At 38.7% G+C, this 70902-nt stretch overlaps 3 protein-coding genes across 6 annotated transcripts; all 3 read left to right on the top strand.

The window, feature by feature from the left end:
- The first annotated feature begins 11478 nt into the window (after window positions 1–11478).
- On the top strand, window positions 11479–28682 carry FAM149A (family with sequence similarity 149 member A). 3 transcript variants are annotated; one of them, XM_077782868.1, is made up of 14 exons: window positions 11479–11553; window positions 13614–13724; window positions 14655–14787; window positions 16314–16456; window positions 17217–17342; window positions 17517–17693; window positions 19543–19733; window positions 21191–21345; window positions 22486–22589; window positions 22795–23013; window positions 23323–23437; window positions 24118–24246; window positions 24622–24703; window positions 25540–28682. In XM_077782868.1, exons 1-14 carry the CDS (start codon window positions 11492–11494, stop codon window positions 25611–25613), a joined length of 1821 nt encoding a protein of 606 aa, XP_077638994.1. In that variant the 5' UTR covers window positions 11479–11491; the 3' UTR covers window positions 25614–28682. The 3 variants fall into 3 exon arrangements, 2 of the variants coding, with proteins under 2 accessions (XP_077638994.1, XP_077638995.1); XM_077782869.1 differs by lacking the exon at window positions 11479–11553 and adding an exon at window positions 11642–11662; XR_013339888.1 differs by lacking the exons at window positions 23323–23437; window positions 25540–28682.
- Window positions 28683–33408: 4726 nt separating this feature from the next.
- Window positions 33409–49476, top strand: CYP4V2 (cytochrome P450 family 4 subfamily V member 2). 2 transcript variants are annotated; one of them, XM_077782870.1, is made up of 11 exons: window positions 33409–33748; window positions 35896–36008; window positions 36587–36672; window positions 38201–38391; window positions 38786–38855; window positions 39835–39961; window positions 41561–41752; window positions 43549–43651; window positions 43981–44115; window positions 44311–44490; window positions 46138–49476. In XM_077782870.1, exons 1-11 carry the CDS (start codon window positions 33538–33540, stop codon window positions 46311–46313), a joined length of 1584 nt encoding a protein of 527 aa, XP_077638996.1. In that variant the 5' UTR covers window positions 33409–33537; the 3' UTR covers window positions 46314–49476. The 2 variants fall into 2 exon arrangements, with proteins under 2 accessions (XP_077638996.1, XP_077638997.1); XM_077782871.1 differs by having other exon boundaries at window positions 44369–44490; window positions 46138–46289.
- A 3782-nt stretch (window positions 49477–53258) lies between these two features.
- Window positions 53259–68719, top strand: LOC110474988 (plasma kallikrein-like). Its single transcript, XM_021538846.3, has 15 exons — window positions 53259–53298; window positions 53769–53827; window positions 56399–56561; window positions 57223–57326; window positions 58859–59018; window positions 59580–59689; window positions 62646–62805; window positions 63593–63702; window positions 63789–63948; window positions 64081–64196; window positions 64551–64725; window positions 65074–65249; window positions 65479–65574; window positions 66878–67017; window positions 68371–68719. Exons 2-15 carry the CDS (start codon window positions 53770–53772, stop codon window positions 68524–68526), a joined length of 1884 nt encoding a protein of 627 aa, XP_021394521.2. The 5' UTR covers window positions 53259–53298; window position 53769; the 3' UTR covers window positions 68527–68719.
- The last annotated feature ends 2183 nt before the right edge of the window (window positions 68720–70902 follow it).

Here is a 70902-nt window from a genome sequence, read left to right as displayed (position 1 = left end):
CAATAACATGAACAATATTAATAACGGAGTGTACAGGAGAGGTGATTGATTCACCTGTGAGTTCTTACTACATGGAATACAAAGCACCCCTGCCCCTAGTGCTTGATGTGACATAGAGTTATCTCAGGGCCCTAGCCATGCCCCTCCTTGCTACTGCAAACATTAACTTGATCCTGGCCAGAACCAGGACACAGGGAGTAATGAACAAGTTACAGTGATGTTCATATATATATAGCTGAGATAAATATACTACCTGCCAATGAGCTCGATTATGCTACTTTCACTGTGGCTCAGTCGGGGCTTTTCACCATGGTAGGCATAAATTCAGATTGTGCTGCTCTTTGATTTAAGTACACCAGTCCATGAGGTTTTGTCAGAATATATTTATTCTGGTTTGTAAGAAAAAGGCCAGGAATGCCCCAGTTTCAAATCTCAGTTCTGTACTTGGTGTTCTGTGTGCTCTCTCTGCTGGCTCATTGCACTCCTTGATGTGCTAGGAAGACAGAGCAGGGATAAAATTCCTCACTTTGTATCCTTGGTTGCTGTGGACCAGCAGCTGCCAACTTAAAATTGATAGTACGTACATCCAACTAGTTGCTTGATGTATGATCCTGGGGCTCATATGTTTAAAGCAACAGGTCTAGCTTTCAGCCTGTGCTGTTCTTTTGGGCACTCCAAGGGCCACGTGACCGGTCATGTTCTGAGCTGGCACAGTTTGCATTGTCCATAATACTAAACATTACAGTGTTCCAAAACTGCTGCTGGTGTGCTTATATTTCTGTTCAGCCAGGCAGACAACCCGTGTGCCCTCACCTGTCTGTCTTATACCACTGTCACCCACTACTGCTCTCCAGATTGCCTAGGATGGCTGGGAGTGTCTTTAAAAGCACGCTAGCTGTTGATTCCAGACAGCTCCTTTCTGCCTCTGGCATGGTGATAAAGATGTGCTTGCTGGGTTGGGTCGCTCTCACTCCCCGCTTCTGGTTAAGCCCTTCATACGCACAGATGTGTGAAGAGGGCCCTGCTGCCCTGGCAGGCGGGCTTCGTTTTTGTCCCTTAATATTAGACGGGATTCTGACGGCAGGGAAATCCCACGCTTTCGTGCGCCCGGCTCTCCGGTGGCAGCGGTCTGTGCCCGGCGCCCCGCAGGTGCGCAGCGGCTGGGGGCCGCTGCCGGGCCTTCCGCCGGCGCGGTGCTGCCGCCCAGGGCGGAGCGTGCCCGGCGGGGTTTGTTTCGCTTAGCAACGCCTGCCGGGCCGCAGGCAGGGCAGTCCCGCCGGAGGCTGCCGGCCCCTCGGCAGGGCTTGCGGCGCCGGGAAGGGGCTCCGGTGCCAGCCGGACATGAAGGCGGCGGCCCTGGGGGCGGGCTCCCTTCTCTCCAGGCTGCGCCGCTCCCCGCCGGCCCCCAGCCCGCGACCCCCGTCCGGCGGGGGCCGCGCCCCGCGCCCGGCGCCCAGCGAGACGGAGAAGGAGCCCGGGGGGCGGGCGGCGGCCAAGGGGCTGCTCATCACCCTGCCCGACATCGGGGAGGAGGAGGCGGCCGAGGGCGATGAGGCGGCCGGCAGCCCGCGGCTTCCTACGTGAGTGAGAGCCCCGCAAAGCTGGGGGCGCGGGGGAGGTGTGCGCCCCTCACTCCTGTGGCTTCCTTCCACCTGGCGTTTTCTGCCTCTGGGTGTCCTGAGAAGTACCGAACATCTCAGTGGGCAGGGTTTGCCTTCTCCCGGCAGTATGCCAGAGGCAGGGAAGCGCATCTTCAGGGGCAGGAGCGACGGCTCGCACGGGCTGTGTGCGGCGCCGTAAGGAACGAAGAGCTGGAAAACGCTCGCGGTTCCGCGTGGGAGGGGACGGGAGTCAGAGCCCGGCCCCGCACGGCCGGAGGAAAATTGTCCCGTCCCCACCTCGGGATGCGCAGGGAGAGAGGTCCAGAGGGCGCGCAGGGGATGGCGAGCTTGAGTAGGTATCTCAAAGGTCCCTCACGTAGGTGTGTGTGTTGTACCAAGTTCTTGTCCCGAAGTTGCTACTGCGCATCAAAGCAGACATTTCGGTCACTCCCTAGTGAGGTTCTAAAGTGTCAATAACAGGTGTGAAACTTGGTTTGGATGCTTCTGTGTTTAATTTTCAAGTCTCACCTTGAAACGTTTAGGGTTTGCTGCATATAAAAGAAGCCTGTTAAATATGTGTGCTTCCATTTGGTGATATTTTGCTACAGCAGAGGTACACTGCAGTGGTTCCTTAGTGTATTTAAAACAAGAGTTTATAAAAATGAGCAACAGTTGCATTACTGTATTGGTGGAATTTTTCATAGTATTACAGAAAAAAAAAAAAAAAGGGAAGCTACTGTATATATTTTAAAGACATCTATAATTGCTGCTGCTGTAGTACTAAACTGTGCTAATTTCTACAATTTACAATCAGAATAGTAATGTTTTCTTAGGTGTTGATAGGAATGAATGTGTATTTAAGTTTTTACCTCTAAAGGACTGGAATCTCTTTTAGTACACTTAAATCGTTAGATGGATTTTGGAAGCACAAAGTCGTTTTCCATGTATCATAATATTTAAAGTAAGAACACAAATCCTCACTGACATATTTATTTAATTTCCCCCTACTCCAATCTAGATATTTTAATTTTATTTCAGATTATACTGTAAGCTCTTTGAGGCTTAAACTTTTACTGTATTTGTGTAAAATAGTAGCCTTTTATGAATAGGGAGGTTAATCTGGTTTTATGTGTAGTAACAGAACTCTGTTTATAAGATGTTTGGTCCTTTATATAAACAATGCCAGAACAAATCAGTGTTATGTCCCTGTAATTTCCCCCTAGCTACTTTTTTTTTAGTACCAAAACTAAAGCAAAATAAAATCTCTTTGACTTTTATCATTAAAAATTTTGAAGAATGGAATCCACTCTTAAACTGATTTTATTGGGATGAAGAATAAAGCCTATTATTTTAAAACTGATTATGTCCAGTGAAATAATCATTTTGACTTGCTATTGAACCACGTCTAATTGATATCACCTAATTATCCCCTAACTTATGCCTTTGTATGCATGGTGGCATTTCAAATATTTTATTAATAGCAGTAAAGGTTATACTGATAAGGTATTGTCTGTCTTCAAAAAACCAAAACCAAACCAGAAAGAGGTAGAAGAAGGAAAAAGATACATCACTTTGACAAGGAAAGTCTATACCTCCACATTAGCATTTTTTTAATTAGATGGTTTCACTTAAGCTTTTAGAAGAAGCATCTTAATTAAATATTGAAAACCTTAGTATTCCCTGCTTAGAGTTGAGATTAGAATTTGGGAGTTACAGAATATGGTAATATATTATTGATAGTTATACACAGGAAGCTTTTGCTTACATAAATGAAGTGCCTTCATTACAAGTTTTATTGCTGTTTAAAATGATTTAGAAGACATCGATAGCCAGTGTATTTTCATTGATAGCAATCTACGATGAGCAATTGGTTAATAAAGGAACAGATCCATTTTATGTCTTAGTATTTTTTTCTTAAATATGGACGAGCTGATAGCAATGACAGGGCATAGTGCAAAATAGTGAAAATCTGGCACTGATTACTTACCATATTTCTCAGACATGCTAAATTTTCTGATTTCCACAACTAGCAACTACTTGCCCTAATAGTGTATAGGGCTAAACTATGGCAGTACTTTGTGAGATTTAAGATTTACTATTTACTTACATAGCAATTTCATGTTCTTTTAACCAAACTGAAGGAAGATTTATAATGAATAAATCTTTTTATTCATAATGGAGAAAAAAAAATCAGTTTTTAATTGTATTTGAAATAAAATATATTCTGCTATAAAAGACCATGACATTTCTTCAGAGACTATGAAGACACTTTATGCTACACTTGCAACAATATGTTAATGTACCAAGATACATAGATTCCTTTTTCAAGAAACATTATTGCTACCCTAACATGTTGCAATAAGTAAGCGAGACAACAACACCTACGTAATCTAAATTGGGCAAAGAAGTTATGTTGTTTAGGGGTGGGTAATTTTGCTGCTCCCTATTTTCAGAATGCTTCTGACACATGGAAAAAAATGTTTGTGAACTTGATATGAGAAGTGTAGCTTTATCTGTGATATACAAATATCATTATCTTTTGTCAACTGTTATTTCTCGAAGCTCAAGCTTTGGGTTTAGAAATTATTAACTTTGAAAATGTGGATATAAGTAACCTGATGAACTGCAGAAGAGGGTGGGAACTCTGATTTCCTGTCTTCTCTTTTACCCACTAAAAGCAATAGATCTCTTTCATGCTGTAATGCATAGTAACCTAGATAGGGCATTGTAGTGTTACTAAGCTGGTCATTTCCCTTATTGTACTGATCTAGAAGAGTAAAGACAGTAATGTGATGGTTTGCCATGGTCTATTTTTTTCATTACAATTAAGTGTACAAGAACTCAGAAGCAAATTTTAATTTCACATGGTGATACACATTCATCTACACTCTCTAGATGGATGCTACTAAAAATAATTCCTAAAATTTAGTAATATTGTATATAAACATCAGTTTTTGGAAAATGTTATGGACTTCCAATAATGGTTTGGGTTGCAAGTGACCTTAAAGATCATCTAGTTCCAATTACCCTGACATGGTCAGGGACACCTTCTGCTAGACCAGATTGCTCAAAGCCCTGTCCAGTCTGGTCTTGAACACTTCCAGGGATGGGTCATCCACAACTTGTCTGGGCAACCTGTCCCAATGCCTCATCACTTTAGCAGTAAAGAATTTCTTCCTGGTATCTAATCTAAACCTGCCCTCTTTCAATTCAAAGTCTTTCTCCCTTGTCCTACCACTAAATGTCTTTGTAAAAAGTCCCTCTCCAGCTGTCCTGCAGGTCCTCTTTAGGTAATAGAAGCTTTCTCTAAGGTCTCCCCTTTTCTTCTCCAGGCTGAACAATCCCTGCACTCTCAGGCTGTTGTCATAGGAGAGGTGTTCTGGATGTCTGATCATCTTCATGGCCTTCCTCTGGGATCCCTCCAAGGGGTTGACATCCTTCTTATGCTGGGGGTCCAAGGGCTAGATGCAGTACAAGCTAATCAACTAGAGAATAAATGTATTAAAAAAAAAAAAAAAAAAAAAGGAACCACAAAGCTCTTAAACATAAAAATCTCATGTTAGCTCTAAGTCTTTTAATTTTTCTTAGATGGAGAGGACTCATGTTTGTTGGAAACTAAGATGACATGTTTACAACCAGGCATTTTGTTTCTGATCCAGTGCTTAATAAACAGGGTTATCAAGTCAACCATGAAAAGAAGAGGAAGGACCCTCAGTCTTTGTTGTTACTCTTAACTGTCATGAACTCCTCTAAAATTTTGTGAATTAGTGGACTAATTCTTTTTAATTGTTCATTAATATAGAGTCCAGCATGCATTGTTCATGGGGGCCACACTTTTAGTTATTGTTTGAGCCCATAATGGGCATTTTTTATTCTTCATCAATATTTTTGGTAAGGAAGAATATTCTTGGATACTGCAGTAGTTTGGTGAAAATTCGTAGTCTTTTCAGTGGTGAGATTATTCCTGTCAGTTTTGTCAAATGCTAAAGGAATTGGAGATTTCTTGGGAATCCAAGAATACTTGGGACTGAATCAGTCAGTCTTTTCTCACTGTTGCTACTGTCTTGTTGGAAAAGTTTCCATGTGGGGTGAATGTGTACTTGTGCATGTATGTATATCATATGGATAACACTGTGGGGATTTCTGCGCTGTTTTGAGTCCTTCACTTGAAAACATATGTTCATAATGTTCAAAAGTTGGCATGTGATAGTTTTTATATTCTTGCTCTGATGACTTCAGTCTCCTGAGTAGATGCTGTGTTTTTAATTTGGTATGAGAATGATGTTGGTAACACACTGATGTTTGGTATTTGCCAGCAGCGCTTACCCCAAGTCAAGGACTTTTCCACATCCCAGGCTCTGCCACTGATGAAGTGCACAAAAAGCTGTGAGGGAGCATGGCCAGGACAGCTGACCTGAACTAGCCAAAGGGATATTCCACACAGGTCACCACCCGTGGTATTGTGCAATTGCTTGTTTCTAATTTGCATTTTGATTTGCTCTGTCTCTCTCTCTCTCTCTGTTTTTTAGAAAAGGAGTTGTGGTTGTGGGATGAATAAAGGATCGTTACTTTGTTTTTTAGGAGTGCCTTTCTTCTAGTACACCACCATATAAGTCACACTATAGCAAGAATAGAGGAAAACTTTCAGGTCCTCAAATCTCTTTGGCTACATAATGTTTTAGCAATATGACAACACAGCTTGATATCTCAAGCCAGGGGTGTTTGTGGTTGCAGAGAAAGGAGAAAAGTATTTAGGATGCCTGAGCATATGCAGACTAAGGTCTAGGTCTTCCAACAATTACATTGCTTCACTCTGTGCTATAGAACTGTCACATTTCAGATTTTTTTGGTGTTTTTTTTTTTTTTTTTTTTAATTCTGAGGATAAATTTGCACCTGTTCTCAGTGATTCATTATATGTGCAATTTTCTTCAAAGATCAAGGAACAGAAGGGAAAACATGTTCCAATCTGTTATGTTGCTGAAAGAAGTCTGATTAAAAGAAATATTTACTGGATTTCCAAATTTACAGAAAAAGAATACACAGGGAAAGTCTTGTGGATCTCTTCCAAGTGTTTTGTTAGGAGCTACTCTGTCCCTGTTTTTTCAGACACTTGATCCTGCAGCAGTAAATGCCTCCTATCAGGTCCAAAGAAATAAAACACCTTCTCTAAGACACTAATTAGCATTTTTTATTATTGCAGTTAATTAAGATGATAGTACTTTTATCAGTGTTGATTCATAATTTATATTAAAAAGTCAGATTTACTTCTATAATATCTTGCACTCAGAAATTGTTTGCATTTCCTATAACCAAGAATTATACTTGCAGTTACATTTTTAAATAGAATCAAAATTGCAAATAGATTTAAAATTATATGTATAATACCTTGCAAGCTCATGCCATCTTGAATGCATTTCAAAATCACAAAGCCTTTAAAATTTGCAGAAGAATAAAGTTACTATATACAAATAAGCCTGTCTTAAAAATTGGAGTAGTTTATTCTTACTTAGAGTAAAGACAGGAGCAGAACACTATACAGTTCATAGCTGGAAAAGCTTTAAATCTGTTTCAGAATTCAATATGAAAATGTCTAATAGAAGGCATTGCACTTAAGTGTATGTACTTCAAATAGCTTCCTGAGATGCACACAGATGAGATTGCATTAAAAATGATGGCCTGCTTTTAGTGTTATCAGTGATATAAGAAAATAATTACATTCACTTCTTTATTATTTTTCTTCACTTCAGATGAAATAACAAGTGAAAACCTTGACCCTAAGGGGAAACAGGTCTTGGGTAGAAGAAGTGATTTTGAATGCACCTAGTGAGCATTCTGTATAGGAGGTAGCCACAGAGGACTGGCAAACTGTGGATGGTGATACAGGCAAGCACAGAGAAACCTTCATGCATTCATTCCAACACTACCTACTTTTTGAACCTAGAGAGGCTTTTATATTTATTTACAAATAGAATTTTAGCAGCATATGAAGAAAAGTGGCATTGTGGCAAATTATGGTAATTTGCACTGATCAAAAAATAGTCACCTGAAAAATTCACCAGGAGTTCAAATGCTCCCAAAGTAGTTTAATCATCAAAGCATCAGTGACCCATGCATAACTTCAAAGACAGTAAGAGACATTTTTGTAAGAGGAAAGGGTTAATCAGGTGGTATGATTAAACACTATCAGTGGAAAAACTCTGATAATGATGCTTCAGATATAGTCAGTACTTCATTCATTGACCAAAACTAGATGACTGAAAATACTGAAACACTTCTGGGAGTGCTCATTAATAAAGATGAGAACAAAATGAAAATTATCTCCAAGTCTGGAGTGACACTCTCAAATGGAGACGTGCTATAATTTTTGGAGTGTATTTTTGCTAGCTGTCAAGCACTGGCATGTTCAGTAACAGTAATGATAAAGTAGTGTTGCTAGAAGCTAAGAAGGTCAACATTTACTATATTACCTTTCAAGGCAGGTTTTCTTTTTCCTTCTCCTTAATAAGCTAGGTAATTTCTAAACAAACAAGCCAAACATATTATATCCACCTTAAAATAATTTTCTGCAGAAGGCTAGATGAATGTTCTATTAAATTCTCATAATTCTGTTTCATTTACATTCACCTACTGTAGTCATGTCAGCCAAACTCTTCCTGGGATGCTTTTTCAAGATATGCCACAAGGAGCGTGATTTTGAGAAAGCTGAGGCACAGGGATTGTAAGCAGGGTCAGGCACTGTTGTCATATACCTGGATTTTATTTGTATTGCTGCAATAAGTGATTAAATGCTGAGCCAAACTGACTGCTTTCATGAGCTATAAAAGTCACTGGATATGTCTCATAAAAGGTCCAGACTACTGAAGGAAGAATTTGGTGCTGCTGCATGAACCAAGTGTAAGAATGCTCAGCCCTGGCACAGTTGTTACAGCAGTCTTCAGATAGTATGACCTCCTCTGGGGTCTGCCAATGACATTCAATATGGTCTGCTATACTTGGCAGTTTGTGGTCACTGAAGTTGTTACAAAAATGACCGTGCTTTTCCCAAAGATCCTCTTAATCTTGAAAAAGATGTGTTTTGTCAAGCAATAGGGGAAGAGCTTACCATGGCTGACTGCAGCCAAGTTGGACAGATGACTGCCTGACCTAGAAGAAAAAGAACGTGTGTATTTCTTATGCATTTTGTATTTTCTGTGATATAAATATTTAGCTACAATACTGTGATGCATGCCTGGAATGTTGTACATTATCAATGTGGAAAAGTAGTCATGTCATGTCTGGTTTTTGCTTGCTCCAAAGATGGAGCAGTATTAGCTGGTGAACATGTGGATGCACCATTTTGTGCAGTGATGGATTTTCAGTGTTGTTTGCAAAAGTTTGTATGTTCTGCTCAGTGAACAAGATACTGACCAGGAGTGTCTATTCACTTCCAAGAAAATGCTCCTGACAAGGGGGTACTGTGTTGAGAGAGACCCTTTACAGAGGAACATTTGAGCAAACTGGATTTGTGGAGTTACAGCTTCTGTTTGCTATATCACTTCAAAAAAGAATAAGAAATAGACTTCCATGGTAATTGTCCCAGACCAGTTTAAGAAAGATTGGTGTGATTTCAAAATCTCTTTTTTTCCAACAGATGCATTTCCACATTTATGCTATAGAGAGCTTATAGTTTAATTTCTTTTATGTTCTCACATCAAAGTTTTATAGAAATCTGACCTACAAATAATAATCTGTTTTACAAACCAAGTGTGGGATAGACAAACAAGCAGAAAGTGAGAATATGAGTGAAATGAATAATGAGAATCATTAGGGTTGGAAAAGACCTCTAAATCATTAAGTTCAGCCATTAACCCAGTACTGACGTGTTCACCGTTAAACCGTGTGTCGCCACGTGCCACAATTACACTCAGGATTGGTGAGTCCACCACTTTCCTGGGCAGCCTATTGCAATCTTGGCCACCCTGTCAGTGAAGAATATTTTTCTCATATCCAATCTAAACCTCCTCTAGCACAACTTGAGGCTACTTCTGCTCATCCAGCCACTTGCTACTTGGGAGGAGAGAACAACCCCTACCTGGCTGCAAACTCCTTTTAGGTAGTTGTAGAAAGTGATAAGGTTCCCTGGAACCTTTTTTCTCTCCAGGTTCAACTGCCCCAGCTGTAAATGGTAGGTTAAAAGATAAAGCATGTCTTGTTATGAGAGCAAGATTTGGTCAGTATGTTTACGTTTGTTACAAATCATGCTTCCAAAATAGTAAAGAACATGTAAATATGGGAAATCTAAGAAAATTAATTATTTCAGACAACAAGGCAGCAGCTTAATTAGAAATCAGTATATTATACATTGTTGGCAAGGGAGCAATGCATAATAAATATTTTCTATTAGGGCGGTGGCTACAAAACAGACTTTGAATCATCTGTTAAAAAGGTCTCATAGCATACGTGAGAGATATTGAAGTTAGCATTTTTCTCTGTTAATTGACTTTTCTAAGATCCTCTGGTTGAATGCCTTTTGGCATGTCCTGTGTTAGCTCTCTCCAGTTCCAAATTAGAGTGATGAAAGTAGTATTAGTGCTAATAATATCCTCCTTCACAATTATTTGTCCATATAATTATATTGTGTTGGTTGGAAAGGAAGAAGGGGTTTGGTTTAGAGAAATGCAAATAATATTGTGGGGTTTGGGGTGGTAAAGTGTGGGGGTGACCAATGGCTGAATCTTGTTGCTGCAATGACAAAAATGCTTTCCAAAACAGTTGCACAAAATTTAACTCTGGCTCTTAGTCTCTACACTGTGGAAATATAGGAGAAGGTGGAAGGTTAAAATTGCATTTTCTTAACCAGGACATAATTTGCTATTGTAGATTTCATCTGCTTGGATAAGTTTTCCTGACAAAGGACTCTATTTTCGTGTGTGTGTGTGTGTGTGTGTGTGTGTGTGTGTGTGTGTGTGTGTGTGTCTGTGTGTGTGTGTGTGTCTGTGTGTCTGTGTGTCTGTGTGTCTGTGTGTCTGTGTGTCTGTGTGTCTGAAGTGTTGGACAAACCTGCTCCTATAGCAGAATGATTGCTAAGGACAAGGAAAGTTGTTATTACGCACCCAGTTTCTTAATGATTTACTGACACAGAAGAATGGGCTTTGAAGAATGCAGAACTTTCCTTACTGAACAGGCTAAAAGAAAATATTTTATCATCAGAGAACAAATGCTAGGCATTTTCTATATTCCTTTCTTAGTGAGTAATATTTTGTTTAGTTATGCGATTTCAAATGCCATTTAAATGCTGCTGTTTTCTTTCCTGTAAGGTGAAGGTTCATATGCCTTGCTTTTTCAATCTTAATTTGCAGCATATTTAATACTGCCTTTATTTTATTTTCTCTTTCTTGTATTTTCTTCTTGCTTATGACCAGATCTGCTTCCTCCTTTAAGAGATGCTTTCTGCAATATATATAGATGGCAGAGTTTTTATGTCCTGGAGCTAGAGATGAATGGAGCTAGTATAAATCTGCAGCGGACAGTCTATGCTCTGCCCGTGCTGAAGAACATCGATGACGTGCAGAGGTGTAGTTCGGAGGAAAACTCAGTTAACAAGGGAAAATCTTTATGCAGTTGGCTAGCATCGTATAACCCTTGTTCATCTACGAAAGCGAGGGAAACCTCCTCTGGTCAGAAAGACCAAGCTCGGCGTTCTTTGGCTGCGTGTTGCGAGGGGAGAGATGGGGAGATTGCACCGCTCCCGCCCAGGCTGAGGCTTTAGCTTTTCGTGGGGAGGCGCGGAGAGGCGCGAGGCCTTGCTGCGGGGCGTGGCGCGGCGCCGGGAGCCCGCGGGCGGTGCGGGCGGTGCGGGACTGCGGGAGGCGCGGCACTGCCGCCGCCGGGGCGGTGCGGGGGGCGCCCCATGCGCAGGGCGCGGGGCGCCGGCCCGCCGGGCGGCTGCGGCCGGGGGCTGCTCGTCCTGGGGTGAGCGTGGCGGCGGGCCGGGGCCGCGGTCCCGGGGTGAGCGTGGCGGCGGGCCGGGGCTGCTGTCCCGGGGTGAGCGTGGCGGCGGGCCGGGGCTGCTCGTCCTGGGGTGAGCGTGGCGGCGGGCCGGGGCTGCTGTCCCGGGGTGAGTGTGGCGGCGGGCCGGGGCCGCGGTCCCGGGGTGAGTGTGGCGGCGGGCCGGGGCCGCGGTCCCGGGGTGAGCGTGGCGGCGGGCCGGGGCCGCGGCCCCTGGCGGGGCGGTGTCCGCAGCCCGCCTGCCGTCCTGCCGGGGCGGCGGGAGCGCTGCCGCGGTGTTGTTGTCTCCATGTAATGCTCGTCGCTGTGGAGCTTTCGGTGAGCAGCGGGGAGCTTCTGGTGTTCGCTTGCTAGCGCAGGGGAAGTGATGCTATAGATGCTCTATAGATGTGCTGGGAGGGGTTTTTCCTATCGTTTTATTTTACTGCAATAATTTCCTGGCACATCTAGTGGCATGTGATTCAAGGAGTCGGGAGACGTAGTACAAGAACATGAAGTGAAAAAATGTTGCAGAAAGGCTACTTTGCTCCATCTCACATCAAGACAAGAGGAGACAGCCTGAAGTTGGCTAGGGGAGGTTAGCTTGGGTGTTAGTAAGCAGAAGGTAACAGTGGTTTCCTCCTCCAGTGGTGTTTCCTGGGAATCCGACCTGGGCAGTTTGAGCAGGTAAAGAGCATTGAAGTGTTAAACCTTGGTGATGTATTAAGTTGTGGAAAAATACTAAGAACAAGGATCACCTATGGAAAAAAAAAAAAAAAAAAAAAAAAGAAAGAAAGACCTTATAAGGCTGCCTGAGCAATAAATAAATAATATGGCAAATGTTAGACAGAGAGGGATGTATGGGAATAGAAGAAAACAACATTCCATGTAGAAGAGGGACTGTGAGCTCACTGTTATTTCTTGGGAGATAGATCTTGGTGTTAGGACAATATGAGACTCAAGTTATGAGGTTGGACTCTATGAATACTCATAGAACCTCCTGGTGCTTCCTGACCAAAAGCAGAGGCATAGGGAAGAGATAGGATATGAAGTGCAAACACATGGAAATGCTTTCCTTTGCTGTTTTACCAGCCTTGAAGAATTTTAAATTTAAGGTCTTCCCTGATGAGAAGTTCAAACTTATGGTAGGTTTTGCTGTTTTCTTAACCAAGACATAGCAGTAGGATGTGTGATGTGGTCCATTTGAGTGGGCAGTTAGATTTTGACATATGTGTTTTTGTAATATGTGTAATGGAAAGATAATTATTGGAAAGGATAGAAAGAAGACAAAGCAATTCTAACAGCTGCAGGGCCAATCTACTGTTCTTGTCTAAAGAAATAAAGAAAATTCTTGGAACTGTGAGCTGTTTTCTTATAGTTACTCATTCACAAATCTACTTTGATGCAATCATGCTGCTGTGAGACTTTTATGGCATGAAAATAGGTGAAGCAATCAGTTGTTGTAAATGTTTCCAAGAAACTCACATATGTGTATGTTCTGAAGAGATGGGTTTAGCCTATTAATGACCCAACTTCATGCATCGAATGTAATATGAACATAATTATGAACAGTTGTGTAATTAGAAACAGTTTCCATCTAAGAAAACAAACAAACAAACCAAACAAAAAGCCCTACCCTCCCAAACAAAGGAAAAAACATTCCTTCATTAACCTGCTGTATGGGCAATTACTGGTTTGTGCGTTTGCTCTGTTGTTGCAATAGTGAGGTGCTGCTTCATTTGTGTGTGCTTCTTGCAAGTTTTGAAGTGCAAAATCCAAGGAGGATGCCATGGAGTAAAGCAAGTCTCAAAGTAAAAGTACATGTTTTTTAAATATACCTTTGTAAGTAAGGCAAATAAAAGTTATTTTAAAACAAAGTCGTTTGTTTCAAGCAAATGCTTGTATTGATGCATAGGCCTGAAAAATGGAAAAATTCAACAGAGTAGTTGTCTTCCTCCTCCTTTCTCCTGCCCTCCTCACCCCCGCTTCCAGTGGAGATGTGAATTTATTTTAAATTATGGAATGTTATGTTTCTGTGTTTATAGGAAGGGACTGTCCAGAGGTCCCTCAGAGCAGTGTCTCTCTGGAAAAAGTGGAGTATCTCTTCCATCAGTTTTTGCAAGAAATGTTCAAGAAGCCATTGACAATTATACCTGGTATACATGTACTTCTTAAATAATACTTAATTAACTCACTTTTGACTTAGATATTTCCAGATTGGAGTTATTTTCACTAATCATTCTTTCAATAATTCTCATGGATAATACTATTGCACAATATAATGCAGTATACAAAATGACCTGACTTACTGTTTAAAGGGTTTGAACTTTATTTCTGGTTTGTGATACGGATTTAAGTATTTTAAGACCTATAGTAAAGGGTACTAATTAGATATGGAAGGGAAATCAGGCTTCATGATTAAATTGAAATCATGCTCACCAATGTTGCAGGTTAGTTAACTTTCAAGAAATTTTATTCCAGATGACACTGGTTAGGATTTGCCTGCACATCCAATTACTACTGCTCTCCCTGCATCCTGGGGTGGGTGGTAGCTGGAAGGGTCCAGCTAGAACTTTGCGGGCTTGAGTTGCTGTGGCTCAAATTTTAAAGTATACCAGATTTAGCAACATAAAAAACACTGCATAGAGACATGTAACTCGGTGCTATTTGAAACATCTGTAGAGATCTTGTGCTTAGTTTTGCAAAAGTTTTCTTTTGGTACCTTCTAATGTGAAAGCATTAAAGAAGCTTATATTATCTTTCATCTGTTTTTCATGTGATCACTAGCTGATGTGAAGAAACCAAAATAATTTGTTTGAGCTGGAAATATAGATACATGCATATTATTATATTCAAATACATACACACATATATATGCATATTTTAGAGTGCCATACAGTTGCAATGGTGTATATACATGCAAATAGAAGGAATTGACTTTAATGTAGTAAATAGTACTAATAGGTACTAATAGGAGCATACTTCAAAATATCTGCTTGCACCATTTACTTAATTAGTTTCTCTATTTTAAAGTTGTTTATACAGAAAATAATTCTGTTCTTCATTTTAATTTGTCTTCTTTTCAGTGAGACACTTTCATCACTTTCACCTAGTGGTTGTACAACACCCACGGAGTTGAATAATTCTTGGTCTGGAATAAACAGCTATACTACTAGTTTGTCTACTGAAAGAAGTTCGATTTACTCCTGGAGGGATGATGTATGTCACAGAAACTTTTACAGTACCCCTTTCTCTAAATATTGTAGAAAATATTTTTTTAACTGATGTTGGACATGCAGCACCTCATCCATAACAGCCTCATGAATAAGTGTATTAATTGAATATTTAGAAAATAGTTTTAGTTGCATGTTGGTATTGGTGCAGCTAATATGTAACAAAGGAAAATGAAATAAAATGATAAATGATGAAGTTGGGGAAAACAAAGCTGTTTTACTGAAGAAGGTAGGCTTAGGTTTCTGAGTCCAAGCGAATAATAAAACATGTCTTTTCAAACACCGCATTGTGCAGGCAATGTCTAAATTGAACTCTTCTCAGTGTTTTCAGTTATGAAGTACATGCATAAACATGCATAAAAATTTCCCAGTTTTGGTAAATATTTAGCTCTTACATTAGCTCCGTTATTTTTTGCAAATGTAACAGTAGGACTTCTCTCTGCATCAAAGACTGACCTCTAAAGCATACCTGGTGCAGGCTGGAAGTGTTAAATAAGTGTTGCAATTGCTGCCATTTTAATTTCAGAAAGCTTTCTGTGGCTGGTAGTGGTAGTTCTGCCACTCTTTTTGCATAATGCCCTAATCTTTAGGGTACTGACCCCATCTGTCACTGCCAGCCCTTCATGAGAAAGCCTGACTCTGGATATTATAGTAACCTGTGTGAGAGTTATTTTCTCATTCCTTTCCAGTATGATCCCTCCTGTACCCTGAAGTACTCTGAGGCATTCAGCTGGAAGTAAACAAGCATGATTTGGGCCTTGTTTTTAGTGTATCAGTTTTTATAGTGTATCAAAGTATCTAATGTAAGTGGCAAATGTCATTACAAACAGTGCCCAGCTGAGGAGCCCTCAGCCAAGTGCTTGTCTCCATATCACTGGATAAAATCAGGCATTTCTATACTATTTTCATTTGTTTCTGTGTTAACTTAGTCTTCAGTTGCACTGATTTGTAGGTTCAGTGAAGAAGTGTGGTAGGGCATTTGTCACACTGACAGCTGTATCCTAAGCCCTAGACTAGATCACACAGGCATAAGGTGCTCCCTCTTTACCCTCTTAGCTGTTGTACTTAGAAAGGAAAACAAAGAGTACTTCTTGAAAGAGCATGGTGCCCTGGGTGCCAGAGATGCAGTGTGTGTGCTTTACATTGGTACAGGGAACAACCTGGGAGTCCAAACCAAACAACTTATAACTGTGGTTTTTTTTGTTTTTTTTTTTTATTATTATTATTATTTTTTTTAACATGGGCTAAATTCTAGGCAGCTGTATGTTATATTAATGTCAAAGAAATACAGTCTTTTTGCTAAATCAACTTGTTCCAGACAGCTATCTGGTGTTTTTTTTGTTTTTTTTTTTTTTGCATTGTGGTATATAAACTGTGTCCAAAACATATAGTCTGAACATGCATTCTGACATGCTCAGCCAAGTTGATTCATGTTTTTCTGTTCTTTAAATATCACAGAAATTTTAGTATACATGCATATTTGCTAACAACTATTAACTTAATAATATATAGGAATTTGATAAAGCCAACACACAGAGAGTGCATCAGTTATTTTTGGAGATTGATGAAATGTTATTTGAAGGAAAAGTGACCTCCCAAACAGAGAACCTGAAGGCAGAATGTGCAGATTGGGTTGAACAATTTCCTCATATAAGGTAAGGAAATTCTTGCTAGTAGTAGTTTTAATCAGTTACCATTCTAATTTGAATTTTTGAGGTATCCTCTTATGGTTTGGGCATCAGCAACACTTGTACATTCAAATCTGTATCTCTGGGACTGAGCTGTGCCATAGCTGATCAGTAAATCTGGGCAGTGGTGCTTTAGCAACTGATGCCCTTTATTTTGATTAATAAAATTATTGCAGGCAAAGTTGCTCAGGAATTATTTTATAATTTAGTGTGTATTTATTAGAGTTGCTTTCACCTTTACTCTTTTCCTCTCTACATTAAGCATGTTGGAGTTTGTGCATTTTCTGAACTTTACCAGTAGCCTTAACTTCCCATGTAAACAGTTTTGATTAGCACTTTTACTCACATCGCTGGATACTGGAGTTAGATAAGTGAAGGCACAGCAGATGTTATTTGTCTTCTGCATCCATTTTTAAATGTATCTTACAGACTTTCTTAATAAGAAAGGCAGTGCGTTTACTTTTGACTGGCTTTAGAGCAATCTAACAAGTTTTACTATTTGCTCTTAAAATTTATCAACTAGAATCTCATCTTGTGTAAATCAGCTTAACTTTAATGGCTTAAATAATATGCAATATTAAGGTAATACACATGGCTTTGGCCCCTCAAAGCAGATGTAAGTTGTGCTTTTACATTGTCTACTGTTTGCAGGTTCTTGTATTCCAGATATTTGCATGTGGCTAAGATTTACATCTATGACACTGCTTGTTCTCTCCTTTTTATTCAGGGTTCTGGGAAAGCAACTCCTCGTGCCAAAGGATGAAGGCTTTCAGCATTTTCAAAGCAAAAATGATGCCCATGTAGATACTAAGTGTGTGCCTGGCCTCCTTGAATGTACTGGTCATACAAAGGAGTATGTTAATTTTTTTAAGTTTTTGTTTTGGTCTTCCCTCTTCAGAAACATGTATAAATATTACTTCTGTAATACTGAAACATGTATAATTAAAGTATAAAAAAAGGATAATTAAATATGCACTTTCTCATTTCTTTGAATGTTTAATTCTGATTTTCTTGATATTTTTTTCAGGCTCTGCATCTCAGGCTCTAAACTGATACCAACAGTATCTCCAATGCATACATCACTGGATTCAGGTTCCACTAGGATTTCTGCTTCAGATTCAGCTGTGTATTCCTTCCTGGAAGAAGAAATTTACGATGAAGATGGAAAAATAGAGGAATATCTTGCCTATGACAACAAGGAGCTGTAAATAACAGATATATGTATTTTTGAAAAATGTAATGAAAAATTATCAATGAACTGAGTCAGGGTTCCTAAATGGTGTTTCTCTTCTTTAAGATACAGTTCTTTCTTTCCCTGTGTTCAGTAGCACAGTGATCAAAACACTCACTGGGCATGTGGAAGATTACCTATGTTGTCATTCTAGTGGTTTAAAGCTCACATCTCCCATTTCAGATGAATGTCTTAACCACTAGTTGTTTTGAGGTATTTGATGCATGGAGATTCAATAAAATAAATATTTAATTTTGAGATGGGGTAGAATGAAGGAAGGCATCCCTTCTCCCCAAGTGAATGCCTTGAGCATCAGGTTGTTTAGTGTCATTACACTGTGCTGTCATTGTCTGCCCTGATGAGTCTTAAATTCTTTCTATGCCAAGTGTAACAGCTTTGTGAGGAGAGCTGTAGGTTACAGCCTGCATTTAGAGCACTCTTGTGATCAACAAGTCATTCAGTCATCTTCTTGAAAGTGCAGCCTAGATTTCCTGCGAGTGAGTTGAATTTTCCAGCAGCTAGGCTACTTGGGTGGATGAAAGATCATCATGTGCTGTTTTCTAAAAGACCTCTAAAAGGGGAAAGCTTTGGTAGGACTCATTGGGCACAAAGCACAGCTTTTTGTGCTAAGGCCTTATGCACATGCAGAACAAAGACATGGTTGTTCTGAAAACCTGAGGAACCTTTTAGAGACACTTTCAGTGTTCTTTTTGAAAGAGAAGGGTGGGATTGCTGCCTTTTAAGGAAGTGTTTAGGTTTAAGAATACTTTCAGTAGTTTTCTCTCTTTAATAAATAAGCAAACTTAATTTGGGAGGGAGACTTGTCTGAAGGTATGTTTCTCTCTTTTGTCTCCTTCATATGGTTATTGTTTCCTTCAGTTCTAAAATACCTTGTTCTCCATAACTAAAACGTTAGCTGTTATAAAGCCTGACAGGAGAATAGCTTGGTCATTTTGTGAGTTGGACCAATCAGCCACATCTTACATACAGTTAAGAATTATGCAGTGTGGCTTGAGGAAGAAGCGAAGAAGTGTCAAAGAGAAGAGAAACGGAGGTAGTAGAAACCAGTAGGAGTTTGGAAGCATCTTTTTGATCTCAAAAAAGCCCCCAAAACCCCCGCTCCTTAGAAAAAAATACAATGGTATAAAAAAAGAGAAAATAGTTAAAACTTTCATCCTGAGAGGGTGTATTAGAAGACCAAGTTAGGAGATGTTGCTAGAACATGTTTCCATAGAAACAGAAGAAACAGCAAAAAAAAAAAAAAAAATTAAAAAGCATAAGTGTTCTTACTGTAGTGTATAGGAAGAAGGTATGTGTAAGGCTATGGGCTCTACTATTCTTGTCATACTGCAGAAATCCTTTAAAATTATTTCATCTTTGGTTAATGGTGGGAAATTGGAGATGTGTGCAGGTACACAGGGCATGCTGAGAAAGAAATTTTCATGTGAGAGTCCTCTTGACAAATATAACAGATGTTGTTGCCTATGTTACTGTAAAAAACATAGGATTTAGTCTCAAATGACTACGTGCCACATATAAAACCTTTTCCTAGACCTGTAGATCTTTCTGTTTTAATGCCCTGATGGGATTTAAAAAATTTTCAATGGCAAGCAAATGAAAGAGAAATCAGTATATATGTAATCAGTAGAAATGTATTTAATAGGTTCTCTTCCCTTAGGTGAATTTGAGTTTTAATTTTTTGCTTATCTCCAGCTGAATTCCTTTTTGTCTATATGTATGTTTCTCTATTGAGGGAGGGGGTGGGGTGGGGGGGGGAAGTCAATTCCCATGGGAATTCTTTTGAATTTGTTTCCTTTACTAGTGAGGATGAGATTTGGGAACAAAAGAAAATGCATCTTTCTGAGAAGAGGTGTAAGCGTGGCATTCCCCCTGTTTCTCCCAATGCCTGTATCAAAGATGCTGTGGCTTCTGAAGTGTTTGATTATATCTGGAGCAATGTGATTGGAATATTGGAGGAGCTGATTAAAAAAAATTGGGAAAGTAGTATCCCAGGTATTTGATATTTTCATTTGAAAATATGGTATTTGTTGAATCTAGTTTAAAAAAGTCATCCTTCCCTATCTGCTTAAATTAATCCAATATTCCAGTGCTGTAGAACGGTAATATATGTAACGCCTTGCCATGAGAATGTGCACACCCACATGCACCTAAAATAAAACTTTCTTCCTAATTTTCAGGGAGTTTTGCATGAGAGGTGCAAAAAGAAAAATAGTGACTGAAATATACTGACTGAAATAGCTTCATTGTGAGAGAGCATGTTTAAAAAAAATATTAATCACTGGCTTGAAGATGTAAATTGATGCTGTTAGTCATCATTAGTTAGGGGATCACTGACAATATGATCTGGAACCTAGGAATCAGAGTCTCCTAGTCTTCATTGCTTAGGCCTTATTAGTAGAAAAAACCCTTGGGTAGTCAGAATGTTAAAGTAGACAGTCTTGCTGATGTGCAGGAGTTCAAGACTTCACTATAGGATGAAGAAGAGGTGATGCATGTAGTTTTATTTTATGTTTCATATTCTAACAAACTAAAAGGAAAAGCTAGGGAAAACAAGTGGAAGTGAAAATCTATTTAGTGTGCATGTGTTTTCTTTGGAGGCTGAGCGAAATTTCAGGTTTTTCAATGTATTTTAAAAGGACAGAAGTAACAGAAGAATACCTGAGGGTGGGTCTTGGAAGTTACCTCTAATGTGAGGTACACTTGACCTCAAATATAAGAATACAAAAAAGTAAGAAATGGCAAAATTTCTCTGAATTCTTGCACCATCAGAAATTAATATTTCAGGATATACTGTAATTTAAAAGTTCTTTTGACAGTACAGGTGGATTGTTTAGCTCTCCATATTATAGTTTAGGGAAGATAATCTAGCAGTATTGTGATAGGTTTGTCCTTTTATATTTTTAAAGGTCATATAGCTAGTACTTAAACTAGGAAGGAAAAGAATTTGGGTTTATAATAGAAATAAGATGGTAGCATATACCCAAAATGAAACACTGTACAGCTGCTGTCAAATGAGGCTGGTATCAATAAGCTTTTAATTATATATAAATATAATTAAATAAATAAACACACACAGACACACACACACACACACACATATATATATATATATATATATATATGGTTGGTGGTTTTTTTACTACTTAAGAAGGAAAAGCTCTGGGTATTTTTAGACAGCATTTCAATACAATTAGTTGTATTTTCTTAAACAACCCGCTCCAAATCTACCTGTATAGATGAGTTTAGTATGTCAGTGTCAGAGAAAGCATAGACAAATGGAAATGCTTTCAAAAACCCATAATTTATATTAGATTTTTAATTAGCACAGAAGCATAAAGCTATGTGCAAGTCTTTATTTACTGTGTAGTATTGTTTGAACCCAAAGAAATGATGGCTGGTAAACATAGAAAATACTTCTTATTCCCTTTACTTTTCTTGCTGTTGTGCAGAATGTGACCAACAAATAGAAAAACTCAAAACTGTTACAGCAAAACTGCCACATTTGCCAGTCATTCATATTACAGCAGATGCTGGGACTACTCCTCTTTCCAGAGGCTCTGAAGCACAAAATATATCTTTTGGGGCTCTTTCTGTTTCATCACAGGTAAGAATAAAACAAACCTTTCTGTCAAATGTTCTTTTTTTTGTTCCTTGGACACCTTTTTTTCAATTTTGGACAATCTTGATCAAAACTTGAAAAGGCACTTTTTCTTTATTTTCTCTTTTATTTTCTTTATACCAATTAGGGGTACTTAAAGTCATCTGATTTAAAAATAGGTTTAATTCAATGTTTGTTTTTTGTTTATTTATACTTGTTTTTTTTTGGTGGTCCTTAAAGTTACAATTTATCACTAAGTTATTGCTGCCTTGATTGGCAAAGTCTTGGTTAAATTCTATTCTGTCCTTAAAAACTAATTCTGCTTTTATTGTGATCCAGAAATTTCTTCATGGTAGAACTAAGAAGACAAATTGGGATATGAAGTTGTAACTTGAAGTGCTTTTCTCACAACACTGCGACTTTCAGACTCTCCCATTGCTTCATGTTTTCATTGCCTCTTGTGAAAGGGGATTCTGCAGTACATCCACCAGCACACTGGCACTAGGCCTTACCTGTCTTTGTAGAAATTCATGTTTATATTGATAAAATGTCCTATTTTGTCCTGCTTGCTGTTTTCTCCCTCTGTTTTTTGATTTCTTGATTAATGTTTTGTACATTTTTTTTCCTTTTTCAGCCACTGTTTCTGTTTGGGTTTTTTTCCTCCTGTCTCTCACTACTGAGTTCAAGTGACTTAATTTTCTTCCATTGGCTCTTCTTCCATGCTCTTTAAACAGTGATATAAGGAACACATGAAAGATAGCATGGCAGTCTTGGTTCTCCCCATAGGTGTGCTTTGTTTTGAAGCAGTCCCAGCTGCCAGGAGAAATAAAATGCTTTGATAAATCATGCCCCATTGCTGAGGGAAAATGGAAAGTTTGAAGAATCAGACTCTGGCTTCAGCTGAAATTTATATTGTAAATCAAGTTGAAATTCAGTAACTACATTACACAAGTTGTGTTTATAAAATTCTGTTGAAGATAAGCAAAAGAAAAAAGCATTGTTGCCCTATCTACTCCTCAGAATTGTACTGAACCATCTTAAAAGAAACTTTTGTAAAAAACAAGTAAAATACCTCTTAACTATGTGCTTTTTGAGACCTTCCTTCTAAAAAAGTAAAGGTTAACACATAGTTGTTGCTTTTAATAGGTTTACCGTTTCTCCAGCAACTTCTGTAGTGATTTGAGTGGTGTGATGACAATTCAAGCAAAACCGCTCCAACAGAGGCATGCTGTCACAGCAGAAAAAACACAGTAGGTGACATTGACATTTTAAAAACATAATTCACATAATGTAAAAATGTCTTGCAATTAAAAAAAAACAAACTATAAAAAAGGCAGTGATCTTGTGTGATATTGTAATCACTGATAAGCTAGTAATTTGCAGAGGTAGAAATGATGCACTGTTAAAACCTTGTTTTTCTTGATCCTAATGCCTTCTTTCTTTCTCTTTCCCTAGGAATGAGCAAGAAGACAAACAGTATAGCAGTGCCTCCAGCACTCCAAATTCAGCACATGCTAGGTTGGGGAGAATTTCTGATAACAGTGTTCTCTCATCATCTCTGGCTCTGCTGACATCTTCTAGGAAAGTACCAAGGTTACCTGCTCTCACCTCTGACCAACCCTGCTCAGAAGTTCCTAATATGTACAATGATGAAATCCTTACAGGGACAAAATTGTGAGTTTTTCATTTTATTCTTTTCTTTTCTCAGAACTTTACTAAAATTTCACCACTGAAGGATTTTGCAAATTACCTGAGAAATAACCCACATTAATTGTAGAATTTAGAGGGAAAAAGAAAGCAAGCAGAGCCATGATTTTTTTAAGGAAAGCCATTTGTTTTACTTCTTTATTGCTGTATTAGATGCTGTTACTTTCTGTAGCAGAGCTTTATAAAGAAATGTACTACTTAATAATTTCATGCTACTTCAATAAAGAAGGCTGTAATGTGAATACTCCTAAAAGAGGAACCCTTAAAATTCTGTAGGGTTGGCAGCAGTTTATCTTTTGCTCGTGTGCCTGCAACCCGGAACAAGTTACCACCAATAAACTCTGAGCCTGTTGAACAACACATTTCAGTACCTCGAATGCAACAGAGCCCTGTAAGTTGTGTTCATTGTTTTACTGGTGAAGAACTTCAAGATATTTAGAATTAAATTATTCTGTGTCACTGGTTGAAATGAGTAATTTTACAGCTTGTGTTGGTTAGTATTTAATACATAGTTTTAACATGCTAATGTGTGTTATACTGGGATGCAATTACAATGCAAGAAAAGGCAGTTCAAAACCTTAGGCCATAGACAAATTATAGTGGAAAGACTTTTCTGACAACAGAAAAACTTGTTTAAAAAAAAAGCTAAAAAGAACCAACCAACAAAATAACAAGATAGTAACCTTGCTCTTCTATGCATCTGGATTTAAATAGCTCTTTTCAGTGTTTTATTCACTAATGTTAGTTTATAAGAATTTGAAAACTATGCTGACTGAAGTAGAAAATTATAACAACTGAAAAAAGCCAGAGGTTATATTGGTGAGTTTTGAGGGTTGGGGAAGTAATAAATCACCAGAATGAAAGTAAATTAGCATGTTGATATATTAATATGCCAACATAGAAAAAGTCTTGCATTTGTTTAAAAAACAGGCAAACACTTAAATTGATACTTTTGGTTATTGAAAACATATTTTTCTTATATTCCTGTGAACTTTTGTATGTCAACAGAAAAAAAATATTTTAACTTACTCAATTGCTGCATTCTCTTTATGCTCTTTTTAATTCTCTCAGCATCAAGAACAATATGCTCATAGCAGAGTGTCAAGTGCAGTAGCTGGCAGGACAGAGCAACAGCCACTCAGAGAAAGAACTCTTACTGTTGATCAATATACAAGACCCAGCACAACTCATACATTCAGGGTATGTTACAGTGTAAGTGGAGACACGGAAAAAGGGAACAGGTTTTCTTTCACGCCTGCTGTTGTTTTACAGAAGGTCTCCTTTCAGAGTCTCTCCTGACTTCTGATGTACAGGGATTCCTGCTACCTGAGGGATCCCTGAGAAGAGAGGAGGATGCTAAAAGTCTTGGGGAGGGTGTGGGACTGTTGTATGAGAAAGAATTTTTTTCAGGTTTTGAGGGAGTGTGTGTGCTAGAAGTATGCAGTTTTAGTGCTGTTTTGGGCTTTGCACTTTGGTAGGATCCAGTCTGCTGGACTAAATCATAAAACCATAATCAAACCCTTTCTGTAGATAAGTGTATCTCACTAGCTAAGAGTATATATTTCCTTTTTACAGAGAGACACACCTCAGAAAAAGTCACTGACTCCTGTGGATTTTGTTAACCACAGAAGGACTGGTCAAGGATTTTTGATAACAGGTAGGCAAAGGAGAATGACTTGAGAGGTAAAAGGCCAGCAAAACCTATTAACCCATTATACTGTCAGAAAGTATACTGCTTAGGGAGAGCCATCTCTGCATAAAAGAAAACCAGATTTTCTTAGTAGGATTTTTGAGTTCAGATTGAAGCTTCTTTTCACTTGTTCTGAGGGAATCCTAACTCTTATGGGTAGGAATCTTGTGAAGCTTCTTTTTCTTGTTATGACGTGGCAGGAAAAGAATTCCATCTAATCATCTCATCTTTTCTTTTTTCTTGGTATTTTGTCATATTTACAACTATAGCAAGAGAATGTAGTGCACAGGCTAGATATTTATGTAGCTGCTAGAGTAGTAACATGGGTGCATGTTTGGGAACTGTTCAGAACAAATTTTATTTTAGGTCTGAAGAAAAGGTAGATTTTATTTCTTCACACAAAAATTTTATTTTTGTGTGAAGAAAAAGTAGATTTGAAAATGTGCATTTTTAACAAAATTATAAAGCTCTCATAAAAAATTTCAGTATTGATTTGCAAGTCTGTCTTGAATTTACAAGCCCAAAAAGAGAGCAACCCTATGTAACTCATTTTGTTTCATTTTTACAATGAAGTTGACTAGCTGGTTCCTGGTGCATTTGAGTTCTTATAAGTAATCTTTACTTGTTTGGAAGTTCCTTAAGTTTAAATAATTATATCATTGACAAAATTATATAACAGGTGATGTAAGAATAAGGGCAGGTTAGCAAACATTGATCTGAGCACATTGGTGGAAGTAACTCATATATAATTTTGGAGTGTCTTTCAGAAACTACAACAATTAACAATGTTTTATATTTTCCAGGTACACAGAATTACTCCAGATCCTTTCAGAGAAATCCTCTAACCTCAAAGAAGAGATTTCAGATTGCTTCTTAACCTGTTTTAGGAAGAAACAGAAACCCTCTGCACTGATTGAAAGACTGAAGCACTAAATATGCCACTTAGTATCTTGTGTAACAAAGAATGTATGCATATGGTAGTGTCTGCTAAGCCTTGCAATCCTCAGGATGCCTGCATTACCTTCTTTTAAAATTATTTGACCAGAGCTTAGAGTAAAAATTATAGCAAAATTAAATAAACGGTTGAGGTATCTGCTCTGTTGGCAGTATCAAGAGACTGTGGCTGCACTTTCTTCTCAGGCATTCCTCCTTTTTATGGCTTTCCTTGGGAATATTTTTCTACCTATCAAATAAGATGCATTTAGAACATAAAAGTGCTGTTCCTACTTATTTTTGTTTCCTTAAAGATGTTCTAGTCTATCTAAATATTAGTCATATATAAAATTTAAACTTTTAAACAGAAGTTTGCAGTACTTCCTCTTTAACTGCTATGTTAACATTTCTTCATTTTTCAGTCTGTCTGCTTATTATTATATTATTATATTTTATCTCTTAAAAGTATCTGTACCAGCCTTTTATTCTTTCTTTAATTCTTTTGAAATCTCATTTTTTGCTGTTCTAATCATCAGTAACTGTGGGAACTGCTGGGATAAACTTGTTTATAGCAAGTAATGTTTTTCCTGCTGAGCCAAGAGTTTATAGATGCTGAGAATTGAACCACATGCTGACAAATCTCCAAGACCATTCCCACTTTTTGAGATTTCTTGCACAAATGAAGAGAAGAGCAGAACAACAAGCTTCTGTGGCTTAAAAAGAAGGATTTGTTAATTACCAGAGCAGCAATGGATTGCTCTCAGATGGCATGAGAGAGGAAGAGGGATGTTTGCTGTCTACCAGATGTATTTTAACACTTCTCCCTTTTGGTCAGTTTTTGGGCACCTGAAAATTACTGGATATCCTGATAATCATTGTAGACTCATTCCAGATTGGAAGGGACCTCAAGGATTATCTGGTCCAATCTTTGCTGGCAAAAGCACAGTCTAGAAGATGGCCCGTCACTCCGTCCAGCTGAATCTTAAGTCTCCAGTGCTGGAAAATCCACCACTTGCCAAATAATGGAGAGATTATTCTAATGGCTGTTTATTCTCATTGTGAAAAATTTTCCTCTTGTGTCCATTTGGAATCTTCCCAGGTGTAATTTGCATGTATCACTCCTCACTTTTCCATATGACTTCTTATGAAAAGGGAATCTTCATCTTCTTAGTAGACACCCTTTAAATACAGGAAGATGTTGATAAGATGTGCCTAAGCTAATTTTCTCCAAGCTGGACAAATCCACTTTTCTTAGCCTTTCCTCACATGACAGGCTACCCAGTAATTTGGTCATCTTTTTTGCCCTTTACTGCACCTTCTCTACCCTGTCCACATCTTTCTTGTATAGCAGGGATCAAAACTGATCACAATATTCAGGTGTGGCCTGACCAGAACTGAGTAGAATGGCATAGTTACTTTATCTCTCCTGGCATTGATGCAGCTATGTCTTGTATTGGCTTTCTTTGCTGCAGCAACAAATTGTTCACTCACACTGAGCTGCTTGTCCACCAGCACCCCCAGGTCCCTTTCATAGACCTGTTCTCTAGTCAGGTAGATCCCCAGCCTGTGCTGCTCTCCTGGATTATGTTTTTCCATGTGCAGGACCTAAGGATATTTGTCCTTACCGAACTTCATAAGGCTCCTGTTAGGCCAATTTTTCAGCCCGTCCAGGTCTTCCTGCAGGGTCACTCTCCCTTCCAAAGTGTCCCTGCCTCACTCAGTTTGGCCTCACCGACAAACTTTATCTGGGTACACTTGATCCCATAATCCAAACCACTGATGAAGGTACTAAACAGTGTCACCCAGCATCTTTCTCTGGGTGACTCCACTTGTGGCAGGGTGAGAGGGAGCAATTTCCCACCACCCTCCCGGTGTGGCTGAGCGGCCAATTCCCCACCCACTGCATGGATCACACATCCACACCATCACATCCACATTTCTGTAGGAGAAGACCATGGGAAACCATATCAAAAGTCTTGGAGTTTTCCAGGTAGACAATGTTCAAGCAGGTTAATTTGTTGTAAGAGACAATCAGATTTTCCAAGAACACTTTGTCCTTGGTCGATCTGTGCTGGCTTTTCCTAATCGTGGGGTCCATTTGACTTGTAACAGCACCAAAGAAAATTTGTTCTGTAGGTTTCCCAGGGACTAAAGTAAGACAGGTGGGCCTATAATTTTCTGGATCCTCTCTGAAATCCTTCTTGTAGACAGGAGTGACATTAGCCTTCTTTAAGTCTTCTTGGATGTCCCCCAAATTCCACAACTTAAAAATTATGGAGAGTGGCCTCACAGCTATATTGGCCAGCTTTTCTTGGTTGGGTACTATCAGATCACATCAATGTGTAAAGGTCAAGCTCCTGTAATAGTTCACATACCAACCCTTCCTTCACAGATAGTGGGTCTGTGTTTGCATCAACCAGGATTTCTTTTTTCCCAAGGCTTGGTGCTGATTAAAGAGCAAGGGTGAAGAAAGTGTTGAGTACCTCTGCCTTTTCAGTCTTGTTGGTGACTAATTCATCTATCCTATTAAACACAGGCAAATACTTTCCTTCTGTTTCTGCTTGTTTACATACCTGTCCTGGTTTCAGCTGGCATGGAATTTATTTTCATCCTAGTAGCTGGCACAGTGCTGTGTTTTAAAGTGTTATGAGAATAATGTTGATTACACAGTAATGTTTTAGTTCTTGCTAAGTTGCGTTTGCCCAACATCAAAGACTTTTCAATGCTCCGTGCTCTGCCAGTGGGAGGGTCACAAGAAGTGAGGGAGCACAGCCAGGACAGCTGACCCCAGCTGGTCATACCATAAAGTCCACACCACAGAAGGCCCTGCTCAGTATAGATGGGGAGTGGCTGGGAGGGACTTATTGCTGCTTGGGGGTGGACTGAAGTTAGTGGATGGTAAGCAATTGTTTTGTATAATTGCTTGTGTTCCTTGGATTTTGCTCCTCTCTCCTGTTTTCCTGTTTTTATTTTACTTTATTATATTTCAATCAGTAAACTTTTCTTATCTCAATTCATAGGTTTTATTTTTTTTTCTGATAGTCTTCTCTGTTTCACTGGGGTGGGTTGTATGCATGGTACTTTGTCATGGTCTAAGCCATGATAGTACTTGAAGAACTCTTTCTTGTAGTTTTTGACATCTCTGACAAATTTCCATTTGAGCTGAGGTTTTGCTTTTCTAACTTAATCTCTGCACACCCTTGCAATGGCCTTGTGCTTACTTGGATGTGATCCTGAAGCCCAGAAGAAGATTCACAGAGAACTGGACAATATGTTTGGTAAGATTTCCATTCCTCTTTTATAAAGATTGAAGAAATTGAGATAGGAATGCACCATGTGGCCATTCTAGGGTTTTAAGTAGCTAGAGGTGGCTGGGATGAGTGCTGGAATACCTGCAGGACAGAGTACTGAGAAAGTTTTCCAGGTAAAGTGTAGGGTTTTCTCTTTTTTATTTTATGGTTAAGCAGTTATAGACAGCCACCTATTTGCTGTTGTTTTGATCCTTCTTCATTTCCCTTTTCTCCTAGGCAAAAGGTATCAAGTGGTACAAAGACTCCTGTTATAATTTGTGCCCTACCAAGATTTTCCCTGACCTGGAGGAGTTTAGTCCTGAGCAATTCTTCCCTGAACATTATAAGGAAAGGTGCTGGTATGGTTTCAAAATATTAAATATTGTTGACAGTTTGCATGCATCCATCACTTTGTAACTGACATTTCTGGTCTCACTAGGGGGTAATGTGAAGGACATTTCACCCCTATTTTCCCTTTCAGTCTTGTAATTGTTTCATGGTAGGCTTTTCAGCTGAGTGTAGGCGTCATGGTGTCAGTAACAGGGCTGCTACTGGGGTGGCCTCTCTGAGAAAAAGCTAGAAGAGAAACAGTTCCTGCTGGCTCCACTCTGGATCCACTGCAGAACATAGCTGAGCTCAGCAGCCAAGCCAGTGGCACCTCTGTAAAAAAGTATTTACAAGTGTACAAAAAGTCCTAAACAGACAGAGGAGTGTGGGGAGGGAAAAGAGAGAGAAAGAGCAGTGCAAACACCAAGGTCATTGAAGGAGAAGGAGGCAGTGCTTCAGGCTTCAGAGCAGAGATTCCTCAGCAGCATGTGGAGAAACTATGCTGGAGCAGGAGAAAAGAGTGGGGAGGGAGCAGCAGAGAAGAACTTTTGTCTTTGTTTCTATCTTCCTCATTATCTGTTTTTAATTGTCTATAAATTAAACTGAGTGTCCGAAACTGGGTCTGTTTTGCCCATGATAGTAACCAATTAGCAATCTTCCAGTCTATTTTGGCCCATAAGATTTTGTACCCTGTTGAGTAAGGGGAGTGAATGGAGGGTTTGTTAATTTGCTAAAAATGCTTTTGCAGTCAGTGCAGTCATTTCTGGTACAAACCTGACTGCTGACCAAGGCTAACCCACCACAGCTTCTAAGAGGATGTATGTACAGCTATGACTGTTATGTGCAGGCACATCAAATGTGGACAAAGAACTTCCTAGAGCAAATACCATACCAAATCTTCCATGCTGCAAGAATGCAGGTAGCAGATCTGCAGTGTTGTGCTTCTGTGACCCACAAGGTTTTCCTGGTCTTAAGCTGCCCTGTTTATTCATTCTTCATGACCTCTGGTTCACTTCATGTGCTGTGTTCCATGTTGCTAAATGCTTTCTTTAAACTTGCTGGAGTTTAGCAAAGAGAGGGCCCTGTACAGTCTAGCCAAATCACAGAGAAGTGGGTGGAATCTTCACTTGTGACCTTGGATCAGTTGTGATCATCCAGCTTGGGAGTGTGCATTTTCCTGAAAACACTGATGAATAAACACAGATGTGGTGCTTTGGTAGCTACTTAGTGTTAATTGTCTATTAGTTAGGCCAACATAACTGACACCTTATCAGAACTGTAGTCTGTGTTCTGGGGTGTGAGTAGTGATCTCTATTATTTTAAGTCATGTTGTTATTCTGGTAGGGAGGATTATGGTTTCTTAGGAGGCAGGCTTTTGTATTCCATTGGGGATAATTTATTCATGCAAAATGTCTTGTAGTAAGGGGACAAAGCAATTGCTGCTGTACAGTGATCACTAGGTTGCAGAAACCAAACAAGGTATGCTTGATGGTGGGGGCATCAAACCAATAGGTGACCCTGAAAAACAGCTGTGGTCTCTGTCTCACAAATACTGTTAATGTCCTTTACCTGTGTGAGAAAGGGTCCACAGAAGGATTTGAAGCTGGAATCTTCCTCAGGATTTGTTCTTGGAAGACTATATTTTGGGTATGAAGCTTTAGTAGCCCTGTTTGGACATGAAATTTAGTATCAGGCCCTAAAATTCCTCTCTGAGAACTGGGGAGATCTCTGAGCTCTCCAGCTGTCCAGCTGATGACATATTTTGAAATGTAGACATACTGTGTTATGTTTTTTTTTTTTTGTATAGGTGGTGGCTATTGTGGACTACAAATAGCCTGTTTATTTCAGTGTATCTTTCTGCATAAGGGTTAATCATGTTGTCATGATGTGTGTTTAGAAAGAGAGAAGCTTTTGCTAAGAAAGACTTTCTTAAGAAAAAAACATTCAGTTTTTGATTATTTTTTAAATCATAAAACATGCTTAGTTTTTCAGAATGAGTTGTATACTTCTCTATTCAGCTTGGCTGCTGAGCTCAGCTATGTTCTGCAGTGGATCCAGAGTGAAGCCAGCAGGAGCCTCACTGTTGTATCAGATCCAAGTTAGACTTCCTTAGTTTTTGTTTTTGGTTTTTGTTTTTGTTGTTTTTTTTTTCTTGCTGTTAATGATGATTTGATTAGTTTTTCTTACTGAAGAACCCAGGCTTCATTCTAGGGACTAGCAGAAGCCTGTGTTGTCATTGTGTTTTGTGGCTGACACAGCTGCCTAACAGGTTGCTTGTCGTCTGCCAGCACATGTAGATAGGCTTCCACTTAGGCAAGAGGCTGAAGAAGAACGGGTTTGCACTGTTACAAGCATTTATAAAAGCAAAAATTCAGTAAGCAGTGGAGTGCTCACAGAAATCCAACACTGAACAATAGCTCTCTGGGTAAAAAAGAAATGCTGGTGACAATCTGGTAGAAAACTCATTTCCTACAGAACGTCCTCTAAGTTTTGTTATGATTCCAAGTCTTGGTGACATAATTAGACCTCAAAGATGCTAGACCTCTAGTTTCTTCTTTCTTGGGAATACATCTTTTGTGTCTCATTCCAGTGTTTCTGCTGCATTTATTGACATCATCACCATCACCAGCTGCTGGCAGGATGCTGCAACATTTGCTTTGCAGTGTTCCCTACTGCTTTCCCAATGCCTTTCCACCTTCTCCTTGCTGTTTTACAGGTTTTTTTTTTGTTTGTTTTTTTGGTGTTTGTGGTTTTGTCCCCCCCATAGTAGGAATAATTAGCAGTTAGAAGTACAGATTTTTGACTCAGAAGCACAAATAGTCACTTCATCTAATTGGTGCAATGAAGGCAACAAACTACAAGACTCTTTGTATTATATGAGAGTATAATTATTCAGCTGATCTCCATGTTAAAAATACAAAAAGTGAGTCACTTCACCCTGTGTGCTTGCTTTCTTCCTAGGATTTCACCTGAACAAAAGAGGGGACTGATGATTGTCTAACTTGCCTATGTGTTTGCAAGACTGGGTATATATATGTTGCTTTCTGTCACAAACCATTGCAAACAACAGCCAGAGTAGCAAAGTTCATTTCCAGCTGTTTACTGTGTAGAAAGATATAACAGTCAGCATTTCTGATAACATCTCTGCTGGTAGACTGCAAGAAAAAAGTGCCAAAATTTACTGTCTCTGATGTCAAGGGTCACAGAAACTTGACTTCTGATGTTCTGAGCTTTCTGTTTGTGTTTTTTCTCTTAGTTGTTTTGTTTGTGCTATTTGTTAATTTGCTAAAAATGCTTTTGTAGTCAGTGCAGTCATTTTTGGTACAAAACAAAGAGAATAAATGTGACTATGGCCATAAGCACATACCATTTGTGCTTTATTTGGGGAGTGAACTTCTGTGAATTGGCTGTGAACCATGCTGCCTCTAGCAAAATCCTGTTTGACCAAAAGGTTTCTGAGCACCCACTTTGAGAAACAGATGCTCATTAGCCCTGCAGCAGTGAGAAGAAACCCTGGATCTCCCTGAGGCAAGAGGGGTAGCAGTGTATGGGGTGGGTTTGGTACTGTGAGTACCCAGGCACTTTGCAAGTGGGGGCACAGGTGCTGGTGCTGCCAGTTGTTTTACTGGCACCCTTTAGCCTGTGCCTGAGCATTCAATAATGAGATCAGTAAAGGACATTTGAGCTGAGAGGCATCAGTGTGCTTTGCAATGCTGCTGTCGATCAGGGGTCTTTATGGACTTTGGTTTTGTAACTCCTTGAAGCCATCAAACCACTGAAAAAGGGTATTCTCCACTAGCCCTTCAGTTATCGTGTTAGACAGCACTGGAGCAGTTCTTTATGGCAAAATGGTATTGAGCACCTGAGAACAGATTGAGAAAGATGATATTGAGAAAACTCATCTATTCCAAATCAGCAAAAGGGTGTATTTTCTCTTGATGGTGCTTTGTTTTTCCTTGTGAGATCTTGCATGGGCCTACAAAGAACGTTCTTATTCCTCACTTGGCTCAAGCCAAGTGAAGGCAGTGACTGTTCCCTCTGGCTTGCCTGCCATTAGGAATTGCTAGAATGCAGCCTCTCCTAAGAGTGTTTTTCAACTCTGCTTATTTTCCTGGAAAGAAGCTAGGTCAGTGGCCTGTGTGGTGGCTCCTCCTCCTGCTCTTCTGGCCAACTTTTCTGCAGTGCCGGGTACAGACAGCACCAGTTTCACAGCAGGGATCAAGGCTCAGAGCAGGAGACTGAGAGGTGACAATGGAGGTCGTGGAAGGACTGTCGTGGAGACCCCAGCTGCTGCCATGGGGAGCTGGGATCATTGCTCTGCTTTTGACAATTGTGATTGTGTGCTCCCTTCCCTCCCTGATGGAATACTGGAGGCAATGGAGGATGATGAAGTCCATCCCGGGTGTCAGCCCCTGCTATCCTGTGGTGGGAAATGCCCTGCTCCTCAAGCGGAAAGCAGAAGGTAATGCCAGCTCACACTGTAGCCCAGCTGTGAGGTCCCTGCACTGCCTGGGGTTTGCTGGAGAACCAGTGGTGGTGGGGTGCTTATGTGGCTGAGCTGGGGGAGTGGGGTATCAGAGGATGTGCTCTTGCCTTTAGGTCTCTCTGAGCAATCTGCAGAGGGGAACACTTTGAGGAGTTTACAGTAAAGAGGAGAGGAACTGCATAAATGTGGCATTATTATTGGTCTCAAAAGCTTGCTGGGGGTTAAATGTGACAGCAGCTGCTGCTGGGCTTAGATGGTTAAGTTATTGGTAGGGTGGAGCATGAACGCTGTGGAATGTGATTTAGTGAGAGGGAGGCATGCTGTGGGCTCTTGCAGGAAGTACTGCTTCACAAATTTGAACACTATGTCCTCATTACTTTTTTCTGTGGGCCAAACAAATCTTGAAACAATTACCTTCCCCCAAGCAAGCATGAGCAAGGAACTTACTTTAGCGTGCCAGGTTGTTTTTACCTTGGCTCACTTCCAGAATCATCTGTGACTTAAATTTATGTATTGAGTGTGAAAGAACTTGCTGAGCATTTATAATACATCACTCAAAACCAAATCCTTTTGTTCTTGAACTGATTAATGGGATCTTCTTTTTGCCAGGTGCATGAGAGAGTACTAGTGTGCTAGATGTTCCCTTTCCATTTGGTACTCATATTTTAACAGGAACATATTTCTTAACGAGTTAGTGGTATGAAAGTGTTGCTGAGTCTGCTGCCAGTGGCCCACACTCCTCTGTGTGTGTTTGGGATGCCTGTGTATGCCAGTTCTGCTCTCTGCACGTGTTGCTGGCTGTGCTGCTGTGTATGCTTCCAGAAGAGAGGCTAATGGGTCATGGGAGCATGGTGAAGCCAAGTGAGAGTACAGTACTGGAATCCAAATTGCCCAGTGCTGACCCATGCTGAGACACAGTGCCTCTGTTCACAACACCGTCATATCTTTCCTCTGGATCCAGGCCCATATCTAAGAACAAGTATGAGACATCTGTGGGGATGTCAGGGCAGGCAGATTTCCACAAAGTTGATTTTGGGGAAGTAGTAGGAGGATGACAGGATGTTTATATGAGTGAGTCTGAGAGATGAATCTTGAATTTTTTTTTTTTTTTTTTAATCTTCTTTTAAAAACCCAAACCAAACTGGAACACTGCTTCTATCTCCAGAAAGCACTTTGATGTGAACTCTGATGTTCTGTGTAGTCCCTAATCTCATTTGTTAGCAGGAATCACATAGCTGACATGTTTTAGTTAAGGAATCACATGGCCCCAGCCTTCTTTGTTCTTGTTTATTTATGTAAAAATGGGTGAAGTTTGTGGTTTATAATATTTTTCATAAAAAATATAATAAAAAAAAACTTTTCAAAAGGGTAGGTTTCTATAACAGGAAGGAAAATAACTTTTCATATGATGAGGATTTTTTAAATTGGTATTGCTAGACAGTTACTGGAAAATGTGCTATTTTAATCATGGCAAGCTGTATTTGGATATTGGACATCTATTAGGAAACTTTTTTTTTCTGTTTGATCTGGGGACCTTTGAATTTTCAATTCTGCAAAGGCTTGTAAAGGTGTCATTTGTTGTTTAAGCTTGTTTCTGAAAGGGCAAAGAAGTGTTTAATCCTTGAACATTCTGCGAGTGGCCACCGCATCTAATATTGTGGGATGAACCTGATTGTCCTCTGTGATGAGATAGTATCAAAGATCTTTCTGAATCAAATCAAACACTGTTTACTCTTCCCCTGCTAGCAGATTCAGCTATCTCCCATGCTTTCTGTATAACTGAATTGACAAGATATGGAGTGGGTAATTGCAGAATAATGTGGGAGGAGTATTTGCTGGGTTGCTGAGCTGACCGGTATGAAGTCCAACTGGCAGCTGGACAGAAGTGGTATCCCTCAGGTTGATCTGTGGCACAAATGGTGCTGTGAGTCTGTGCCTGAAGAGATTAGGACATCTGAATTGTAAAATCCACAGGTGCAAAATATGCTGCTAGGTCACAGCAGAAGGTTAAAACTGAAAGAAAATCAAAATTTCAGGGAACATGGTGCAAGAGTTCTTTACAGAAGCCTTGCTTATTTCGTAAATCACCCTTGTTGAAGTTCTACTCTGATTTTCTATTCCAGAATTTTTTAAACAGATACAGTTTTATTCTGAAGAGTTCAGAAGTTGGCCATTGTTCAAAATTTGGATAGGACCAGTGCCTGTCATGTTTTTGTATCACCCTGACAGTGTGGAGGTGAGTGTGCTGGTCTATTCTACTAGGATGCAGACCAGTGTCAAACACGTTATTTCTATTACCTCAATGTAATTTTTGTTAAAAAACATTTGGACTGATTTGCTTTGGGATAGTCCTCCGAGTTAGTGGTAAACAAAGGTGTAAAGTAAAGGAGTATAAATGCCTAGTCAGAGGGGACTGGGGAGAATACTGAAGATGGCCAGCAAATGAAAGCATCAAAGAAGCATCTCCATTAGCTTGGTTTTCACATGTGTGAAAGCTTCTGCTCCCAAGATCAGAACAAACAAATAGATGGCAGGGAAGATGGGACCACTGAAATAAGGATAGAATATGATAAAATTCAGGTTGCAAAGCTTGTGTCTCTTTGACAGACTTCTGCATTAAAACTTGGTGGGTCTGTTTTGATGCCATGAAATGTAGTCGTTAGTTTTGCTGCTAACAGTGATTGTCCTTGATCTACTAAGACAGTGTTGTTTCTCAGTGTTGTTTCTGTTGCAGTGTTTATTGAAGAAATACTGAAGAAATCTCTCTTCATTTAACAAGCAGTATTTTTTCCTTGCTGTTCATTTTTCTGACAGGCTATTCTGAACAATTCAAAACATATAGAAAAATCATACCTGTATGAGTTCCTGCATCCATGGCTGGGCACTGGACTTCTGACAAGGTATAATGTATAAAGAAAAAAGGTGCACTGCTGCCTTTTTGAAATTTGCAATGTATATGATAAGAGGAGGTGTTGGTGGCAGAAATGCTGTATGTATTTCTGAACAAAGGCATTGCTTATCTCAGCTCGTCATATTGCAGATCAGTAGGATAGACCTGAGGTTAGTGATGCTTTGGGGTAGGATCAGAGAGTATCTGCACCCTTTCCTTCATTTAATTCATGAAGTAGAGTATCATGAGTAGTAAGCCTGGGTAGGAGCATAAATCAGGATTGGAGGAAGGAAGGACCATCAGTATAAAGGTTTGGTGTCCTCCAGTCTTGGAAGGGCAAAGTAAGGACTGGTCTGGATGATGCGGATATTCAAGAGTCAGAGCAAGGTAAGTATAGAGTGTCTTTGGTAAATTTGAGCCTCTTCTGAATTTTTGAAGAAAGGTCAAGGTCCCAGTGTTAGTAGTTAACTTTCTTGCTTGTTTGGAACCCTCAGAGGTGGACTTCTCATGCTTCACGACGGGACCATGGTATTGTAAAAGCCAGCTCTGATCATGTGGTATGGGAAGTGCAAGTTCATGTGAGAGGATGAGGCATGCATTTTATCCTGAGTTTTGTTAATGGCCTTTAGGAAGGCAGTAATTAATCAGTAGCAATGTGCAGAGGTGAAGTCCATGAGCATCAGGAATGGTGTATCCTCACTGTTCTTTACTGGTTGTTTTGTCTTCCATAGACATACAGAAGTATTTTGACCTCCTTGTGCTTTCAAAAACATAATGGAGGAGACTGTTCCAGTCTCTGCTGATTCAGTCACTGTTCTGTTTCTGTCAGTACTTTCAGGGGCAGCATTGGCAGACAGCAAGCAGATATGCTGGCCTGTGTAGTGCCCCAATAGCAAGTTAACAGGGGCAGTGGTGTGATAGTTTTACCCTGTAAGCAGAAGTGCCAGCTGTGTACCTGTGGGGCGTGTTATTTAGAAAAAGTGAACAAGGACCCCCAGGAAGATGGTGACACTCACTGTGCCTCCATGCTTGACTTTGGTATGTGGGAAGTTATTAGCTGTGCCCAAGGAAGTAGATTTAGTCATGCCTTGAGGCAGTCATTTTCATAATGTCCCTAGTTCTCTGCAGGGCTTATTTCATGGTTGGTGGATGAAGGCAACACAACTACTGATTCAGAGAGATGGTGGGGTGGGTTGAGGCCTTGATGCTGAATAGCTGGTTTGGCCTCCAGCTGGCTTCTCCTTGGTCCCTCTGAGCCTGTACAGTGACTAACAAGGATGTATTGTTTGGAGGCTTTTTGGCATCACCGTTTGTTGCAATCAGCTGGAGAAATGGTGGTTTCTGCTTCCAAGAGACCTGGAGCAAGAAATATTTCCATTTGCTCCTTCCATGGGGTGCTATGAACAGCTTGAAGGGACATCTTACAGTGTGTCCATCTCTTCCAGGCTGCAGTATTCACTGGGTACTTCCTGTAATGGTGAGGATATTATTTTTGGTGTGGAGTTTTTTAGCCTTCCTTCTTCCCATTAATTTTACAGCACTGGAGACAAGTGGAGGTCACGGAGGAAGATGATAACTCCCACATTCCACTTTGAAATCTTGAGTGACTTTCTAGAGGTCATGAATGAACAAGGAAATATTTTGGTGAAGAAACTTGAGAAGCATGTTGACAAGGAGCCGTTTGATGTCTTTATGGACATCACTCTGTGTGCCCTTGATATTATTTGTGGTAAGTCCTGTAGTTATTGTAGTAGAATTGTGAATGATGCAGAAGATCATGAGTTTAGCTGTGCCAGTTTGTGTAAGATGATTGAAGAGCCATGTCCCTGCATATTTTCGGAATACATTTCCATCCTTCCCAATCTTTTTCCCAGCTACTTGCATCTGAGTAGCTGAGTTTTGGGACTGGCAGGACAGAAGTAGCAGTCTGAAGAAAGGTTTTCTTGAGGAGCAGGATTCCTGGGCATGGAAATACAAAGAAAGCTCATTCACTGCAAAGGGATATGCATATTCACTTGTCAAAGGGATGGTGTCTTGATAGTCAGAAGCTGGGAGCAGTAGTAATTCACTGTGTACAGTGCATTTCACTTTGCACTTGTAAAATATTGATGTTTTTCTCCTAGAAACAGCAATGGGGAGGAATGTGGATGCCCAGAAGAATAAGGATTCTGACTATGTTTCTGCTATCTACAGGTAAATGTACATTTTCCTTAGTTATTTTTTAGTTGAGCTAGAAATAATGCTGCAGCTGTCAGGAGGAAAGGCCAGGGAGTCAGAGGGGGAGGGATGTAAAGCATTGGAACAGACTAACCCTGAGTCACTAAATACCCTGGAGGAGTTTGAAATACATGCTCCTGTTGTACTTAGGGTCATGATGTAGCAAAGGACTGGGTTAACACTAGGTTAAGAGTTGGACTGAATGATCTAAAAGGTCTTTTCCTACCTAAATCTGTGATTCTATGATCTCACTCCTAACTTTTGATGGAGCTTGTTGAGACAGGTATAATAAAAAACAGGGGTAGATCTGAAGGGTTTGATTATCATCAGATCCTTGGCCTTTTCCAGACTGTAGCACAAGTGTGCTTGAAGTTGGTAATAATTACTCCTCTGTAGCTAAAGCATGTGCAAGAGCTGAATAGCAGTGTCAATCAGCCCTTCCAAATGTACTTCCAGTTGTGCTTGAGCATACTTGAAGTCTCATATTTTTCATTTTAACGTGAGGTCTGGTATCTGGACGTTCAAGTAGGAATGCAATGCTCTCAGAAAATGTTTGAGCTCTTGGGGCAGATATTTTGGGACCCTGTTTTGAGTAGTCTTTACAACACTGTCAGTGCTCTGCTGGAGGGGGTGTGATGGGGTTGGATGACTTAATGGGACTGTTTCAAGAGGATTCAGACTAAATATGAATATGCTGTCCTCAGAGACCAACACTTAAAGATATAAAACATGGGGATGCTGGGATAAGTAACAAAAATTTTGAGATGATGGAAAACCAAGACACAAATGTGAATGTTCTTCCTTTCAAATAATGGGTTTAAACCTACACAATATGTTAAGTTCTACTTCATTAGGGTATATAGAAGTGGTTTGTTTTTTTTTTTTTCCTTGAAATGTGCTTTAATTTGGTGGTTTTGTCAAGTAATGTTACATGATATAATTTTTTTTCCCCTAGGATGAGTGATCTAATTCAACGACGACAGATAAGCCCTTGGCTTTGGCCTGATTTTTTGTATGCACTGTTCAAAGAAGGAAGAGAGCACAAGAGGAATCTCAACATCCTTCATAATTTTACAGATATGGTATAGTGTCAGTTAAAAATTGTTTATAATATTTATAACTTTGATTGTTGGATTACAGTTTTGCACTCAGATCTTCCAAATGGGGATGAGGTTCAGCCTCCTTGATATGCTGTCTCTCTATTGGGATGCTGAGGAATTCCCTGAAAAGAAGACAAGAGCTGACTTCACTTTCAGGATCTCTGCTGAATTTAAACAAGGAAGTAGACTACTCCAAGGGAGTGCCAGAATTTGCAGGTCATTGAGAACTGAAACAAACAACAGAAATTCATTGAAGTAAACACAAGGCTCTGCATGGTAGTGCCACTGGGTTCGGTCCTTAGAAACTGAAGCCTGTATTCATTTTCCCCTGTTTTGAACAGAAGTGCTGAGAGGAGCAAACACATGCAGGTCCCCACATCAGCAGTAAGGAACTCCGATACAGAAATCATTAGGCATGCATCACTCACTTGGCATAAAATACAGTGCTCTCTTGCCTTGTTAGACTGTGGAAGTAACAGCTCTTTCTCTCACCAAATAATTCCTATGTTATTCCTGCCAAAGTTTGCCCTCTCAAATCTACTATTAGGATAATCAGAGAGGCTGCTTTACCTATGCTTTTCCCCCATGATGTCATTGTATCAGTGTCTCTGAAACAGGAAATAGTCTTTGATCTTTGGCTACATATAATGAGCCACATTGCCTCTGAGTTGTTTTTTCTTGCTTCCTTTTATTGGAAATTGCAGCAGTGAGTCATGAGAGAGGCTCTTAACATTTGCACTCTTCTTGTGCTGAGTTGGTGCACTTAATATAAGAAGCCAAATCTTAGAACATGACAGAGGACCATAAATAATAATTGCACCTGTGTAGGTGCTGACAGCAAGCACTAAGGTGAAGGATGAGGCAATATGTGACACACGTGCATGTTCAGTGAGGAGAACAATGTGTGTGTGTGTAACTCTATTTTTTCTTCCATTCAGTGATTCCTCCAAACAGAAATGCATACTCTACACAATTTTAAATTATTTTTCTGTTTTTAAGAGCAATGCCAGTTTATTGAAGAGTTCTGTTTTGATTTTGCAACAACAGTGGCAACAATAAGAAATTTATGTCTTTTACTGGGTCTGAACTTTGACCTAAAAAAAAGGAAATTCAACCACTGCTCTCATACTGGAGAAAATTTGGGAAGCTTTAGTGTAGTGGGTTCAGCAATACTGTGTGTAGCCTTGACACACGTTTCTGGGATGCCCTGGCTTCTCTTCAGTTTCCTGAGTTTTTTTGAGGTTTGTAGTGAGATCTTTCCTTAGTTCTCAAATGGGATAGAGAAGATCTTATGTTTGCACTTCTTGATAACCCCCAAGTTGTTTAGGTAGTTTGTCTATCTATTTTCTTGATCGCACAAAGGCTGTTCAAGGTTTATTCTATTGCTTGGGGCAAGAAAGGTTGGTCATAATTCACTACTAATAAAAAGTCAGTTAAATTTCATGACCTAATGCTGACAGCTGTGCTAACTAGCTCATGTAGACAGCTACAGATGGATGTTGTTTTGATAAGTTAGAACAAAACTGTGTGAAACAGCTTGTTCTGAATTCATCATATCTGATATAATAGTTCTAATCTCAGGTCATTGCAGAAAAAGCTGAAGAACTTAAAAACATCCAGCGAAAGAAACATGATAATGATGGCAAATCTGAAGAAACTGGTTCCAAAAAGAGAAAAGCATTCCTGGACATGCTGCTGAATGCAACAGATGATGAAGGGAAAAAATTGAGCTACAGGGATATTCGTGAGGAAGTGGATACTTTTATGTTTGAGGTAACCAAGGAATTGATTGGTTTATTGTTCTTTTTTTTTTTTTCCTTTTTTTTTTTTTTTTCTGCTTTTGTTTTGGGAAGGTTTTATTTGCTGGGGTTTTTTTGTTTGGTGGGTTTTTTTTTTTTCCCCCAAACCCAAGATTCAAAATTTTTAGGTGGTGACCCTGGTCTTACTTAGTTTAGGAGGTTGCTTTTAGCATGATGTTATTTAAGCCTTGGAAACCTAAGAGAAAATATCAATGTTTCTATTCTACAGAGGTAGGATAGAAGCATTGGTATCCCTGGAAAAACTTTGGACAATGCATATGGGGTAGACCCTGCCTGTGTGAGCAGAGTCTACTCATGTCAGCAGTTGAGAAATGAAAACTTAATGGCTGATATGGACCATGGGCTTTTGCCTTTTGTTGCAAACTTCATAAACACTGAAAAGAGCTCTAAATAGTTACATTGTTTTGACTTGCATTTTGTTATGTCTCCTTGTATTTTTTTCCTTGCTACATTGCCTGCAGTCTTCTGGTTCTGTTGTCCATTGTGCATCAGTGCTTCATCTTCTCGTAGAAACTTGTTATAGAATGGCTTTGGTTGGAAGGGATCTTAAAGATAATCTAGTTACAACCCTCCTGCCATAGGCAGGGATGTCATCAACTCAATTAGGTTGCCAGAGCCCCATCCCACCTGGCCCTGGACACCTTGAGAGACAGGACATTCAAAACTTTTCTAGACATGTTCTTCACTAATCTCCAAATAAAAAATTTATTCCTAACATCTAATCTAAATCTTTTCTCTTTTAGTTGAAAATCTTTCCCTCTTGTCCTATAACTACCTGGTCATGTAAAAAGTCACACTCTTTTTTTTTTCTTTTTTTAATAAGTCCTCTCTAACTACTGAAAGGCCACAATCAGGTCTTCCCAGAGCATTCTCTTCTCCAGGCTGAAGAACCCCAACTCTCTCAGTCTGTCTTCATAGGCTCATCCCATCTGCCATCTTCAGATGATTCTTCTTCTTGTCTGATTCCCTAAGGGAGGATCTGAAGAAGATTTTAGCAAGTTTTCTACACACTTCCATTAGATGAACCTGGATTCTCTCAGAAGAGCTTAATTCATAGAATCATATTAATACCGTTATAACCTAGAGAAACTCTCTTCTCATCTTGCTATTTCTGTAGTACGGCAGCATTTTGAACTTCACCACAAGTATGCTTTTTTAGTATCAAAATCCTTTTTTCGTCAAATTTTCCCTTTTCTGTTCCTCCTTTTTATTTTTTTTTCCCCCCTTCTTTGGTTCACCTTTTGTCTCTCCTTTCCTTTCCTCTCCTTACCACAGTGCTGGGAACTAGTAGGTGATTCCCTTCTCAAAGAAAACAAATTATTTTCTCCTGTGCCTTATAAAAGACCATTTTTAGATACTTTTCAAAAGGTTACAAGTTGTGTCCATTGTATCTCTCCTGTGACAGTCATTGTTCCCCCCCAGATGTTGACTGGACAGTAACCAAAAAGATGAATATACATCTGATTAATTGTGTAGACACTGATTGTTCATGCAGCTCCTAAGAATCAGAAGAGAGGGATTTTGCTTGGGTTATTTCAATACTTTCTCCTTTTGTCAGAACAACCCTGGATCACCTTTTATCTTGATAGTTAGCTTGTTGAATAATTCACTCTTGATTCTTGTTTTATCATGGTCATGGGAGTAATAAGTCTCACTTTTCATAATAACTGCACACCTAAGTATTTACAAAGCCCAGTGGTACACGGAAGTAGAGTGGAAGTGAATGTCTTTGTAAATCTGGACTTGTAGGGCCATGATACAACAGCAGCTGCTATAAACTGGGTCTTGTACTTGCTTGGACGTAATCCAGAAGCTCAGAAGAAGGTTCACAGGGAATTGGATGAGGTGTTTGGTAAGTCTTCATTCCCTCTTCATTGGGGTTTTGCTGCATTTGAGAGTGGAAATGTGTTAAAAGCCTAGAAGTAGAAGGGGATTTAAGAGCATGCATTCTGGAGCTTTCAGCAGCTAGAGGTGGTTGGGATAGGTGTGGGAAGGTCTGTTGGGGTGTACAACCAGCCCTATGTCTTTGGGGCAAGATATGCATGTTTAATGTATTTGTAACACCTTCTTGTATGTAGTCTTGGTGCATGATGAGAGTTTCTGGGGGGATCCAGGACGAGTTTGTTTAGTCAAAGATGAAAAGTTTTGGTCATGGTCATCCCTCTATTTGTTTTTGGACAGATGATGCTGAACGTCCTGTTACAGTGGATGATTTGAAGAATCTTCGATACCTTGAATGTGTTGTGAAAGAAGCTCTTCGTCTCTACCCTTCAGTTCCCATGTTTGCCCGTACCTTGAGAGAGGATTGCTGCATTAGTAAGTGGTGTTCTGTGTTGGCCACTTTCCCTTGTGTTAGCATTTCTGCAGTGGAGATATTTCCCAAGAAAAGGGCAGCATTGTTTTATTTTTTATTTATTTTATTTTATTTTTTATTGTTTTATTTATCTTGTGTATAGGAAGTCACTTGTTTGCTGTTGTTTTGACTCTTCTCCCTTTCTCTCCTTTCTTTAGAGGGATATCAGGTACCAAGAGGTGCAAATGTCCTCATTTTAATTTATGCCCTGCATAGAGACCCTGAGGTCTTCCCTGACCCGGAGGAGTTCAGGCCTGAACGATTCTTTCCTGAAAATTCTAAGGGAAGGCACCCATACGCTTATGTGCCCTTCTCAGCTGGTCCCAGGAACTGCATTGGTATGTATCTGGAGAGGAAGCCCTTGTAAGGTAACAGTTCTACTTTTGAATGTGGTAACTGAGGCAGCAACAAGTACTGTTTATATAGTGTTCTTCCTCACTCCCCACTCCTGAATCTGGGCACTGTGTGCCCTGCAAGCTACACACTTCCATTAGATGGACCTGAATTCTCTCAGAAGAGTTTAATTCATAGACTCGTATTAATACTGTTGAGCCACCCCATTTGTTTCTTCCGAGGGATTTCCTTTCTTCCTAGGCACCAGTGTCTATCATGCTGATGTTTCTTCCTCACTGCTGTGGAACCTGGCAGCATGATATTGGGCTCCTGTGTTAGGACATGATTGTTTCCTAATTTCTCATCCTCAGTGTCAGCAACACAGCATGAGCGAAGACACATGTCCTGCACCTGTTTTGCTCTGGAAACAGCTCGTCTGTCTCTCTCAGATTCTGAGCTGGATGTCCAGAGCATTCAATCTGCAACTGATGTATTCTTTCCCTATTTCTGACACTGTAGTTGGTTTGGTGTTTTCTGTGTTATCCCAGAACTTGTTAGCACTTTCATATGCCACTGAGACACATGACCTTTATCTGTGCTTCAGGTAGAGAAAGTGTTGTTTATATTGTAGAACATGTGAAAAGACTGTTCCCTGCACTGATTTTAAGTACAGATGGGGAACATCTAAAAGTTGTCATGCCATTACGATAATGGGAAATATGACTGCTTTTGGGTTTTTTTGGTTTTGTTTGTTTGGTTTGGTTTCTGTTTTTGGGGGATGTGATCGGTTTGTTTTGATTTGTCTCATGGGTAGTAGGTGCCCTTTTCTATAAGAGCAGAAAGCTAGGTTTTTCCTTGTTCCAAAGAGAAATCTAATTTAATATAACATGTCTAGCTAGTTCCTGAGTGTGCAGGAACATGTGCAGGAGAGGTAGTTCATTTGTATCATTGCAGAAGTGCATTTTTTGTACATATGTACAGACTTCTGTGTATATAATCTGTCTATAAAATACAGATGGGAGAACATAAAAATTTCTCAGCACTGCATTTTGTGCCCTGTCTCCATTTGTCTCCCATCTCTCTGCCTGGATTGTGGCACTTGGTCTGGTTTCCCCCACATTTCTCTGTTCTCATGTTTCCTCCTTCACCTATCTCTGAATTGCAAATTGAACTTTGCCCTCTGTGCTACCAAATCATCAGTGTGTATGAGGCTTAATGATCACTGAAGGAAGGTCTGTCTGTCATTCTGTTGCAGTTGCATCTCCTTTGCTCCTCTACACAAATATGGAACCATGAGATTTTTCTCTCCTCAAAGTCCCTGTGCTGCATCTTCTGCTCTGGTCTGCTATCCATCCCCCCTGCCTAGTCCTTTCAAGAGACGTGACAAGGCTGTTTTGTAGCTGTTCCATATAAAGGGCTGTTTCCTTGTTGCTGTTTGAGTTCTGTGTACTATGGGAAGGAGGACGTGCTATGGATTATCCCAAGAAGGCCAGAGCTTTCATGCAGAGAAAAATGCTAGTGTTAGTTGTATCCATATGACCTTGATTTTGGCCTAAAGCTAGTTCTGTTCTTAAGTCCTGTGAGCATGCCAGTGCAGCAGCTGTTGATACAACCTGACAATAACTATTTTTTTTCTGCCCTGTAACTCATAGGTCAGCGCTTTGCACAAATGGAGGAGAAAACTCTTCTAGCCCTCATCCTGCGGCGCTTTTGGGTGGAATCATGTCAAAAGCCAGAAGAGCTTGGTTTATGTGGAGAATTGATTCTTCGTCCAAATAAAGGCATCTGGATTAAATTGAAGAGGAGACCAAATGCTGGATCAGAATGAAAGGAATTTCAAGAGTTTACTTCCAAAAGTTTTCAATCTGTTAGGCTGAAACATATTTTAAAATCAAATATTTTGATGTCAGTCCAGCAATTTATTAAAACTAGTTGCTATTGTTTTATTAAAAAAGATGTTGTAATAGCCCTAGTTGCTCTACTTTTATGGTACTTGTGAACTTCATGTTAATCTTTGAGATACAAGTATTTAATCCTTAAATTTTGGTGCCTTATCTGCTCAGATGAAACTATTCTATTGCCACAGTGCCACAAAAACTTTAGCTGTGGTAATAAGAACAGCAATGCCTGCGATGAAGTGATCAGTTTACATGCCATAGGATTTTCCAAGTAACTGGAAGTCTCAAGTGTTTGTAAGGTTTTCAGGTTTCTTTGGTTCTGAAAAATACAAGTGATAATATTCTTGGCACAATTTTTTTTTTTTTGGTGATGACTGCCTCTGTAAAGACCAAGCAAAAATCTCTGATAATTTCACTCCTTCTAGGTAAGTAAGCATTTAAAGTAGTTTGTAAGAAGGGAGTGCTCTGAATAATTTTTTAGCAAACTATACCAAAAGCACTGATCTGTATAACCACAGCAGGAACTAGACAGTATGCAAATTACATACAGGATTTCATAATGACAAAAGCAATGTATTACTACAAACTGAGAATAAACTCTTACTATGCCTTAGTGTGGACTGAAATTGTACCTGTTGAAATTGTATGCCTGAGTGCAGGTAAATTGCTGATGAATAATTGTTTCTTAGCATCAGTTTCTCTAGGGTGATCAATTAACTAGATTTTACTGTGCTGGTCAAAGCTAAAACAATGAGCCAGTGTGCTCTTGCTTTCTAATGCCCTGAAGACAACATACAGAGATTTTTGCTAATTGATGTTGAAGAGGAATTACAGTGATGGAATGAAGTTCCTGTGAAAGTTTCTGATTGTGCCTTCATGACAGGTCAAAATCTGCTACAGGTCATATAGCTGGAGAACAGACTCCACAATTTTTGCAAGCTCTGAAGAAAAAGCTGGTGCTAAACAAAGCTGAGGTCCTCTAGCTGGCCTGGTTTACTTGTGCCCTATGCTTTGGGACTTCTTTTGACTGGTGTGTGTTGCTTCAGCACAATACCTGGCGCCGTATGAAGAGGGGTGCCCACCAATAACCACACTCGTGTCTTTGGTTGTTTTTGCCACTTGGTGGTGAGGGCTTTAAGTGTGTTGTTGCCTTTAGGTTGTTCTTGGGCTGTGGACAACCTGCAGAGGGGGGATTGGATAAGAAACTGGAGGTCAGAACTGATAAAACTAATATGGACTGGTCCATTCTAATGATTAATGTATTATAAAGTAAGAAAGGAGTAATCTCTTCTTACTCATTTTGTTGACATTTACAGATTTTTTTCTCTTGTCTTTTTCTATGTTTCCTTTTAACAATATATAGTCAAAAGACAAAAGAGACTTTAAAAATAGTAATACTTGCATTCTTCAGCCTTCTTTTTCAAATATTGGTTTCATTGCTGTATAATAACAAAAATTTCAGTTTCCAGGGCTGAATCTAAATATTGTCTTCTTTATAATGAGATAATTTTCAAGACCACCTCCAAATGTTAATGCATGTAATACACATGACATATGTTTGCGAAAGAGACTCTAAATTAAGGAGAGACTGTAAATTATTTCATGGTTTGGGGTACTTGGCAGTGTGAATTTTCAAGGTAAATAAGAATAGCATCCAGAATATGTTTTCTCAGGAGATTTGGTATGTAGTTGAAAACTGGAGAGGTGCCTCATGTCTTAGCTATGTGCTTAAGTTGAGGACTTTCAAAACAAATGAAAACTAACATTCCTTCCTTTTCTTCTGTGGGATCTGTTTTGTGTAAACAATTTGTAAGATAGACCAAATTATAGCAAATTTTTTCCCCATAATTCTTATGACTTCTATCTACACTGTCCAATATTTTTTCTTGCACTTTGCTTTTATACTATGCTCTTCTCATATAATGTGTGTATATCTCCTATAATTTGCTTATACTCTCCAAAATGGACAAAAAAATAATTGAGATAAAAACTGGATAAAACTATAAAAAGAAACTCTTATGAAAAGTGCATAGGCTTAAACACTGGCATGAGGGCACCAGTGTGAAAAATCCCTATTTAGTGATGCATGAAGTGTTTTGCCAACTGAGCACTGATGTAATCCTATAATCTTTTTGTTCTGAATGGTTCTCAAATGGCAGTGAATCTGTTATCTTCTGTTGTGAAAATTGGTTCTGAAGCAATTTGACACTGCAAAGAAAATAAATATTGAGGAAAACAGTACTGAACATACAGCCAATTTTGTGCCTGCTGGGTAGATGTGAAATACCTCGCATTGTCTAGTGTGCTTTCATTAGGTTAAATCATGTGGTGTGTAGTTGTTGGTACTGGTCAACAATCCTCTGGATGTGGGGGTGTGGAGGCATGTGAACCTACTGGGGAGAGGGCAATGGTGATGCCCTGGAGAGATGGCTCCAGGCACCCTTCACAGCTCAGAGTGAGGAAAGAAGGTTCCACCATGGTGCTCTGCAGCACTATGCTAATTTATACCGATTTTGTCCTTCCCATTGGCCCATTGACCTTCTCTGCCCTTGTTATCCTTATATGTTCAAGTTCTAGTAAATTCTCCCTTCCCTGTTACCCCATTGGTTTGTGTAACCCCTCCCATCCACCCTTATTGGTTTCTGTCCTTTGTACTGCCCCTGTACCCTCATCCTATTGGCCCTGATGCTCTTCTCCACCCCCTCTTTTCCTGTATTTTTACTCCAGATCCTCCTTTGCCTTTGGTCTCTGGAGTCTTCAGCATCACCTGAAGTGGATCACATTGGAACTCCATGCCTGACTCTCATGTCTTCACCACCGAGCTGCTGCATGTGTGTGTGCACTGGTGCTCTTGTGGCTCCTACCCATTGGTGCAAGATGTTCTTGGGGAAGGTTGCATCCACCACCATGTGCAACATGGGGGGTGTGTTTGTTAGTTTTGAGGGAGGTTAGTTAGTTTGTTTAGGCGTTTTATTGTGTGTGGGGATGTTTTTTCCCTGTAGGATTGTGGAACACAGCACGGCATTGCCAGGTTTCCTGATAAAATAATGAGACAATAAAGTATTGTGTAATAAAAACTGCATGTGCATAGTAGCTGTTTGTGATCTTTTTTCAGAGTTCTAGGTATCTGCTGTGGTATTAAGGTAGCAGCTGATCTCTAAACCAAAAGATTATGCTGTCTCTTTTGCGTGGTGTCAGAAAGGACATGGCTTTCTACTGGGACAACAGAAATGGAGTGTGTGAGTGTTTCTGGATCATGGTTTACAGCTATTGCGAGGAACACTGACAGCAAACAATGTGTGACCTCTCTCTGTTAGGAGGTTCTGCTTGAGAGCACCTGCAGGTACCAGTCACCTTTACACAAAGTGCTTTTTGGCCTCTGAAAGCTGCATGTTTTGGTCACGTGCAGGAGGTGGAATAGTGGTACATACTAGATATCCACCTGCCTTCCTGAATTTAATCCTCATGCTGTAAAAGACAAAACCTCATATATAAATGTTAGTACACCTGTCATCTCCTCCTCCAGCAGCTAAAAGAGTCAGAGCCTTTGGAGATTGCTATCCGTTTTCTTCCTAAAAGAATATTGTGACATGCCCTGACAAAACTGCCAGTATAGAAGTACCTCAGTTTATAGCCAGGTCAAATTTAGAAGATGACCTTCATGGTCTGCATGGATTAAAAGATTAAAAACTAAATTAACTCACTTTCTAAACAAAAAGCTACACACATCTGAGATTCTTCTGAAAATGAGTCTCTTATTTATACTCTGCTAAGTATAACTCTATCTTTTATTCAACAAATGAACTTTTCTATTTGATACCTGGAGTATAACTTGTGGAGATATTAAGTGTTCATTGAAATTGCAAAATACTTTAATCAAAGAAAGGTGAAAGTTATCAGTTAGTAAAAGGCTCAGCATTTTTTGTTTGCCCAAATGACCTAATTCCAGGCTACTAATTGACATACAGCATATAACTTGCCCAAGAATTACTGTTTGGCAGTTTACAGGCCTTGATCAAGATACTGGGACCCTTCAGTGTATGTTGAAACTTCTGTCTTCTCTAATATCTAATAGTAACCAGCATCAGGTGCTTTAGGTCCAAAAAGTAAGGCCTTGGGCAGTAATGTGATTCTCCTTTTATTAAAAAAATGGCAAATCTGATTATAAGAAAAAAATCAAAGAGTACATCTGAAATGACAAACCCAGTAGCTATTGTTTAATATTTGGAACTGACTTCTTTAATATGATCCTGAATTTACTTTGCATTGATTTATTATTTGATATCTGATTTGCAGTTTTTTCCTGGCTCTATTTCCTGTTGAGTAATTCCAGGATATGTAACTACTAAACTGCTTTTAATTTGATACAATACTGATGCTGCATCATTCACAAATCACTAAATTATTCTATCTTTTTGCAGCCATTTTAGGTGGTATCAAGTCAAACAGAAGATTCTGCCCTAGTGAGACAGTAGGTTCTTCACTCAGATAATGGTATCCTGACTCAGATGATTAGGCCCTAGATTGTTGATTGTAAGAAGAAAAGATCAAGATTTAGATTTATAGTTTGTTTTAGCAGCATTTGATATTTTATTTCTCTATCTCCTTTGTCATATACTTATGATAGCCATGAAGTTCTTCAGAATACTTTTTGGTTGGTTGGTTTTTTTCCTCCTGGAGCATTGAGGTTCATTAAATTCTTACAGTATCCTCATTCAAATGGAATAGGGTGTGCATAAAACCAAATCAAAATGAAAATGTGTGTTGTTCCTACCATACTGGTGCCTTCATTCCCTCATTTCCTCTGAGAAACTTCTCCTCTTGCTTCACATCACAACCAGCAGGTGTTGTCTCATCACAGAAAGATCCTCTTCCGTGTTGAAGCTGTTTTTTGAATAGGACTGCCAAAAGAAATGAGGGATTTGGTTCTGCCAGGCAAAATTAGACCTAAATCAGACTGGAATCCAGTCATTTATTGCCTGAGGTCAAACAGTCCAGTAATTCCTGCCACCTTTGCAGGAATGAGATTTGTGCATGGACCACAGTGGAAATCAGCAGAAAGCAGTATCAAGCAAGTGTACTGCCAGGGAGATGTCATCTTAAAGAACTGGCTTAGGCTGAAGCAGGTTTTGGTTTTTTAACTACCAAGTCAAGATGAAGCAGAGTCAAACAGAAGCAAACTTTTAATTGTATTTTAGATTAGTCAAATAAATTTTGAACGTCAATCATTAAAAATGTTTCCATTTATAAAAATATTTTGATGAGCTCTTCTTTTATTTCTGCTATCTGAATTACTGAACCCTAAATGCAACATCCTGATTTAGATAATATTTAGAATATGGAAAGCTGAATTGATACAATGAGGGAATTAAAACCAACAGTAAACTTATATGTCGAGCCTTTATGAGTCTAAGGAGTATTAGATGGTTTTGGCATTCTATGCACTTTAAATTTCTAACTCTTCTAGTTTAAATCATATAATCTCTGGATTTCAGAAAGGCTCAGGAAACATATACCAGCTGAGAATTTGTCACAGCATATTTTATAATTTTTCCTATAATAAACATATTCTATAATAAACAATAACTCATCATCATCATAGAGTCTATAATACATTTTTCTCTGTACAGAAGTATAACTTTGTTGGTTTGAGCAGCAGCACAGCAATGCAAATGAGAGCATGTCATGTGAGTAGCAAGCCCAGTGAAAAAAATGCATTTATTTTCCAAAGTGATCATGCTCATTGTGATTCTCTTTGAATAGCATTTCTCTTTTATTTCTGAGCTTCACCATCAAATCCAACTGATGCCCATACAGATGTAATTAAAATGATGTTTGGTTTTAGAAAGACTGATACCTAAATTTGAGAACTGCTGAATTAAGGAAATAATTTTTTTCTTTTTTTTATTACTCATTAGTTTACTTCTAAAACAAACAGCCATATCCAGAAAATGCCCCTTCCTCAGACAAAATTCTAAAATACAGACAATGGATTATAAAAATGAAATCTTACAGAAATTTCTGATGAATGTGGATCTGACTACATGTTGCATAAATGACATGCATGTTCTGGGTAAAATTTATGGTCAATCTGCTCTGGTTTTCTGCTTTTTTGAAAGGTATACCTTATTTTTCCAAAAAGTATACAATTGGAGTTTTTTTGTTTTTGTTTGTTTGTTTGTTTGGTTGGTTGGTTGGTTGGTTTTTTTTCCTTGGGTTTTTGTTGGGTTTTTTGTTTGTATTCTTTTTTATTTTGGTTTTGGTTTTTTGTTTTTGTTGTTTTTTGTTTTCTTGTTTTTTGCTTGTGTTTTTATTAAAACAGTAACAAAGTGGAATAAGTGCCCCATATCTGAATAGGAAAGCCCAGACAAGAAATGAAAAGTAAAGAAACTAAGTTCTTGGACAGAAGTTCTAACCCATTTGTGCCACCAACTGAAATGCAGACAGACACACAGGCAAAGTAATTTTTTTATTTGAATACTAATATATGTTGAGCAACACAAGAAATGGTAAGTTCAGCTTACTTTGTAAATATTCAGATACAAGTAGATTTTGTGATTGCATCCAGGGACAATGAAAATTCTGTAATTTGATATAGAGGTAAAAATTTTTCCAGGTGTTTAAAATATTATCATCATTTTATAGGGGAGAAAAGAGAGACTGTGTTGCATATGTGTGGATATACAGGATCAATTCCAGTGCGGTGTGGATGATAGACATTCTGAAAACGTGTCCCAAGGTCAGTAACAGTATTGACAAAAAGAGTACCCATTCAAAGTAAACATTAAAGATGAGTTAGCATTGCAGGTAGTAATATTTAACACAAAGTGTTGACTTTTTGACTTTTTTTTTTTTTTTTTTTTTTTTAGTAGAGTGCAAACCTGATCCATGCACCCAGACTTATTATGTGTTCAGGTATGTAATCATTATTGAAATAATGCACTGGTATTCAGTGAAAGATTTTCATAGCAACAAGACAGTGCAAGTTGGAGTTTTTATGGCTTGTGTTTTGTGGTTAACTTATTTCACAGGTTAAGTTATTGCATGTGAAATAAAGTTTAGAATTCTTATAGCATATGAAGCAGTGAGTGTGAGTCGTTAGTTTGCTACCTTCATAACATTTTTTGCTAAACTATCTGGAGAGTCAGTATTAGTAATGTCATTTCAGTGGAATATTGTTCCCAGTCTAAGCAAGAGTGAATATTCCGTGATTAAAAGGTATGCCAAAACAGCATGTCACAGCTGAAATTGTAATTTTTGACGTAATTTTGAATTAATGGCGAAACAGTACAAGTGTGAATCAGTGTTAGGTTTAGCAGTGGTTTATAAAACTAATTTCACACTCTTTATTGAACATATCCTAAAAATGATTTTGTGGTTTTTAGGATGAATTGGATTTATCGGACTTTTTATTTCATTTTCTTACTTACTTCCGTTTGCAGTGGTAAGTTAATACATAATTACTGAGATGTGCAAACAGTATAGAGAAATTATAGAAGGGGAGAAGATTAGTAACTGCAGTCTGCTCTTGAGAGAGCTGTTTATTCTGCTGGATTGAATTTAGTTAAATTTGGGGAACTGGCATAACCCTATTGTCTGACACAGAACTTCCTAGTAGGGCTTTACTGACACTGTCCTGCCACCCCCTATGCTGTCACCTCCCCCTGCTCACATGGGACCATGCCACAGGCAGTTTTCTCTAAAGGACTGAGACTGTACCCCACTGTAGCTGTGAAATTGCTGTGATGGTCCATGGTCTGTGCCCAGGGGCAAGGTCAGTAGCCTAAGCAGCAGCTGGGGAAGGAAGCCCTTTGGGGGTGCAGGAGTGTCTTTCACTCTGTGTTAATGATTTACTTTGTTCCATTAGCAAAAGTTAAACTACAAAAAACTGCATTGCGCTTCTCTGAAATTTCCTTTTCTGATAAATTATAACTAAGGCCTAACACAGGTATAAGTTCAGTAATGTATTAGCTGTTTTCTCAGACAACAATTAGGTAACAGTTTTTTATCAAAATCTAATAGATAAATGAAGTATTATTTAAGAAGATATTTTACCTGGCTTTAAGTCTCTGCAAAAATAAAATCTTGAAAAATTTCTGAGGCCTACAAAACATTTTAATTAAATTAAAGTGTTCAGAACTGACACAGTTTTACATGGTGCATAGGTTTACAGCACAAATAATTTTTTTGTTGTTAATTTATGCTAGAAGATAAACAGGATCCAAAATATCTGATGCAGTAAATAATTGCAATATTCTTTTCTTTTACCTTTAGAATTCCCTTGGTGTATTCTAAGAATTGAAAATGATTTTCTGTTAATGACAAAGTTAGATAAAGAAATGCTACTGAGAATAATAAATATCATTTTTTAGAGAAAGAGCTTGAAAATGTATCCATACCAGAGAACTTGGGCGTTTATAAAGTCTAATATTTTACTAATAAGGACTTAACCTTTGAAAGATATTAGCACATCTAGCACATATGTCGAATAATCCTTATTTATTCCTTTAAAAAATTTTTATATATTATACTTGTGTGCTGAAAATGTTGAATTGTCAAAGCATAGTTTATAATAATATTTACAAATAAAATCCACTCGTAGTCTTTTAAAACTGTCAAATCCAATATGGTATTAGCTTTTGTTTTCATTTAAAATATCTCTCAATACAGTATGATCACTCTAAAGTAACAGATTAAGCCACTAGATAAAATGTTTTCAGTTGGGTTTCCACCAGTCTGTAAAAATTAATTATTTTTAATTTATCTTTTATCTAAGAAAAAGCACTTTGGTAGATACAGGAATAAAAATTGCCATTTTATTGGTTTGCTACTCCTTTTGGAGGACAAAGTCCAAAAGAGAATGGTCTCTTGTGCAAAGACAGCTCTTTTGCATGTCTTAGTACAGAGATCTTAGACAAGCTATTCTGCTTTTGCACTACAGTGGATATTCAAGACTCCCAAGAGTCTTGAGACTGACAGGACCAGAGGGACTGGCCTGGTGTTGTGTCAGGGGAGGTTTAGGTTGGATATTAGAAAAACATTCTTTACTCAGTGGGTGTTTGGGCACTGGAACAGGCTCCCCAGGGAAGTGGTCACAGCACCAAACCTGACAGAATTCTAAGAGTCTGAAAATCATTCCTGGAATGGTCCTGTGCAGGGCCAGCAGAGGGTCTCAAAGATCCTTGTGGATCCCTTCCAGCTCAGCACACTCTGTGATTTTGTGATCTTACAAATGCCTTCATTTTAAAAGATGTGAGGAGGTAGCTGTTGGGTTCCTTTGCTGCAGAGCTCTGCAGTGTGAGTGGTTGCCATGACAGAGTTCAGTATGTCATTCAGAGTTAAGAAGTCCTGCAGATGCAAGGTAGTAGTACAGCTCATTTTTATTCTAGACTTTTCCTGAGACATTGTTCCTGTAACAGTATTTTCTTCATTGTGAAGAGGGTTTGGGGGGTTCAGGATGGAGTGTGAGAGAGCTGAAGGTCTATGAAATCCTGGGAGCCATTGAGGCTGTGCACAGTGGCATCACCTGTGACTGACTTCAGAGAATCCCCAAAAATATAGGATTTTCTTTAAATAAAACTTTCTAACTCCTTCTGGTACCTGCATTTCCTCTTCCTAGTTTTTCTCATAATGATCTGTATTGGTCTCTCTCAGGAGAGATTTCTGCTGTTCCTGCAATTTGCCATGGGAAGGTACCTTCCCCCTCTGCCATGCAGTTCTGCCTTGTGGCCCATCCAGCTTCTTGGGTTTCTACCTGGGCTCAAGCTGCCCTGCTCTGGAACTGGGTATGAGGCAGGGAACAGAGGTTATAATACATGACAGTATTATTTCTGCTGGAGTGAAAAGATGAGAAACTCAGAGGAAATGTGCTACTCACCCACCTTACCCAATTTTCCTGACAAATGTGTGTTTTAAAAGCAAAGTCAGTGATGAAGAAGAGAAATGGCTTCACCCTCTCCTGGTGAACTGGGTGTTCCTGTCTATAATAATTGACAATTTTGTTATTCCATGTCAGAATGTGTGACTCAGAGCTATGAAAATACATTCTTCCAAGGAGGAGACCTCACTACAGTTTTTACACCGAGTGCCAATTACTGCCAAATAGTGTGTACTTACCATCCTACCTGTCTGCTTTTCACCTACTTGCCAGCGACATGGACTAAAGATCCTGCAAAAAGGTAGAATGTTCATGTACTTGCTGGTCTCCTGTGATAATTTAGAAACCTGGTAACATTTTGACAGAACACAGGCATGCAGGGAAAGGTGCAGGGTTGCCATGGAAAACAATGTCAAAGTGTCTCTAAAACTGGTGATCTAAGAGTAATTGCTTGAATTCAAAAGGTTAAATTTGACAATGCCCAGTTTTTCACATTCCACACTGGCCCTTTCAAGGAAAGAGAACTGACTCTACAATCCCTCCTCTAGGTCATGTATTTATTGTTGAGGGACAGTGTGAATAATTTCACATCTCCAATGATCCTCCATACTGTTCTCCATCCTTTCTACTTAGTATATTTTTGTCACAATTAAGAATCTCAGTAGCCTGAGAGAAAGAGATTTTCTTCTCTCTAGGCCCAGTGCATTTCTGTCCTCCCAACCCTGGGCTCTGCTTCTCATTTTATTGAGACCTCTTGGAGCTCCCACAAACACAAAATATTCTCATCTGTCACAAGTGCCAACAAAGTGTGTAAGGCCTATTTTTCTTCCAATTTCACTTGTCAAAATTTCCATGTTGAGGGATATTGGACAGGCTGCATTTCACCTGAGAAACAGTTATGAAATAACTGTTTAACTGTGTTATACTGCCAAAGCTGTGAATTGCTGCATTTTAAAACACAGGTTCTCCTGCTATTTAAAAGACAGTGATACAGAAATGCTGCCGAAAGTGGATATGGAAGGAGCTATCTCTGGACATTCCTTAAAACAGTGTAATCAAATTAGTGGTAAGATATGGTTATTCACATGCATGTATTTTATGGTCTGCATTGCATAGCATCTGTTAAAAAATTAGCATTTTGGGATGAGGAATAGAATCAGGGAGACAGCCAAATAGTGATTTGTGTGTTCTTTGCCAGACCACTTTTAAATACAGGTGACAAAAACTCAGCTGCTTTTACTCTTCAGGCCCAACTACCCACCACCCAGGCTCCCCAGATGAGGTAACATCTCCTCATTCTCCTGCAGTCACAGTTTCATTTGCTAGAGGCAGATGGCAGCCCATGCTTTAATTGCTGGCTCCAGATCTAAAGATTAATTTACTACTACAATTCCAGTCTAGAAAGTGGCCCATGTGGCATGTGTGACCCTGTATTATAACTCTGAGGTGCAGATGCTCAGCAAAGCAAAAGTGCATTGTCACAAAGTGATGCTAATACTTTTGTGATTCTTTGTAATAATTTTTTAGCAGCTGCATCTTTTAGGGTGTATGTGCTTTACATGAAGATTTAATGTCAGCATGCCATATCTGCAAGTTATCACCAGGCATATTAAAAGCATATTAAATATGTTATTTTATGTAAGTTTTAAATTAGCACTGTCATAATGAAGTTATTAAAAGGAGATCAACTTTAAGTATAGCATGGTACTTTAGTAAAATGGAATAAGGAAGAATATAATTATTCATTTCCTGACTTTGAGGATAGTGTCTTAGAGATGTCAGGCTAATTCTTTAGTTGTATTTGTATAGCATCTCAAGATGCCAGGACTAAGTGGGTTTCTACGCAAGTTCTCCACTGTAGCTATTATCAATAAGTTGTGCTTGCCACTAGCCTTTCAGAGCAGTCAGGCCCCTTAAAAGCTCTTTCCTGCCAATATACCTTGATGTTTGTATTTCTGCATATCTTGGAACAGAAAGAGAGATTTCAGTGGGATATTATTCTTTATGCTATTTGGGCTAATTAATATCACTGAAATTACTCTAGAGTCAGACTGAATGAAAATCTATCCATACATGTTTAAAAATGCCTCCAATCATTTGCTAACTCTTGTTCTGTGAAATGACCTTCATTTCAAAGCCCACAGTTGTGGTCCTCCCTCTGTGGAGTGTAAATGTAATATTCTGACTCAAGTGGGAAATGTCTCTTGCTTATGAGCACAGAATATGCTATTTAAACTGCTCTATGAATTTGGAACTGGGAAAATATATTTTAATATCGATTCTGAGTTCTTGCTTTGGTGAATGCCATCCTGGTCTCAGTCAGCCACAATGATTAGAGCCCCTCTCTCATGTAGGCAGAGGCACTGTCAAAGTCTGCCAGTTTTTCCCCTTACCATGAGGCACTACACCAAACCTTGATTTCTGATTTGGTGCTCGATCTATGTATAAAATATGATGTAACTGAAGTGAGTGTAGCAGGTGGCATCTGAATTATGAGAACTGTGTCATAAAAACTGCTTTCTTTTGGGCAATTTGGGGCATGGGATGGGGAAAATAATTGAAGTACGTTTTCAGAACTTGGTCTCTTTTTCTTTACAGCTTGCAGCCCAGATGTCCATGTAGGACTGGATATGGAAGGGAATATTTTTGATATTACTATGGCTGACAGCTATCAAGAGTGTCAAAAACGATGTACCAATGACAACCGTTGTAATTTTTTTACATATGCCTCTGAAATATTTCACAATGCAAGCTTTTGGTAAATACAGGTTGGATTCATTTCTCTGGATAGCCCTGTGCCTAAGTAGATTAAATCTCAGAGCATTCTAAGGGGCAAGAATTTACTCAAGAATATTAAATTTATTCCTCCTTGCAATGTTTGTTCACACTTACATGTAGGAAAATATCAATTGTAAATTTGCTTTAATTTGTCCATTGGTGAGAAAGACAAACTTGATTATTACAGCCTTGAAAAAATCCTAAAATCCTCTGAAATGTAAATTATATTGATACCTGTGCTGCATTTTTGCTCTGTTCAATATTATTCTGCTTACTGTTATGAAAACAGTATCATCAGAGTATCCAGAGAAATTATTTCATTTTAATGAGACCTATTTTTGAGCTCTTAATCTGCTCAATTTTGGAAGTTAAGCATTGTTCAGCTAGCTCTGCTCATCATTTGAACTCTGTTCTGGAAGTTGGAGATGGCTCTGGCCCATGGCCAGACCGTGCACAATGGCAGGAATTGTTGGCTCAGGAGGATGGTTTAGTCCAAGGAAGATCTGTTTTCTTACTGCTTTCTTTACTCTTTGTCATTCAGTAAAAAATGCTTCTTGAAACATACAAGTGTAGGAACTCCAACCAGCATAAAGGTGCTTGATGAGGTTGTGTCTGGATTCTCTCTAAAGCCATGCCAGCTTTCTGAATTAGGTAACTATTTAAAATCTCTGATTCTGTTTAGTTTTAAGGGTCATTTATCCTGAAATGCAATCTATCACTCCCATGTAGAAATGTTTCATTATGCAGAATAGTTCTGAAATAATCTTATTTGTAAAATATAGTTAGTACACTCAGGCACAAAGGAGGTTCATCTCTTTTTAATTTTTTCATATTATCATTTGTCTTACAGAAACAGTTCCCTTCTTTAGAGATCTAAAGAATCCTTTCATAATATTAGCTAGATGAAATTGTATGTTATTTTTGTATGGTGGATACAAAAATAAAAGATAAAATCCCATGAGATTCAAAGATCAGGGGAAATATAAAGCTTTTTACATTTTGTTTGTATCCTGTATATGCACTTGAAAATTTTTATTGAAGATCTGCAGTGTTTTAATACAGCTGGCTAATAGGAAAGGACGTAATAGGCCTTTCGTGGGTGATTTGTGATGAAAGCAAAAAGTCTGTGCTTGTACCTGCAATCATTACTCAGACAAAATTCTCAAGAGTCCAAAATCAAACAATGTGTATCAAACCTTCTTATTCTCAATTGAAACATCTTTCAATTTTTTTTAATTTTTCTTTTTAATTCTATTTTTGCTTTGTCTTACTGTGTGATATTTTCCCTTCTTAACAATGATGTTCTGCTTTCATATAGCCTTATTTAATCTCAAAGATAATCTAGTTTTCCTGCGTAAATCACATTTCATGTGATTGATGTGTATCAATATATTGCTTTCTAAAATCAGTGCTTGGGTTTGCTGCTGGGCAGTGCTGGAACAGCATCAGCTCTCTCTCCCCAACATTCCTCCCATCAATAGTCTGGGGGTGGGCAAGATCCTGTGAGGGAATACACCTAGGTCAGCTGACCCAAATTACCCACAGGGACATTCCATGTCATATGATGTCAGCTCAGCTGTGAAATCTAAGGAAAGGAGAAGGAAGGACAGGCATTTATTATTTACAATGTTTGCCTTCTGGAGCAACCACTATGCATGCTGAAGCCCTGCTTCCCAGGAAGATCTTCTCGGGAAGTGGTTGGATATCACTTTCTGATGGGAAGTAGAAAATAAAATAATTGAGTTTGTCCTCTTTGCTTGTATGTATGCAAACTTTTGCTTTTGCTTTAGTAAACTGGCTTATTTCAACCTATGAGTCATTTTCCATCTCATTTTTGCTCGCCTGTCCATCTGGGAAGGGAGAAAGATAAAGTAAGTTGCTGAGCACCTGGCATCCAGCCAAGGTCAACCCACCAAAGTCCTTTTTCATGCCCAACATGGACTTTTCCTATAAAACAGTCTTTACCTGGAACCACAAGTTTCTGGCTTTTACCCTTCTGATTCTTTCCCTGATCTTACTGGTGGGGGAGTGAGTGAGTGACTGCACAGGGCTTGGTTGTTGGCTGGGATAAAACCATGACATCATGTGAAAATCAATCTTGTTCCTGCCTGTTCCTTCCTACTTTCTGTCTTGTGAGAGGCAAGAGCAGGCAAGAGAGAGAAGAAACTAATTGTGTGATCACAGAAGCCTAGACAGCACTAGTGCATCAAGAGATCATCTAAGGAGGTCACCTGTCCTAATCTCAGACAGGTCATCTATACCTATCCACACAGAGATTTGTAGAATGTAGTCATAAAAACTCAGTAATGACTTCTGCCTTGTTGTTTTGTCAACATCTGAAATGGGTTTAGTTCAATATTTGTTTGAGGTTTTCTTCTGACTTAATTTAGTTTATTCCTTTTTATGCGGCCTTTCATTTTGTGCCTTTGCCTCTCTGACTTTATTCTTACACACACAGGCTATTACTCATGCATAGCAATTTGTCTGTTTTCTGCCCTTTGCAAAGTATCTTTCTGGAGATCACTGAATATTGAGTAAATGATCACTGAACGTGATTCTTGAGATCATGGGTTAGTTTCCCTGAAGTTTCAGATCCACATTTTTGCTTTAAATATAATTTCCTTTGAAACTATCTGTTCTTCTGAATGCTATTTCCCCTTTAACGTAAGATCTTAACTACTAATTGCAAAAGTTAATTGACTCTAATTTTCTACATTTATGATTATATTTTTTACTGTTCTTATTGTGTAATTACTGCCCAATATTGTTGTCCTTTCTTGCCTATGTTTTTTGAAAACCTCATCAAATTAACAGGATTCAGAGTAAGCTCTGCCTCTTAGTTTTTCCTTCTGTAGTAAGATGTTCCCAATATGTTTCTATAACACACTGGGCAGTATTGACTTGGCTGCTGTACTTTCTTAACAGCTCAAATTCTCTGCTGCCACCAAATCCTGTCTTTTGGATAATTTCACTATTTTTACTATCTCTGCAGCTTGAAAGGATCAAGAAACATCCTCCATGCTGATGTTTCCTGTTTTTCTTTTTAAATTCTTGCACTAGGATTCTAACTGGTACTTCAAGTATATCTTTGGAGAAGGATACTCATTAATCTTTTTTAAACATGCTAATATTTCCTGTAACCTCTATATCCATTGTCTGGTTGTGTGAACTATCCTGCCAAGCCTCTGTTTTGTTATTTTGGCCATGTCAGAGGGCAGCACTCCTACTTACTCTTCATACCTTTCAAATAGTAAAAGAAGTGTTAAGAACATCACCTTATTTTTCTTCTAGTCTTCTCATGAACCTGATATGCCCACTGAAAATTGATTAAAATATTTCCCTATTATATTAGCAAATCTCTATTGTAACATGTAATTTCTCTTTTCCTCTATATCAACTTTATCCCTGTAGTGCTCTCCATGACTTTACATAGTCAAAAATATTATTGAGAAATAGTTTTTGGTTAAAATTCTGTGTTATCCTTTCATCTTATCAATCACAGAAGGAAAATGGGAACAAAGATATAAATGAATAATCTGTAAATCTCAATATTCTCATGACATACTAAAGTTTTAGAATTTTGATATTTTGTTCTTGTTTTATGCAGATTGTCAAATGGACATTTTTGAAGATCAAGTGTTTTCAGGAATTAATATTACCAGTTTTTTCACTCCTGATATTTCTGTCTGCCAAACTATTTGTACATATTTTCCAAAGTGCTTGTTCTTTACATTTTTTACCAGGAAATGGCAAATAGAATCTCAAAGGTGAATATGACAGTTAAATGATATTATCTATGTAGATAATTTAAAATTTATTTTTTAAAAACACAGAGTCTTTTTTTTAAACACTAATTTCTTATATGTAAGTTTATGTTGAAAGGCTATTTTCAGTAAAGCACAGATTTTTATGGATTTTGTTCATAAATTTGTAATTTCCTGTGGGCATTTCCACTGTTTTCCAATGTGATAAGGGCTTTTATATTGTGGTAGTGTATCTGGTCTTAATCTGAAAAGAATTATACATGTCAAAATACAGTGAGCCTCCAGATTATTTTAAAGACTTAAAGCTGAATTTTATGGCATTATCAAAAGAGCCATCTGGTTTCCTGGCAGGGCAAACTTATTTACTTGAAGATATTTTTCAAGTAAGTTAATGGCTTTAGAAATATTTCTATTTGGCTTTCTTCTTTCATACTTATTAGTGAGAATATTTAAAAATAAAGATTTCATAAAAATCAGAAGAATAAAGCTTCAAAGGAGTTTCAGGGAGAAGCAAAGCTGAGACAGCATGCATCATCTAAAGTTGCCTCTTCTGTATATGTAAATACTGTACCACCTTTAGTAGTATAGTTGTATGGCATTTCACAACACTGCAAAGATTGTTTCAATTTAGTGTGAACTTAGTGTATGCATTTTCATAGGAAAATTCTACAGATTGAGACTTGGGAGAAAAGAGTGTATTTAGGAAAGAACCTTCTTTTACCAGTATCTAAACAATTATTTTTATAATGTGAGAACAGGTTTAGTTATTGTGAAAAATATTTCATTTTAGAAATCTTTGCCTCCTGAAGACATCAGCAAGTGGAATTCCAGAGGAACTCATATCACAAGAAAATGCTGTATCAGGCTTTGGCCTCCTAAATTGCAGAAGGTCTCTTCCTGGTAAACAGTAAATTACAATAAAAATACTAATTTTGAATTATCTAAGTAATAACTTTCTGATGCTTTGAATGCAATCATTCTTACAGCGTGCAATTCTCGCACTTACACGCAGATGGATTTTTTGGGAGATGAACTTACTGTCACTTATACTAAAGGACACAGAGTCTGTCAGCAGTTTTGCACAGACATGATCCGCTGCCAATTTTTTTCCTATTCTCTCCTCCATGATTCATGCAATGAAGAAGGGTGAGATATATTTTTTTTAAATGCTCAAAGATTGCTGAAATAATCATTCCAGATAGTGGTGAGGGAGTAATGTATGTGTTGTTCAGTGAAAAAAATACAAACTAATAAATGTTTGCATTAATTAATTGTCAGAAAGTGTGAGTGTCACCTAAGAATGTCCTCAAATGGATCTCCAGTGAAAATAGTGCATGGACTAGGAAGTATCTCTGGATACTCACTAAGATTATGCAAAAAAAAGGCCAGTACTGGTAAGTAAAGCTTCTTTTATGAAAAATAGATTGTGCTTCCTTGATTTCAGTGTAGGAGGCCAAACCATATTTTTTTTAAAGTGGTTGCACTGTCCCAGTGGGTGATCTTGTAAAGTTTAAGTGTTCTGGAAAAGTGAGGTCAGTCAGGTCTTCATATGGTAAACACTAGAACAGCACTGTGAATTTGGTCTTAATAGACTTTACTATCATAAATCATGATGTATCAAAAATGAATTTTGCGTCACCTTTTTCGCAATAGGTGGTGCCTATTCAGTGATCAGCAGTAGTCTCATCTTCATTTTTCCTTGGTGAATGCAAGTTGTGTTTTAGCTCAGTTTTGAATTATTTCTGTAGTGTGTATGCAGCATTCTGCAAGAACAATTAGGATCGTTGGTGGGACAGACTCCTCCCCTGGTGAGTGGCCGTGGCAGGTCAGCTTGCACGCCAGGCTGTCTCGGCAGAGGCACCTGTGCGGGGGCTCCATCATCAGCAGCCAGTGGGTCCTCACAGCTGCTCACTGCGTCGCGAGGTAAGGCCTAAATGTAAATGTACAAAGTTTAACCCAGCATGCATACTTTTCAGGATAATAACAATGAGAACTAGAAAAAGATGGACTGCTTTAATGTAACCAACAGGTGACATTTTCAGGTAGACATTCAGTTTCTTAATGCAACTGGAACTCCATACTTTGTCCCTTTTAGCATAGTATTGTACTGTTGGTGCTAAATTATTTCAATTAATCTAGAAGGTGAAATTATAAAGTAGACAACAAACACCTACAGAACACTAGACATTCTCATAAGACATGAGTTTTTTCCTATGTAATAATTTATTAGGATATTTAGTCACAGACTGACTGTTTGTCTTTTTCCCTCAGTCTAGAGAATCCCAACATTTGGCGTATTTATGCTAGTATTTTAAGACAATCAGAAATAAATGAGGATACACCCTTCTTCAAAGTGGAAGAGATTATTGTTCACTCTCAGTATAAATATGCACAGATTGGATATGACATCGCTTTAATGAAACTTGCTGAGCCTATGAATTTTACTGGTATGGCTGGCTTCCTTTAGTATGTAGTTACTGGGGTTTGAGAGGATCTATTCTGTTGGTTTAAAAAAATAAAATGGGTGGCTTGAATTTATGTACTGGGAGTCATACATAATGTAAGGGACAAAGCATACATGGAAGCTGTTGTCAGGGGCCATGTGGGTGCCCACAAAACCTTACTGTTGCAGTTGTCTCTGCTGATCAAAAAATAATATTTTCTCTTGCACTTTAGATCTTCAACAACCTATCTGCCTGCCATCAAAAGAAGACACTAACATATTTTATACTGAATGTTGGGTAACTGGATGGGGTTACAGAAAAGAAAAAGGTACAGAGAAATACTTTTAAAGAGTGAATTCTGTTTTTTGACAAAAACCTCCCATTCTCTAAAAAAAAAAAGAAAATTATTCTCTGTTCTTAGAACCACTATTTCTTCTAGACAGTACTTTAATATAATTCTTTATTAGAATTGATTTCTATTAAGACACTATAAAACATAAATTAAAGATATATGAAATTATCATTAAATAGCTCCATGCTCTGACACAATAATTGATTTTATAAATTGCTTTAGTAGTTTGAAATACTTGAGAATTCAATTCTCTACATACATCAAAAAACATCTTCTACAACACTCAAATACCCTTCCTTAGATCCTCGTTTAATCTACTGGCAAAGCCCTGTACATATCTGGGTTTTGCACACTCTTTTTTATTTTTTCCTAGCTAAAAAAAATGCAAGAAATTTACCACTGAACTGTTTTGAATTACAGTCTGCACATAACCAATGGTGGTTTTTTATGTGATTGCATTCATATAACTTTAGAAATTGGAGGCTCAAGTATGCTTTTCTTATTCTGAAAATTGATTATAGACCATGCCAATGACTTGTGTTTTTATAGTAGATGAGATTTGAACTCCTCTGATTTTATATGGAGATAGGGCAAAAGCTCTTAATTATCAAGCTGTGGTTTTACATCTATTTATTTACTTTATTTTTATATGTTTATATAGATTTATATGCATCTATTTACAGAGAACCTTTTCCATTATGCACGTGCCTATCTGAAAGCTATAGTTCAATGAGAAATCTAACAAATTTAGGTAGTTACTGTATACACAAATTTCTTCTGTTAATTACTAGAGAAAAGACTGGTTTTAAATACTCTTGTTTAGTCTATGTGCAAATTTCTCCATCTTAAAAACTACTAGGACAGAGCACAGCACAGATTTGGCAACTGGGAGATTCCAAACTTATTGCAACACTTTACTAGGAAATAATAGTTATTAACACAAAGCAATGCTAACAGCAATGCTCCAAGGGCCAATGTCCTGAAGCCATTCTCATATGAGGATTTGTTGCACATCACAACACAAGGGAGTTTTGAAGCTTTTCCACAAGGTGGCATCATAAAAGCATTTAAATTAGAAGACAATTCACATTGTTCACTAACTAAGAAACATTTTCACTTCCTAAAGGAAGGAAAATCAGTGTGATGAATATCTATTAACACTCTAGAAGCAGTGACCTCCCACTCTGTAATATCAGTGTATGGGGATTTCTAGAGTTGAATTTTAACCTTTATTTTGCTGGAACCAAACATTTCTCATCTCATATTGCCTTCCATATAGGTCGGGTGCAAGATATTCTTCAAAAGGCTCCTGTTCCGTTCATGTCAAAAGAGGAATGCCAGGCAAGGTACTGGAAGCACAGAATAGGTGACAAAGTGATCTGTGCTGGCTATGATGAAGGAGGAAGGGATGCTTGTAAGGTAATGACAGACATTAGTGTATAGTTATATATTCCAACCACATGTTCAAATATATAAATGAATACTACAATTAGCTTTAATTGTTATTAGAAAAGTATGATTATTAATAGAGCTCTTGTTTAACTTGTCATTTTTTGGTGTCAAAAGCACTGAAAACCAAGGCATATGGATAACATTTCTTATACGACATTGAAATCTTTAGGGATAGATTCCATGGATAAGAAACTCTGAGTGTGGATCCATAGATATCCATTTAGGGAATAAAGCCAGTGTTCTTTCAGACTATCAGAAATCCAGAGAGTGCAAGTATAGTACCTTGAAGCATTTCTCCAATAAGAGCAGATTTTCTATGTGATTTCATTTTTTTTTTTTTTCCCATTTCTCGGTAGGAAATGCAGTACATAAAATCATATTTTAAAGGATCCACTGTGTATAAACCAGAAGGGAGGGTGCTACCAATGCTATTGAAATGCACGGGGAATAGAAGGCTAAAAGTAAACTGGGAAAACCGCTCTGTTCATAATTAGAGTTGAAAATGTCACCATGACATTAGTTCTGTGAGCCACTCTGCTTAACAGTAAACTCACGCGCTTTCACCAGTTTAAATATTCTGAGTTAATTTCCGCAAGAAGACAATAGTCTGATTATTAATATTAAATTCTCTACCAAATACAGTTTTCACTGCAAATATTTAACACTTAATAATTGTATGCTGAAATGTTCCTATTTCTATGATTAGTTAGGAATAAAAATACTTGGAGCTGGGAAGTAATTTTTCCTCTATGCCAATTAAGCTTTTTTTGTATCTGATAAAGTGTAACAGAACATGGAGATGCTGTTTTAAAAAATAACACACTTGCTATTGTCCTTACAACTCACAACAGTTTCTCTAAGGAATCTTATGTCCAGGAGGGAATAGAAAAAGAAAACACTAAAGTGTTTTATCCTGAGTGGGACAGAGTCACTCAAACAGGACGAGGCATGTAGAGAACTGAAACACTAAAAACATGGTCATTAGAAAAAATACAGCCAAAACTACATACAGTTTTAAATCATTGTATGTAGATAAAGCAATAATGATAATAAAAATAAAATAATATAAACCAGTGGTTTTGAACCCTCATGGGAAAACGAAATTGTTTGTAATGACTATTGAGAAATCAATTTGCTAAACAATCAGAACACCTGCTTCAATCCTCCCTTAATTAGCTGTAAGTGAAAGTGATTGAAATCTAGGCTGTTTTGCTGGTGTTAAAATCGAATGATGCTGATTTTATTCAAAGCTTTCTTTGTGATAGAAATACTGATGAGGCTTCTTCCTTGCATGCTCTCTCTTTTTCTCCTGTGACACAGGGAGATTCAGGAGGGCCCCTGTCATGCAGGCACGAGGAGGTGTGGTACCTGGTGGGCATCACCAGCTGGGGAGAAGGGTGCGCTCGCCCCAGGCAGCCCGGAGTCTACACCAAAGTTGCTGACTATGCAGACTGGATTCTAGAAAAAACGACGTAGTGTGAGCATTACTGACTCACTCAAAGTGTTGCAGTGGAATAACAACCCTCAGAGCAATGGGATAAAGCGTATTAGTGCTTTTTCAATGGTGGTTTTTGTTAGCCTGAAGTGTAAAGTACTTGTTTTAAAATGCAGAAAAGCAGGAATGAATGAATTTTCCTATTACTAAATAAAAAGCAGTAATAACAATAAACTCTGTGATCACTGATTTGGCAGAAGAAAATATGGCTGAGCCACAGAGTTCTTCTGTTATTGCTAACTTAAAATGGGAATGGATGATGTTGCAGGACATTTATGGACCTTGGAACTGGGAACTACTTCTGTCTTAGGAGGTTGCTACACAACAAAAAAAAATTTCCCTCTCTTGTCTGAATGTAGTTAAAATGGGTGAACCATTTACAAGCTTACTGGAGGGCTGGGGGAAGGGAAGCTGAGGCATGGAAATGCCTATACAGTTGCATCTTCCTAGTTTCCCTGGAGAATTAATCAAAAAAGTGTCAGTACTAAGCAAGAAGACAAACCCAGAGGTCTTGGCAGAAGGACACATGTGAATACCAAGCCCAACCACCAAGCCCAGTTCATGCTGGAAAATCCCATCTTGCTGTTCCCAGCAGTCTGCCAAGTGTTTGCACAAATGTGGTTTACCATTGTGCTGTGATCTCCACTGGGCTTTGATCTTCTCAGGACCAAGTCATGGAGCTCAAGGCTGACCCTTAGGGTGCCTCCAGGTCACCAAACACCCATGTTATTATCTGTACATAGATGTTCTCATGGCACACAGAACACAAACAGTGGAAGGCATAAAATACTTTTTTTTCTACATTGCTGTTCTCCAGACTTTTTGCATTCCCAGCTGCAAGGTCACTTGAGTGTGTTTACAATCCCCACCAGTCTTCCACTTTTAACCCATTGTTCCCAATGAGCTGTCACCTACATTATTCTAATTTCTGTGGATAATTTTTTGATGAGAAGGATAATGAGGGTCTACTTCTCTTGAGGAAGAATATCCAGAAAATCAATAAAAGGATCCCCCCTGCCCCAATATATATTTTTATTTTCCAAATACTTAACTCTGTGATTAAAGAAACAACTTCATCCTGTTCCTAGATATCCTTGTTTCCTTTTATAATTTTTTGTTACTTTGTGTCATGTAGCAAATGTATTTCATGGCTAAAATTAATACTAGTGTGAGAAAGAAACAGGAATCAAAAATTAATTACATTCCCACAGTAAGAAACAACGATTCACACTGCATCAGAAAGGAGAATAGAGTACCAACACTGTCTTTGCCAACATTTATGAGCCTGTTTCCTAATAATCTACATTACCATAATTGCTGAAAATATGTTCCAGAAGGCTACTTATAATTGCCCTACACCACACTGGGAGGTAAGCAGCAGGAGTGGCTCTGAAAGTAAATGAGGTCATGAAACTTAGGAATTAAACATCAAATTTCTGGGAGATAAGACTCAAGCTGCTGAAAATTACTATTGTCTTTAATTTTTTATGCTTTATTTGTAAATAAGACTGAGGGGGGGAAAATTGTAATTCCATGCTACAAGCTTATACTCCTATCTGTGTCTGGAGTCCGGGTGTGCAGTGCTAAACTGACTGAAGTCAACAAACCTGACATCCCAAGGCTGTATTCAAAGACTGGGGAGTTGGTTTACTTTGTTTATTTTTAAAGAAGTAGAATTCAGAGAAGGGATGAGAACAGTCCAAACGTAACAGGAGAGCAGAGGAAATGCTGTGCTGCCTCCCTCTGCCCTGTGGTGGGCTCCTGGTGGCAGGGGCTGGAGTCAGTGGGTGCACAGGGCTGAAGGTGTCACACACGGGACATGCCTGCTCAGAGAGCCAGCAGGAAAAGCCTGGTGTGTGTTGGGGGAATCGGATCAAGGGTGCAAGGGAAGGCACATCACTGTGCTGGGATCTTTGCCAACACTGCAGAAGCAGAACAAGAGATATGGATGCGGGCTGATGTCTCTTCATGCTCTGTTTAATCTGCAGCTGGTTTAAAATAACAGCAAACCTCAGACTTGCTGTCAAAAACCTAGAGACTTAAATAAGGGACTGAAAAGGAAAAAATAGAAAACGGGGAAAAAGAGAAAGATTCTTGGCATTCAACTGTGGTTTTGTCCTCATGGGGAAGGAATGAAGACAGCTGGAAAAGAGTTGCTGAAGGAAAAAAAGGAATTGCTTCAGTAGGAAAACAGAGGCTGAAACTCTCTAAATAAGAATCATCAGGAGACCATCCAAAATACTTGTCTTCAACACTCAAGCTGTGTAGACTAAAGAGTATATGCAATGTCAATCTGACAACCTTTAATACTTTCTCATAATAATCCTATCACCAGCTTTTTCAAATGCACAAAAATG

This window comes from Lonchura striata, chromosome 4 (assembly GCF_046129695.1).
Source record: "Lonchura striata isolate bLonStr1 chromosome 4, bLonStr1.mat, whole genome shotgun sequence".
Classification (NCBI taxonomy): Eukaryota; Metazoa; Chordata; class Aves; order Passeriformes; family Estrildidae; genus Lonchura; species Lonchura striata.
This window is presented reverse-complemented; position numbering and strand designations above follow the sequence as displayed.

Excerpts from the sequence above, each read along its gene's own strand:
- FAM149A (XM_077782868.1), top strand. The coding sequence starts at position 11,492 with ATGCGCAGGGCGCGGGGCGCCGGCCCGCCGGGCGGCTGCGGCCGGGGG. Across the intron at positions 11,554-13,613 it reads CGGGGGCTGCTCGTCCTGGG|GAAGGGACTGTCCAGAGGTC; the intron begins GTGAGCGTGGCG and ends CTGTGTTTATAG. Across the intron at positions 17,343-17,516 it reads TGTACTGGTCATACAAAGGA|GCTCTGCATCTCAGGCTCTA; the intron begins GTATGTTAATTT and ends TATTTTTTTCAG.
- CYP4V2 (XM_077782870.1), top strand. The coding sequence starts at position 33,538 with ATGGAGGTCGTGGAAGGACTGTCGTGGAGACCCCAGCTGCTGCCATGG. Across the intron at positions 36,673-38,200 it reads GGCACTGGACTTCTGACAAG|CACTGGAGACAAGTGGAGGT; the intron begins GTATAATGTATA and ends TTAATTTTACAG. Across the intron at positions 38,392-38,785 it reads TGCCCTTGATATTATTTGTG|AAACAGCAATGGGGAGGAAT; the intron begins GTAAGTCCTGTA and ends TTTTTCTCCTAG.
- LOC110474988 (XM_021538846.3), top strand. The coding sequence starts at position 53,770 with ATGAATTGGATTTATCGGACTTTTTATTTCATTTTCTTACTTACTTCC. Across the intron at positions 64,197-64,550 it reads CAAAAAAAAGGCCAGTACTG|TGTGTATGCAGCATTCTGCA; the intron begins GTAAGTAAAGCT and ends TTATTTCTGTAG. Across the intron at positions 64,726-65,073 it reads GCTGCTCACTGCGTCGCGAG|TCTAGAGAATCCCAACATTT; the intron begins GTAAGGCCTAAA and ends TTTTTCCCTCAG.